Consider the following 72,089-nt stretch of genomic DNA (forward strand, 5'->3'; position numbering starts at 1 on the left):
ATGTTTCCTTGTGGAGAGTTGCGTCTCTTGGGCACGCCAGAAACCTATGTTTGTGGGTTCGAATCCCGGTTCGACCCAATAATGTTCCTAGGTTTGTCAGCACCATACCCGTGTTCGTGTGTTTCACCGAAGTAAACGTCTGAGACCTGCATCACTTCGGGCTTTCCTCCCACATTAAGCTGACACGCCGCGATATAACTGGAATACTGTTCAAAGGGGCGTTGAACCCAACTCACTCACTCACTCTTCAGTCGGCTATTTCGACATCTTTCGGTTTTGATAACATTAACTTAACTTCCCCGTCAGAAAATGAGTTAGATAATTTAACAACAAGAACTTTTCTTTCAAGGTTTTAACATTTAGACTTTTTGCTCAAGCTTAAGTCCATCGAAATATTAATCAACAGCAAATCAATCGGACAAACAATCATAATTCAGATAAATTATATCGCCAGCTGGATACATGCAAACTATCCTTTTCTGTTTACCTTCCGTGGAAGCCAGTATAAGATATCAAAATTAATGCCAATGGCGTACAGTAGGGAACGCATCTCGCCAAGAACATGATAATAATCATTAAATCTTGATAAACCATGTTATATGTGACATTTGCGAAAAGTAAGACAATAGATAACAAACGACATCTTGCCACGACGTACCCACGAGCTGGAACATCTTCCTTGTATTGGCTGTTGACAGAATTCTCCTGGAGAGCACCCAGTCAGATATGTAGCCTGAAGCCAGGCCAACCAACAACCTTCCAGCATACGGCACTGACGACACCATACCATTCTGCAGAATGAGTTACTTTTAATTTTTAAAAAGATTCTATCTGTATTTCACATAAGAGGAGACATTAAATCATCTCCATGACAGTTCAAAATGTAATTCATGTACACCTGTAATTTGTATCATGTGTTAATTTCGAGATTGGTGTGCATAACAAAATTGTTTGTTTGTTGTTAAACGCCGCACTCAGCAATATTCCAGCTATATGACGGCGGTCTGTAAATAATCGAGTCTAGAACAGAAAATTCAGTGATTGACATCATGGGCATCGATCCACGCAATTGGGATACGATGACATGCATTAACCAAGTCAGAGAGCCTGACCACCCGATCCCGTTAGTCGCCTCTTACGACAAGCATAGTCGCCTTTTACGGCAAGCATGGGTTGCTGAAGACCTATTCTACCCCGGGCCTTCACGGGTCTAACAAAATTGGAATGGATCACAGTCTTCACCTCTTCAATGTCGTACTTGAGCATCTGATTCATGTATTTTGGCAGGTAGGACATGATACATGACATCACCCAGGCGTGACAGATGCGGGCGACGCAGATGGCCCAGAACGCCGGTGACGTGACCATCTTCCACCATGGCGGCCTCAACATCTGCAACATGGACGCTGATTTTGAATAAGGAAATGATTGAATAAGTGTACTACAAGCGACAAAACCCCTTCCATATTCATACGAAAGCGCTGATAAAAGCAGAGTCGACTGTACAATTCCGACTTTGTCATGAGCATGTGTTTATGAATCACCAGGGGGCACGGGTGGCCCAGTCGTCGAAGGCGCCGCGATTCGCTCTGCAGAGTTGCGTCCCTTAGGCACGCCAGAAACCTATGATTGTGGGTTCGAATCCCGGTTCGCCCCAATTATGTTTCTAGGTTTGTCAGCACCATACCCGTGCTCGTGGGTTTCACCGAAGTGGTAAACGTCTGAGACCTGCATCACTTCGGGTTTCCTCCCACATTAAGCTGACACGCCGCGATATAACTGGAATACTGTTAAAAGCGGCGTTAAACACAACTCACTCACTCACTCACTATGAATGACCAGATGTTACCCAAAAGGTGAGCATATAGTGCCCCACCGGTGACACCCGTCACAAACACATGCATAGGAAAGTCAATTGTTCACCCGAAAAAAACACGGGTACAAGTCAAAATAAGGAACTGCATCGGACATCAGCTTTATATGTAAACTAAATAAGATATTATTTTTTCCGGTAAGGTATTTGTGTTTTTCAGATTACAAATTAAAGTTACTTTTTGTGTTCCTTTGTTTGGTGGGCGGTGGGGTAGCCTTGTGGTTAGAGCGTTCGCTCGTTCGATTCCCCACATGGGTACAATGTGTGAAGCCCATTTCTGGTGTCCCCCGCCGTGATATTGCTGGAATATTGCTAAAAGCGGCGTGAGACCATACTGACTCACTGGTTTGTTTGGTTGCACTTCCAGGGTAAATAAAAACGTGATTCGTGTGATTGAAATATAAACAAATATATTTAACAGCCAATGCCTAGCATGATTGAAGAGGGATATCTGCACACTGAGCAATAATGATAATCCATTTATGTGGTGTTGTGTGTTCTCCGTGGACCGCCTCCGTGGTTTAGTGGTAGAGCGTCCCCCCGGAGTGCGGAAGGTCCGGGGTTCGATCCCAGCCGCGTTATACCAAAAGACGTTAAAATATGGTACTTGTTGTTACCCTGTCTGGCGCTCGGCATTTAGGGGCTAAAACAAGGACTGGTCAGCTCGGAGTCAGTATACTGTGTCCGAGTAGGGTATTCATGTTAAACTGCGGCATGGTATCTCAGTGGGCAAGCACTAGAAAATGGGCCGGACTAGTACAAGCAGCCACACATACACAGACACACGTCATGCAAGTCGCTATATAAGTGCAATAATCTTGGACGCGACGTTAAACCCCATTTCACCTCACATGACGATAAAGAAACGTTAAACAACACACCCCTTCCATCCTTCACCAAACAGTGGCAAGGGTGGTCAAGTGGTCTAAGGCGCCGCAATTCGCTGTGCCGAGTTGCATCCCTTAGGCTAGCCAGAAACCTTTGGGTTCGAATCCTGGTTCGGTCTGATTATGTTGCCAGGTGTATCAGCATTATACCCATGCACGTGTGTTCCGCAAAAGTGATACAATTCTGAGACCTTCATCGCTTGGAGGGGAATTTTTTAAAACAAGCATTTGACCAAAACTTGAACACTCACGGAATCCAAATAGAATGAAAGCATAATGTGACCATTGAGATCTACCATGAACGATATCTCACGTGCCTCTCTGTCCTTTTGTCCTGCTGTCTGATCCCTGGTGATAAGTTTAAGCTCTGTCTCCGTGATGTGGGGGTGATCCCTCGGGCATTCGGAAACAAACAGCACCCACGGAAACACACACAGGAGGGTATAGCCACCTGAACACAAAGGGCTCACTTAAACATTATTCAGGATTTGTGAGTTTTAGTTGATTGGTTTTGTGAAGGACACCCTTTTGAAAGAAAAACGAGTGAGTGAGTGAGTGAGTTGGGTTTAACGCCGCTTTTAACAGTATTCCAATCATATCGCGGCGTGTCAGCTTAATGTGGGAGGAAAGCCCGAAGTGATGCAGGTTTGAGAGAAAGAAAAACGAAGTTTCACAAGTTGTGTATTTGAAAATCATTTGTTTATGTCTTGCCTGGGCCCAATCAAAGACGAGCTTCAAACATGTAATGACAGCAAATATCTCAAATAAGCGATGTTATAAAAGAACAGAACCCTTTCATATTCATAACAAATCTCCGCCAGAACGGTCGATGGTACGATTCCGATCACATCATGAGCGTGCGTCCATGAATCACCATCAAATAGTGGTTATACCTCAATAAAGACGACCTGGGTTTCCTGAATTTATGGTCTTTTGTCATTTTATTGTCCTTTTTCGAACTAATTTTTGTCTAATGACAAAGCTTAATTTGGCATATTGATATGCATGTGAAGCTCTTTTAACGTGTTCTAAGTGTGATGCTCCAAAAGTAGAGAATCGAATTTATCATTAAAAAAACATTCATACTCTTAATGTGCTATAACAGTGTAGGCGTGGATGTGATTAGTCAAATGAAAGGGGTTATCAGGTCAGCAACAAGATGTTAATCAGATGACCTGGAAATGTTGAGCAGATCATCAGAGAGTGGTTAACAGATCAATAGGAAATGTTTTGCAGATCAGTAGAGCGTGGTTGACAGATCCACAGGAAATGTTAAGCAGAGCATCGGAGAGTGGTTAACAGACCAACAGGAAATGTTGCGCAGATCATCAGAGAGTGATTAACAGATCAATAGGAAATGTTAAGCAGAGCATCGGAGAGTGGTTAACAGATCAATAGGAAATGTTAAGCAGATCATCAGAGAGTGGTTAACAGATGAACAGTACACGATGAGCAGATCATCAGAGAGTGGTTAACAGATCAACAGGAAATGTTGAGAAGATCATCAGAGAGTGGTTAACAGATCAAAAGGAAATGTTGATCAGATCATCAGAGAGTGATTAACAGATCAAAAGGAAATGTTGATCAGATCATCAGAGAGTGGTTAACAGATCAATAGGAAATGTTGAGAAGATCATCAGAGAGTGGTTAACAGATCAACAGGAAATGTTGAGAAGATCATCAGAGAGTTGTTGGCAGATCAACAGGCAATGTTGAGAAGATCATCAGAGAGTGGTTAACAGATCAACAGGAAATGTTGAGAAGATCATCAGAGAGTTGTTGGCAGATCAACAGGCAATGTTGAGAAGATCATCATAGAGTGGTTAACAGATCAATAGGAAATGTTGATCAGATCATCAGAGAGTGGTTAACAGATCAATAGGAAATGTTGAGCAGATCATCAGAGAGTGGTTAACAGATCAACAGCAAATGTTAAGCAGATCATCAGAGAGTGGTTAACAGATCGATAGGAAATGTTGAGCAGATCATCAGAGAGTGGTTAACAGATCAACAGGAAATGTTGAGAAGATCGTCAGAGAGTGGTTAACAGATCAACAGCAAATGTTAAGCAGAGCATCGGAGAGTGGTTAACAGATCAATAGGAAATGTTGAGAAGATCATCAGAGAGTGGTTAACAGATCAATAGGAAATGTTGATCAGATCATCAGAGAGTGGTTAACAGATCAACAGGAAATGTTGAGCAGATCATCAGAGAGTGGTTAACAGATCAACAGGAAATGTTGAGCAGATCATCAGAGAGTGGTTAACAGATCAACAGGCAATGTTGAGAAGATCATCAGAGAGTGGTTAACAGATCAACAGGAAATGTTGAGCAGATCATCAGAGATTGGTTAACAGATCAACAGGAAATGTTGAGAAGATCATCAGAGAGTGGTTAACAGATCAACAGGACGTGTTGAGCAGATCATCAGAGTTGTTAACAGATCAACAGGACATGTTGAGCAGATCATCGGAGAGTGGTTAACAGATCAACAGGAAATGTTGAGCAGATCATCAGAGAGTGGTTAACGGATCAACAGGAAATGTTGAGCAGATCAGCAGAGAGTGGTTAACAGATCAACAGGACATGGTGAGCAGATCATCAGAGTTGTTAACAGATCAACAGGAAATGTTGAGCAGATCAGCAGAGAGTGGTTAACAGATCAATAGGACATGTCACGAGTACAAACAGCAACTCCTGTTCCCCACACATGCACACTACTTGAATTGTTGATCGACTGGTCAGAATGGCTTCTCTGAAGTTACATGGAGCGGTCTGGACAACAAATCGATACCTGTCTTCGCATCTTCAAGAGCACATATTTCATTGTCATATCAGCGTAACACATACATGCATGGAACACAGGCATGGAATCATGTTTCATACCCACTTGGAACATATTAATAAAAAATGCAAATGAACAAAAATAGACACACAAAAAAGAAATTTTCCTTTTTATGTAAGCAGAAAATTTCAATACAGTAGATGTTTTGCTTACTGGGTCTTTACGGGAGATTCACGGAAGCTTACGAGTTTGGCCGAATGTCGACTTACCAAACACGTAGAAGATGAGAGGCCATCCGTTGTCCATGGAGACGCCGCCGAGATATCCCGAGATGAAGAACGTCAGAACTCCGGCAATATTTGCACCTGGAAAAGCAAAGATCCTGGTGCTCCTATTACTTCCCTTCACCGAATATTTAAGTGACTGTGTGAATTGGGATTAACGCCGCTGTGAAATGTATTCCCCCTCATACCACGGTGTATCAGGTTAATGTGGGAGAAAAGCCCGAAGTGATGCAGGTCTCAGACGTTACTACTTCGGTGAAACCCACAAGCACGGGTATGGTGCTGACAAAACTAGAAATATAATCGGGGCAAATCGAACCCACAAAAAATGGGTTTCTGGCGTGCCCAGGGGACGCAACTCTGCACAGCGAAATGCGGCGCCTTTGGCGACCCGTGCCCCCTCCGAATATTACTCTGACGCCACATATCAGATCTTATTATTCAGGGGGGCACGGGTGGCCCAGTCGTCTAGGGCGCCGCGATTCGCTGTGCAGAGTTGTGTCCCCTGGACACGCCTGAAACCTATGGTTGTGGGTTCGAATCCCGGTTCGCCCCGATTATGTTTCTAGGCTTGTCAGCACCATACCCGTGCTCGTGGGTTTCACCGAAGTGGTAAACGTCTAAGACCTGCATCACTTCGGGCTTTCCTCCCCCATTAAGCTGACACGCTGTGATATAACTGGAATACTGTTAAAAGCGGCGTTAAAACCCAACTCACAAACTCACTCACTCACTCTTATTATTCAGAGAATGCTATTAAGTAAGATATAAACAAAAAGATTAGCATGCCGAAATTTTGGTGACACAGAACCGACTTTAGGTAACATCTTTGCGTATGTAGGGAACGATCGAAAATGCACGACCTTGTTTAACGTTTCTTAAAAAAAAACGCTTTCCAAATTGACGCAGCAGTGACAAAAATAATGTCCGATGCAATTCCCTCTTTTGACTGGTACCATATGTTCCCGTGTTTTTTCAAGCAAAACAATTGACTTGCCTTTGCATGTGTTTGTGACGGGTGCCACCGGTGGGGCAGGAGTGAGTGAGTGAGTAAAGATTTATAGTCACATCGGCAATATTTCGGCCCTATCGTGACTAAATCTAGTTGTACATTAATAATACATAAATATAGACATTAAAATCTATCGGCAAAGGAAAGTAAAAACACCACACTATCACAGATGTAGATTTTAAAACTAGCATATCATAATAAAAGTCATAACAATTCATAACAGTACACAATAAAAATGGGCTATAGATCACCAATAACCAAAGGTAGGTCAACATACTAGGTACCATGGGGACTTACGATACTTCTGCGGTGGGGCAGGATACGCTTACCTTTCCGCGAACACCTGGCATCATTACTATTTGATAGTGATTCATAAACACATGCACATGATATTGTCGGAATCGTACAATCCTTTTATTGGATATAGAAATGGTTTTGTCGCTTTATTTTATTGAACACCGCAATGCCGTAAATAACACATATACTAAACCCGTGAAGATCCGGGTGAGAGTTGAACCTGATCACCCGATCATCTTTAGTCGGCGCTTTCAACAAACACACACTGCATGAAATAGTGCATTTCCATGTGTGCGATTATGTCTGGATAGAGTTCAAGACGTATCCATGTAGATCCGTGTAATCAATTAATCAGGTATCCTTTCGATAGTGTGTGAGTGGCGGGTGCCACAGATAGGGCAGGATATGCCTACCCTTTTAAGTGATCAATTATTTTGCCTTTTACGCCCAGAAGGAATATGTTTCGTCGCATCATCGAGACTGGTTATTCTCTGGCGTTGGGTGAGTGAGTGAGTGAGTGAGTATGGTTTTACGCCTTTTTTAGCATTGTACCCATGTCGGGAATCGAACCCGGGTCTTCGGCGTGACGAGCTAACGCCTTAACCTCTAGGCTACCCGACCGCCCCCTCTGGCGTTGAGGTTTTATATTCATGTGGTATGCAGTAATCTACATTAAATACAAACTGTCAATTCAGGAGAACAACAGTCGAGATTATCTGACGAAACAGACTTCACCTGGCGTAAACGGCAAAACAGCTGTGAAAATCACACAAATGGACCACCAGAAATCAGTGATGACATCAGGTCTTCCCCAAAAGGGCAAGCATGTCCTGTCCCACTGGTAGCACCCGCTATACAGCGCAGTACTTAAAAAACTTAAAACAATGCAACACGTGCCATATCGAAGTTCACAAAATTGCCGCCATAGTTAAGCTGGGGGTTTATTGATAACATCTGACTGCACATTTTGGGTCATAGAGTAATATCGAGGGTAAAATTTTAGGGGGTACAAAATTGCCATAACACCTGTTGAATTTTTCCAACACAGGCGAAATAACTCTCAATGCTAGTTGTGACGTCCTCTTCAGTGACATGGGGGCAAGAGGCAAAGATCCGACCCCTTGCCACAAACAACTTATCATAAAATTGAAATCTGAAGGCAAAAGTGGATGTGAAATTGGTAAAATTACTGTGATGAACAGGTTTATCCTTTTGTAAATTTATCAAGTGTTGTTCATAAGGAGAAGATACTAAAAACCATCCCAGAAGTGGGAGAAGAAAATCAACACATACCGACACACTGTCATTGTTTAAGCTTGTAAAGTGTAACAGAAGGAAGTCTTTACAGGATATACTTCCTCACTATTAAACTAATCATCCCAAGTGACATTATCACAGAGGACAATACAAAGGCGTGTATATGAAAACGGTTATCGTAGACGGGTAGATAAAAAGAAAACAACCATCTCCTATCAAGATCGGTTCAAGAGGAGGGCAGGGGGCACGGGCTGGCCCAGTCGTCTAAGGCGCCGCGATTCGCTGTGCAGAGTTGCGTCCCTTGGGCACGCCAAAAAACCTATGATTGTGGGTTCGAATCCCGGTTCGCCCCGATTATGTTTCTAGGTTTTTCAGCACCATACCCGTGCTCGTGGGTTTCACCGAAGTGGTAAACGTCTGAGACCTGCATCACTTCGGGCTTTCCTCCCACATTAAGCTGACACACCGCGATATAACTGTAATACTGTTAAAAGTGGCGTTAAACCAAACTCACTCACTCACTCAAGAGGAGGGCCTTTGCCAGATCCCATAAACACTGGACTGGAATCACGTACCATTGGTCCAAAGGTATATTTTCAGATGACTTTCAGGCTATAGTAGGTAAAGATCAGAAAGTTTATGTTTGGAGATCTAATGAAGAAAAGTAGAAGCCAAGATGTCTTTTAGTGTAAAAACACAACCACGCTCCCCGTCTGAGTGTCATGGTTTGGGGGTGCTTCTGTTTTGACGGTGTAAGTACCCTTTTAGCTGTGGATGGTCACATAAACTCTACAATGCAAATACAAATATAAGAAGCCAACTAAAAAGCCAGTTACAACATTCCAGCAGACAGAGGATACATTTTTTAAGTGAGTGAGTGAGTGAGTTTGGTTTTACGCCGTTTTTAGCAATATTCCAGCAATATCACGGCGGGGGACACCAGAAATGGGCTTCACACATTGTACCCATGTGGGGAATGGAACCCGGGTCTTCGGCGTGACGAGCGAACGCTTTAACCACTAGGCTACCCGACCGCCCCACATTTTTTAAGAGGTTAATTGACCTGTCCATGTTTCTAGACAGACAACCCCTAATGACCCCACAGTCTGTAATATTTCTAGAAAATGTGTGGAGAACTCTGAAAATATGGCTGCAGATGCAAATACATGAAATCAAAACCAAACAGGAGCTCATTGACCAGGTTATGGACATCTGGACTTCATTGACTCAACAGTACATAAAAACACTGCTGCAGATACAAATACATGAAATCAAAACCAAACAGGAGCTCATTGACCAGGTTATGGACATCTGGACTTCATTGACTCAACAGGACATAATATCACTGCTGCAGATACAAATACATGAAATCAAAACCAAACTGGAGCTCATTGACCAGGTTATGGACTTCATTGTCTCAACAGGACATAAAATCACTGCTGCAGATACAAATACATGAAATCAAAACCAAACAGGAGCTCATTGACCAGGTTATGGACATCAGGACTTCATTGACCCAACAGTACATAAAATCAATATAAGCCAGTTAATAAAAGAGAATGGCAGCATTACAAAATTTGACTTAAGTAGTAAACTTCATTTTTCATGTAATTTAGATTTGTTCCTCTGCTCTCTCAATCAATGCATAACATACGGCGTCTATATTGTGAACTTCAATATGGCATCTGAGTGTAATTACCGAATATATAACAGCAAGCACATACCCGAGTAAGCAGCAGAGGCGAGGGACGCCTTCTCAATATTTGGAGCCCACTTTGACAACAGGGACTGTGTCGCCGGGTCTATTGGCCCCTAGAAACCAGTTTCCAAAAAATCATCACTTCCAGATTTAACCATAACATTTTAACTGCAATAAGGAATTAAAGACCCACAATATAATACTCAGGAAGGGGACTGAGATTTTGATAAAGACAATATATTTTTGGTCACTTCATCTTCTGAGCTAAATCTTAGAGCAAACTATGATTTTCTATTTTCTGTAATATATATTTGATAAACTCACAACAATCTCAACTGCCACGTAACAACTTATAAAACCTTGACTCGTCACGATATGGCGTCAATATTGCCGATGTGACGTTAAATATTAACTCACTCACTCACTATAAAACCTTGTAATGTACTACAAAGTATTACTGGGTGAGGTGAGGTGAAATTGGGTTTAACGTCGCGTCCAAGATTATTGCACTTATATAGCGACGTGCATGCACGTGTATGTGTGTGTGTGGCTGCTTGTACTAGTCCGGACTGATGCCGATTTATAGTGCTAGCTCACTGAGATACCATGCCGCAGTTTAACATGAATACCCCACTCAGACACAGTATACTGACTCCGAGCCGACCAGTCCTTGTTTTAGCCCCTTAATGCCGAGCGCCAGACATGGTAACAAGAAGTACAATCTTTTAACGTCTTTTTCTATGACGCGGCCCGGGATCGAACCCTGGACCTTCCGCTCTCCGGGCGGACGCTCTACCACAAGACCACGGAGGCGGTCTTACAAAGTATTACTGATAATAATACATTACCATACAGAATCCGACGGCGACACGGGCAATCACCAAAGACATTGGGAGTGCTCGTGCTGCTACTGGTGTTGCTATTGTAACTATCGAACCAACGACCAGGGTGACGGTTATGACATTCTTCCCGCCATGAGTCCCAGCAATGTAGCCACCGATGATTGGCGATGCCAAAAAACCAAAGTCGAAGGATGATAGAATCAGACCTTCGAAATCTGATGTCCAGGTGAATTCTGATGTCTGATTCTGAAAAAAGACCGTTGATGAGTGTGTATGTCCACAAAAATACGAATTATATAATTATATAACTGTTATAAAAACATTCGGTTTGACAGAGGCGAAACTACCATTGTAGCAGAATAGCAATGGCTTACACCTAAACAAAAGCACATTTTTTACACCTGAAAAAAGCACCTTTTTTATAGGTGAACCTCAATTTATCACCCATGCAGTAAAAAAAAATATATTTAAACTCTACACCCTCGAACAAGATATTTATTTCCGAACTTGAAAATCGGAATCTGCGCACAAGAATGTACTGTAAAACACACAAAAGTAATGTTAGTTCATTTTATTTCATATTTCATTTGTCATCATTGATGTTTCTTGAATAAAAGTCGAAAAATGTGTTGGAGAAGAAACATGTGTATGTATTACTAATAAAACATTATAATAAATAAATTACTGATATATTTTCGGATAGCCTAGTGGTTAAAGCGTTCGCTCGTCACGCAGAAGACCCGGGTTCGATTCCCGACATTTGTACAATGTGTGAAGCCCATTTCTGGTGTCCCCCGCCGTGATATTGCTGGAATATTGCTAAAAGCGGCGTAAAACCATTCTCACTCACTCCCATCTACATGTATCTCCACCCGGCCTCAACCCCATCATCCCGAATTAAATAATCGCTCCCGGAGTTTAAGATATGTTACAGTAAAACCCTTACATTTAAAAGTTGGTCAGACGATGTGTCATTCCCTGCAACAGACTGTCGTGACGTCACCTCCGGTCCCGTGTGGGACATAGTCATGACAACAACTGCCATGCCCATGCATTGTCGTTGCGCTGAGAGAGCGAGACGGACTAAACAACACAAGTAACCAGTGACCCACCGACAGGATGTGTACTTCTCAAAGAAGGTCTCTTCATTTGCATTTTGGTACGGAGCTTCTTCGTCGTCAGACGATGAATCTTTGGACAACACATTGGATACGTTCAAGTTATTGCCTTGGACTAATTTATTCCATTTATAGAATATGACTGAAACACATTAACCGTTAAAGATATTTTCCTTGAATTGTAAAAGTAATCATAACGTTGTTGTAAAAGTAACACCAAATCTGCCGATCTGAATGTCAGTTTATTCTGATGTCAGTAGGGGCGGTCGGGTAGCCTAGTGGTTAAAGCGTTCGCTCGTCACGCCGAAGCCCCGGGTTCGATTCCCGACATGGGTACAATGTGTGAAGCCCATTTCTGGTGTCCCCCGCCGTGATATTGCTGGAATATTGCTAAAAGCGGCGTAAAACCAAACTCACTCACTCTGATGTCAGTATGCAAGCTATTTCACTGCAGCTTGTTCTTAATCAACGTTGTTGGAGACAGGGTACTTTGTCAGTCATTTGTCAAGGGATACAATTGTTTTCCGAAAAGAAGAGCTAAACATTATTTTGAGGTCAAAAACACAACTTATTATTGTTAATGGTGTGAACGTTTCGGTATACTAGTCTTGATAATTGTTACTAACCGCTGAGTAGAAGCCACGACGCCTCCTCAGTGACTGTGGCTCCGGACATCTTCTCCATGCAGGACTATGCGAGAAGAGTGACGCTAGTAACAAGGACGGCCGGCTGAAGTAAGGTAAATTAGTGTTTGTTTGTTTGTTTGTTATGTAACGCCGCACTCATCATGAGCATCTGATGACAAGCATCAACTAAATCAGCGAGTCTTAGCACCCGATCCCGTTAGTCGCATCTTACGACCATCTTCCCGAGGCAAGAGAGTTAACTGACTATAAAGGTCCAGTTTCCACCCTTGCCGAACTAGGCTGGTATTATGGAGTTAGATTTTGGCTGGACTAATTAACGAGTCTATGCATAGTCCAATCAAAATCGCGCAATGAAATCGAAATCCGGCTCGTAAACTGTCATGCAGATTTTGGTCGATTGTAGGATTTGCAAAACATGTGCACCGCTATCTCGTTGTCAACAGATATTTACCAAATCTTTTCATGTTTTTAATCAAGGTGCTCGCATGATTTGATGCACTTCGCGATGTAAGACCCGTTTTATCACAATATAGATCTTGTTGAGACTGGGCCACGCCATTTTGTTTGAAGCAAATGCAAGTAATACGAGAGGTGAAATCTGATTGGTCCATAGGAGAGGCATAGAAGGAAGATAACTCGAAAAAGCCACTTGTGGCGCTACGATCGAGACCAGGAATTCCAGCCTAGTTCGGCAAGGGTGGAAACTGGACAGTTAACTCTCTTGCCTCGGGAAGGTGTTTACGACAAGAACAGTCGCCTTTTACTGCAAGCATGAGTTGCTGAAGACCTAGGGCGCGTTGCAAGCCAAGAATCGCTTAGAGAAAGCACGTGTCTGCAACAGTTCGAAGCGCTTGCGCACTCTTCCAAAATGGCGGCGCAACTACCGCTTGGTTGCCTTGACGTTTGTTTGTTGTTTTACGCCGCACTCAGCAATCTTCCAGCTATATGACGGCGTTTCGTAAATAATCGAGTTGGACCAGACAATCCTGTGATTGACATCATGAGCATCTATATATCCACGTAATTGGGATACGATGACATGCATCAACCATGTCAGCGAGCCTGACCATCAGCGTAATGAAGAACGTAATAGAAGAGGCTCGATGACGATCTGATGAAATTTATGACTACTTTGAAGATGTTGAGCAGACTGAGGATGATGGGGTGTTAGTAGTCTGTCTTACAGACCCTGATACAAATATATATCAAATACAGCCCATGCAAGTCTATAATGTTTGGCAAGTCTAGATCACTGCAGTATCTGAAAATGAAGAGAGTCACTGGGCTCCGTTTTATTATATTTTTATTAAGATAACTGAACAACTGTTTTTTTTATGTACGATATGTTCATTTCAGAGACTAGATTTTAGTCTAGGGTGTTAGCTACCTTTGCTTATTTTCTCGTTGATCCAGTCAAGAATTCCTTGTTCCGCTGTCAAAGTAAGCCGCCATTTTGGTTTGAGAACGAAGCGACCTGAGTCAGCGATTGTTTCGCTTGCAAGCGGCTGAAAGTTAGCGCACTGTTGTAAGGCGAATCGCTGTACATCGCTTACAAGCGATTGGCGTTTTGCAGCGCACTCCTATTATCATCCCAAACTGGCTCCAACAGGAGATATCGAGCGATATCTACATTGTTGCGATATCTACATTGTAGATATCGCTGCAATGAAATTGCATCACAATGCCTTGCAGACCATTGTGACGTCATTGGTTACCATGACATCACAATCAAATGACATCACTAATGGCTCTGCTACTGAAGCTGTTTGCAGATATTTTTTTAACACTTAAGACACTGCTTATTACTGTTTACAAACTGAAAAGGTTGGAAGAATGATGTTGGATGATAAATAGAATCTCACCCTTGTGTCTTTTGAAGTAAAATATCAAGAGACACTTGCGTGAAATCTCCATTTCTACCCCGGATATTCTCGGGTCAGGTAAATGAGTACGAGGTTGAAGGCCGCCCGTCGACATTATTACTGCTTTAAAGGAAGAATAATTAAAGAATTGCAGATGTTAGACGATTTCCACTTTGGTCAAACCCATGACCAGCAATCCTAGAAACCTAATCGGGACGAACAGGTTTTCTGGCACGCCAGAGGGATGCTAAACTGCGGCTCCTCAGAGGACCTCGCAACAAATGCCCCTTTGTTTACTCACCGGAAAATGGGGATTTTACATTGCATTTGTGGATTTCAAGACATCCTATGTTGAGTGTTGAACTTTTTTTTAATGAAATTGGAAGACAAGGGCTGTAAATGTTGTTCTGACTAAGGCATAAGTTATGATTTTCAGAGGTCTTAAAAATATATATGAATAATGGAAATAGTGGTAGTTGAAGTGGTGGTAGTAGTATTAGTATTAGTAGAAGTAGTAGTAGTAGTAGTAGTAGTAGTAGTAATAGGAGTAGCAGTGGTAGTAATAGTAGTAATATCTTTTGTTTTGTTTTAGGGCGCACTCAGCAATATTCCAGCTATGTAATAGTGGTGGTAGTGTTATGTTCTGTTTGGTTTTCAAGCGCACTCAGCAATATTCCAGCTATACGGTCTGTAAATAACCGAGTCTGGACCAGACAATCCTGTGATTGACATCACGAACATCGATCTAGGCAATTGGGATACGATGACATGCATTAACAAAGTCAGCGAGCCTGACCATCCGATCCCGTTTGTCGCCTCTTACGACAAGCATAGTCGTTGTTTGTTGGTTTAAGCACTGGTGAGTAGTATTAAATTAGCTACACCACATACGGCATTTTATTTCATCGAGTTCTCCTCTATCGGTCTACGATATAAAAGCTCTCGGATGCTGCATTGGTCATGGAGGCTGTTATGACGTCAACAAGGACAACAACGCCACAATCTAATGACCATTATTTTCTTTGATGAATGTGTGTGTGTGTGTGTGTGTGTGTGTGTGTGTGTGTGTGTGTGTGTGTGTGTGTGTGTGTGTGTGTGTGTGTGTGTGTGGTGTGTGGTGTGTGTGGTGTGTGTGTGTGGTGTGTGGTGTGGTGTGGTGTGTGTGTGTGTGTGTGTGTGTGTGTGTTGTGTAACGCCATGTCTAGAACAGACAACTCACTGATTGATAATATTTGCAACAATCAACAAAGTCGCCGAAACTGACCGTACTATCCAGGTGAAATGGTGTTTAACGTCGCGTCCAAGATTATTGCACTTATGTGGGGAATCTGTCACAGTACTAACCAGGAATACCCTGGGGTCGTTCAGTAACATCATTGGTTATAATTTATGATACAAATTTGAGGAAAAAACATAAAACTCAAACACCATAAAATGCTTACCTTGCGCCCGTTAATCAATGATCGAAATGACAAATATTGATAAATGCACACACACGACCAAAGTTTACTCATTGGCTCTGAAGTCATGCACCACCACTAATGAAACTCTGTCATGTGCTAAATTAGTCGCGTAGTGAATATGATTATCAATCTTCTTTGTATATGCATCAATGACAGCTGCCTATTAGTATATTAGGTAGTATTTACAATGTTATTAAAATATGACTTAATTTACTCATATACTTTTTCCTGATTAAGCTGTACAGCATTGGCGGATCCAGAGGGCGGGTCCAGGGAAAACCAAATGTAGTATGTTGTAGTCAGTAAAATTGACCGAGAGATGATGTTGATATTTTGGACCCCTCCCTTTCAGAAATGCTGGATCCGGCCTTGCACAGCAATGTTTATTCACGGCTGCTATAAACTGTAGTGAGTTCCAACTAACCACCATAGGGGCCCGTTGTACGCTTAATTTCTGGATTTTAACGAGAATTCCGGACAAGCGAGGTTTCATTGGACGCAATTCCTTATATCGGTATTGAGTGTCTGCAGGGTCGTGGTTTCATCAAAGTCATGAAGGACAGCGACCTGCTAGGTTTAACTGTATGTACTGTTTGAGAATTTGCATGCTCTATCAGCATAGTTTAACTGTCTGCACTGTTTAACAATTTGCATGCTTTGTCAGCATGGTTTAACTGTCTGCACTGGTTAACAATTTGCATGCTTTGTCAGCATGGTTTAACTGTCTGAACTGTTTAACGATTTGCATGCTCTGTCAGCATGGTTTCACTGTCTGAACTGTTTAACGATTTGCATGCTCTGTCAGCATGGTTTAACTGTCTGAACTGTTTAACAATTTGCATGTTCTGTCAGCACAGTTTAACAATTTGCATGCTCTGTCAGCATAGTTTAACTGTCTGAACTGTTTAACAATGTGCATGTTCTGTCAGCATGGTTTAACTGTCTGCACTGTTTAACAATTTGCATGCTCTGTCAACGTGGTTTAACTGTATGTACTGTTTAACAATCTGCATGCTCTGTTAGCACTGTTTAACAATTTGCATTCTCTGTCAGCTGGGTTAAATTGTCTGAACTGTTTAACGATTTGCATGCTCTATCAGGATGGTTTAACTGTCTGAACTGTTTAACGATTTGCATGCTCTGTCAGCATGGTTCAACTGTCTGTACTGTTTAACGATTTGCATGTTCTGTCAGCACTGTTTAACAATTTGCATGCTCTGTCAACATGGTTTCACTGTCTGAACTGTTTAACGATTTGCATGCTCTGTCAGCATGGTTCAACTGTCTGTACTGTTTAACGATTTGCATGTTCTGTCAGCACTGTTTAACAATTTGCATGCTCTGTCAGCATAGTTTAACTGTCTGAACTGTTTAACAATTTGCATGTTCTGTCAGCATGGTTTAACTGTCTGCACTGTTTAACAATTTGTATGCTCTGTCAACGTGGTTTAACTGTATGTACTGTTTAACAATTTGCATGCTTTGTCAGCTGGGTTAAATTGTCTGAACTGTTTAACGATTTGCATGCTCTGTCAGCATGGTTTGACTGTCTGAACTGTTTAACGTTTTGCATGCTCTGTCAGCATGGTTCAACTTTCTGTACTGTTTAACGATTTGCATGTTCTGTCAGCATAGTTTAACTGTCTGAACTGTTTAACAATTTGCATGTTCTGTCAGCATGGTTTAACTGTCTGCACTGTTTAACAATTTGCATGCTCTGTCAACGTGGTTTAACTGTATGTACTGTTTAACAATCTGCATGCTCTGTTAGCACTGTTTAACAATTTGCATGCTCTGTCAACGTGGTTTAACTGTATGTACTGTTTAACAATTTGCATGTTCTGTCTGAACTCTTTAACAATTTGCATGCTCTGTCAGCATAGTTTAACTGTCTGAACTGTTTAACAATTTGCATGTTCTGTCAGCATGGTTTAACTGTCTGCACTGTTTAACAATTTGCATGCTCTGTCAAAGTGGTTTAACTGTATGTACTGTTTAACAATCTGCATACTCTGTTACCATGGTTTAACAATTTGCATGCTCTGTCAGCATGGTTTAACTTTCTGAACTGTTTAACAATTTGCATGCTCTGTCAGCATAGTTTCACTGCCTGAACTGTTTACCAATTTGCATGCTCTGTCAGCATAGTTTAACTGTCTGAACTGTTTAACAATTTGCATGCTCTGTCAGCATGGTTTAACTGTCTGCACTGTTTAACAATTTGTATGCTCTGTCAACGTGGTTTAACTGTATGTACTGTTTAACAATTTGCATGCTTTGTCAGCTGGGTTAAATTGTCTGAACTGTTTAACGATTTGCATGCTCTGTCAGCATGGTTTGACTGTCTGAACTGTTTAACGTTTTGCATGCTCTGTCAGCATGGTTCAACTTTCTGTACTGTTTAACGATTTGCATGTTCTGTCAGCATAGTTTAACTGTCTGCACTGTTTAACAATTTGCATGCTCTGTCAACGTGGTTTTTACTGTATGTACTGTTTAACAATCTGCATGCTCTGTTAGCACTGTTTAACAATTTGCATGCTCTGTCAACGTGGTTTAACTGTATGTACTGTTTAACAATTTGCATGTTCTGTCTGAACTCTTTAACAATTTGCATGCTCTGTCAGCATAGTTTAACTGTCTGAACTGTTTAACAATTTGCATGTTCTGTCAGCATGGTTTAACTGTCTGCACTGTTTAACAATTTGCATGCTCTGTCAAAGTGGTTTAACTGTATGTACTGTTTAACAATCTGCATACTCTGTTACCATGGTTTAACAATTTCCATGCTCTGTCAGCATGGTTTAACTTTCTGAACTGTTTAACAATTTGCATGCTCTGTCAGCATAGTTTCACTGCCTGAACTGTTTACCAATTTGCATGCTCTGTCAGCATAGTTTAACTGTCTGAACTGTTTAACAATTTGCATGCTCTGTCATCAATGGTTAACAATTTGCATGCTCTGTCAGCATAGTTTAACTGTCTGAACTGTTTAACAATTTGCATGCTCTGTCAGCATGGTTTATCTGTCAGAACTGTTTAGTAATTTGCATGCTCTGTCAGCATGGTTTGACTGTCTGAACTGTTTAACAATTTGCATGCTCTGTCAGCATGGTTTAACTGTCTGCACTGGTTAACATTTTGCATCCTCTGTCAGAATGGTTTAACTGTCTGAACTGTTTAACAATTTGCATGCTCTGTCAGCATGGTTTATCTGTCAGAACTGTTTAGTAATTTGCATGCTCTGTCAGCATGGTTTGACTGTCTGAACTGTTTAACAATTAGCATGCTCTGTCAGCATGGTTTAACTGTCTGCACTGGTTAACAATTTGCATGCTCTGTCAAAGTGGTTTAACTGTATGTACTGTTTAACAATCTGCATACTCTGTTAGCATGGTTTAACAATTTGCATGCTCTGTCAGCATGGTTTAACTTTCTGAACTGTCTAACAATTTGCATGCTCTGTCAGCATAGTTTCACTGCCTGAACTGTTTACCAATTTGCATGCTCTGTCAGCATGGTTTAACTGTCTGCACTGGTTAACAATTTGCATGCTCTGTCAACATGGTATTAGTGTCAGCACAGTTTAACAATTTGCATGCTCTGTCAGCATGGTTTAACTGTCTGAACTGTTTAACAATTTGCATGCTCTGTCAGCATGGTTTAACTGTCTGTACTGTTTAACGATTTGCATGCTTTGTCAGCATGGTTTAACTGTCAGCAGTGTTTAACAATTTGCATGCTCTATCAGCATTGTTTAACTGTCTGCGCTGTTTAACAATTTGCATGCTCTGTCAGCACTGGTTAACAATATGCATGCTCTGTCAGCATGGTTTAACTGTCTGAACTGTTTAACAATTTGCATGCTCTGTCAGCATGGTTTATCTGTCAGAACTGTTCAGTAATTTGCATGCTCTGTCAGCATGGTTTGAGTGTCTGAACTGTTTAACGATTTGCATGCTCTGTCAGCATGGTTTAACTGTCTGAACTGTTTAACAATTTGCATGCTTTGTCAGCATGGTTTAACTGTCTGAACTGTTTACCAATTTGCATGCTTTGTCAGCATAGTTTAACTGTCTGAACTGTTTACCAATTTCCATGCTCTGTCAGAATGGTTTAACTGTCTGAACTGGTTAACAATTTGCATGCTCTGTCAGCATGGTTTAACTGTCTGAACTGTTTACCAATTTGCATGCTTCGTCAGCATGGTTTATCTGTCAGAACTGTTTAGTAATTTGCATGCTCTGTCAGCATGGTTTAACTGTCTGTACTGTTTAACGATTTGCATGCTTTGTCAGCATTGTTTAACTGTCTGAACTGTTTAGTAATTTGCATGCTCTGTCAGCACTGTTTAACAATTTGCATGCTCTGTCAACGTGGTTTTTACTGTATGTACTGTTTAACAATCTGCATGCTCTGTTAGCACTGTTTAACAATTTGCATGCTCTGTCAACGTGGTTTAACTGTATGTACTGTTTAACAATTTGCATGTTCTGTCTGAACTCTTTAACAATTTGCATGCTCTGTCAGCATAGTTTAACTGTCTGAACTGTTTAACAATTTGCATGTTCTGTCAGCATGGTTTAACTGTCTGCACTGTTTAACAATTTGCATGCTCTGTCAAAGTGGTTTAACTGTATGTACTGTTTAACAATCTGCATACTCTGTTACCATGGTTTAACAATTTCCATGCTCTGTCAGCATGGTTTAACTTTCTGAACTGTTTAACAATTTGCATGCTCTGTCAGCATAGTTTCACTGCCTGAACTGTTTACCAATTTGCATGCTCTGTCAGCATAGTTTAACTGTCTGAACTGTTTAACAATTTGCATGCTCTGTCATCAATGGTTAACAATTTGCATGCTCTGTCAGCATAGTTTAACTGTCTGAACTGTTTAACAATTTGCATGCTCTGTCAGCATGGTTTATCTGTCAGAACTGTTTAGTAATTTGCATGCTCTGTCAGCATGGTTTGACTGTCTGAACTGTTTAACAATTTGCATGCTCTGTCAGCATGGTTTAACTGTCTGCACTGGTTAACATTTTGCATCCTCTGTCAGAATGGTTTAACTGTCTGAACTGTTTAACAATTTGCATGCTCTGTCAGCATGGTTTATCTGTCAGAACTGTTTAGTAATTTGCATGCTCTGTCAGCATGGTTTGACTGTCTGAACTGTTTAACAATTAGCATGCTCTGTCAGCATGGTTTAACTGTCTGCACTGGTTAACAATTTGCATGCTCTGTCAAAGTGGTTTAACTGTATGTACTGTTTAACAATCTGCATACTCTGTTAGCATGGTTTAACAATTTGCATGCTCTGTCAGCATGGTTTAACTTTCTGAACTGTCTAACAATTTGCATGCTCTGTCAGCATAGTTTCACTGCCTGAACTGTTTACCAATTTGCATGCTCTGTCAGCATGGTTTAACTGTCTGCACTGGTTAACAATTTGCATGCTCTGTCAACATGGTATTAGTGTCAGCACAGTTTAACAATTTGCATGCTCTGTCAGCATGGTTTAACTGTCTGAACTGTTTAACAATTTGCATGCTCTGTCAGCATGGTTTAACTGTCTGTACTGTTTAACGATTTGCATGCTTTGTCAGCATGGTTTAACTGTCAGCAGTGTTTAACAATTTGCATGCTCTATCAGCATTGTTTAACTGTCTGCGCTGTTTAACAATTTGCATGCTCTGTCAGCACTGGTTAACAATATGCATGCTCTGTCAGCATGGTTTAACTGTCTGAACTGTTTAACAATTTGCATGCTCTGTCAGCATGGTTTATCTGTCAGAACTGTTCAGTAATTTGCATGCTCTGTCAGCATGGTTTGAGTGTCTGAACTGTTTAACGATTTGCATGCTCTGTCAGCATGGTTTAACTGTCTGAACTGTTTAACAATTTGCATGCTTTGTCAGCATGGTTTAACTGTCTGAACTGTTTACCAATTTGCATGCTTTGTCAGCATAGTTTAACTGTCTGAACTGTTTACCAATTTCCATGCTCTGTCAGAATGGTTTAACTGTCTGAACTGGTTAACAATTTGCATGCTCTGTCAGCATGGTTTAACTGTCTGAACTGTTTACCAATTTGCATGCTTCGTCAGCATGGTTTATCTGTCAGAACTGTTTAGTAATTTGCATGCTCTGTCAGCATGGTTTAACTGTCTGTACTGTTTAACGATTTGCATGCTTTGTCAGCATTGTTTAACTGTCTGAACTGTTTAGTAATTTGCATGCTCTGTCAGCACTGTTTAACAATTTGCATGCTCTGTCAACATGGTATTACTGTCAGCACAGTTTAACAATTTGCATGCTCTGTCAACATGGTATTACTGTCAGCACAGTTTAACAATTTGCATGCTCTGTCAGCACTGTTTAACAATTTGCATGCTCTGTGAACATGGTATTACTGTCAGCACAGTTTAACAATTTGAATGCTCTGTCAGCATTGTTTAACAATTTGCATGCTCTGTCAGCATGGTTTGACTGTCTGAACTGTTTAACAATTTGCATGCTTTGTCAGCATGGTTTAACTGTCTGCACTGGTTAACAATTTGCATGCTCTGTCAGCATGGTTTAACTGTCTGAACTGTTTAACAATTTGCATGCTTCGTCAGAATGGTTTAACTGTCTGCACTGGTTAACAATTTGCATGCTCTGTCAGAATGGTTTAACTGTCTGCCCTGGTTAACAATTTGCATGCTCTGTTAGCATTGTTTAACCGTCAGCAGTGTTTAACAGTTTGCCTGCTCTGTCAGCATGGTTTAACTGTCAGCAGTGTTTAACAATTTGCATGCTCTATCAGCATTGTTTAACTGTCTGCGCTGTATAACAATTTGCATGCTCTGTCAGCACTGTTTAACATTTTGCATGCTCTGTCAGCATGGTTTAACTGTCTGAACTGTTTAACGATTTGCATGCTCTGTCAGCATGGTTTAACTGTCTGAACTGTTTAACAATTTGCATGCTCTGTCAGCATGGTTTAACTGTCTGCACTGGTTAACAATTTGCATGCTCTGTCAGCATGGTTTAACTGTCTGAACTGTTTAACAATTTGCATGCTTCGTCAGAATGGTTTAACTGTCTGCACTGGTTAACAATGTGCATGCTCTGTCAACATGGTATTACTGTCAGCACAGTTTAACAATTTGCATGCTCTGTCAGCATTGTTTAACTGTCAGCACAGTTTAACAATTTGCATGCTCTGTCAGCATGGTTTAACTGTCAGCACAGTTTAACAATTTGCATGCTCTGTCAGCATGGTTTAACTGTCTGCACTGTTTAACAATTTCCATGCTCTGTCAGCATGGTTTAACTGTCTGCACAAGTTAACAATTTGCATGCTCTATCAGTATGGTTTAACTGTCTGCACTAGTTAACAATTTGCATGCTCTGTCAGCATGGTTTAACTGTCTGCACTGGTTAACAATTTGCATGCTCTGTCAGCATGGTTTAACTGTATGCACTAGTTAACAATTGGCATGCTCTGTCAGAATGGTTTAACTGTTTGCACTGGTTAACAATTTGCATGCTCTGACAGCATGGTTTTAACTTTCAGTGTTAAACAATTTGCATGCTGTGTCAGCATGGTTTAACTTTCAGTGTTAAACAACTTGCATGCTCTGTCAGCATGGTTCAACTGTCTTAACTGTTTACCAATTTGCATGCTCTGTCAGCATGGTTTAACTGTCTGCACTGGTTAACAACTTGCATGCTCTGTCAGCGTGGTTTAACTGTCTGCACTGGTTAATAATTTGCATGCTCTGTCAGCATGGTTTAACTGTCTGCACTGGTTAACAATTTGCATGCTCTGTCAGGATGGTTTAACTGTCTGCACTGGTTAACAATTTGCATGCTCTGTCAGCATGGTTTAACTGTCTGCACTGGTTAACAATTTGCATGCTCTGTCAGCATGGTTTAACTGTCTGCACTAGTTAACAATTGGCATGCTCTGTCAGCATGGTTTAACTGTCTGCACTGGTTAACAATTTGCATGCTTTGTCAGAATGGTTTAACTGTCTGCACTAGTTAACAATTGGCATGCCCTGTCAGCATGGTTTAACTGTCTGCACTGGTTAACAATTTGCATGCTTTGTCAGAATGGTTTAACTGTCTGCACTGGTTAACAATTTGCATGCTCTGTCAGAATGGTTTATCTGTCTGCCCCGGTTAATAATTGGCATGCTCTGTCAGCATGGTTTAACTGTCTGCACTGGTTAACAATTTGCATGCTTTGTCAGAATGGTTTAACTGTCTGCACTAGTTAACAATTGGCATGCCCTGTCAGCATGGTTTAACTGTCTGCACTGGTTAACAATTTGCATGCTCTGTCAGCATGGTTTAACTGTCTGAACTGTTTAACAATTTGCATGCTCTGTCAGCATGGTTTAACTGTCTGCACTGGTTAACAATTTGCATGCTCTGTCAGCATGGTTTAACTGTCTGAACTGTTTAACAATTTGCATGCTTCGTCAGAATGGTTTAACTGTCTGCACTGGTTAACAATGTGCATGCTCTGTCAGCATTGTTTAACTGTCAGCACAGTTTAACAATTTGCATGCTCTGTCAGCATGGTTTAACTGTCAGCACAGTTTAACAATTTGCATGCTCTGTCAGCATGGTTTAACTGTCTGCACTGTTTAACAATTTCCATGCTCTGTCAGCATGGTTTAACTGTCTGCACAAGTTAACAATTTGCATGCTCTATCAGTATGGTTTAACTGTCTGCACTAGTTAACAATTTGCATGCTCTGTCAGCATGGTTTAACTGTCTGCACTGGTTAACAATTTGCATGCTCTGTCAGCATGGTTTAACTGTATGCACTAGTTAACAATTGGCATGCTCTGTCAGAATGGTTTAACTGTTTGCACTGGTTAACAATTTGCATGCTCTGACAGCATGGTTTTAACTTTCAGTGTTAAACAATTTGCATGCTGTGTCAGCATGGTTTAACTTTCAGTGTTAAACAACTTGCATGCTCTGTCAGCATGGTTCAACTGTCTTAACTGTTTACCAATTTGCATGCTCTGTCAGCATGGTTTAACTGTCTGCACTGGTTAACAACTTGCATGCTCTGTCAGCGTGGTTTAACTGTCTGCACTGGTTAACAATTTGCATGCTCTGTCAGCATGGTTTAACTGTCTGCACTGGTTAACAATTTGCATGCTCTGTCAGGATGGTTTAACTGTCTGCACTGGTTAACAATTTGCATGCTCTGTCAGCATGGTTTAACTGTCTGCACTGGTTAACAATTTGCATGCTCTGTCAGCATGGTTTAACTGTCTGCACTAGTTAACAATTGGCATGCTCTGTCAGCATGGTTTAACTGTCTGCACTGGTTAACAATTTGCATGCTTTGTCAGAATGGTTTAACTGTCTGCACTAGTTAACAATTGGCATGCCCTGTCAGCATGGTTTAACTGTCTGCACTGGTTAACAATTTGCATGCTTTGTCAGAATGGTTTAACTGTCTGCACTGGTTAACAATTTGCATGCTCTGTCAGAATGGTTTATCTGTCTGCCCCGGTTAATAATTTGCATGCTCTGTCAGCATGGTTTAACTTTCAGTGTTAAACAATTTGCATGCTCTGTCAGCATGGTTTAACTTTCAGTGTTAAACAATTTGCATGCTCTGTCAGCATGGTTCAACTGTCTGCACTGGTTAACAATTTGCATGCTCTGTCAGCATGGTTTAACTGTCTGCACTGGTTAACAATTTGCATGCTCTGTCAGCATGGTTTAACTTTCAGTGTTAAACAATTTGCATGCTCTGTCAGAATGGTTTAACTTTCAGTGTTAAACAATTTTGCATGCTCTGTCAGCATGGTTTAAGTTTCAGTGTTAAACAATTTGCATGCTCTGTCAGCATGGTTCAACTGTCTGAACTGTTTAACGATTTGCATGCTTTGTCAGCATGGTTTAACTGTCTGCACTGGTTAACAATTTAGCATGCTCTGTCAGAATGGTTTAACTGTCTGCCCTGGTTAACAATTGGCATGCTCTGTCAGCATGGTTTAACTTTCAGTGTTAAACAATTTGCATGCTCTGTCAGCATGGTTTAACTTTCAGTGTTAAACAATTTGCATGCTCTGTCAGCATGGTTTAACTTTCAGTGTTAAACAATTTGCATGCTCTGTCAGCATGGTTTAACTTTCAGTGTTAAACAATTTGCATGCTCTGTCAGAATGGTTTAACTTTCAGTGTTAAACAATTTGCATGCTCTGTCAGCATGGTTTAACTTGTGTATGGTGTGACACGGTCTATATAAGCAAAACCTGGAAACCAAATAGTTTCATTTGGTATGTTCTCATAACCACTTCGTGGGATCGTGTTCTTCATGAGTGAAATCATATGACCCACATAGGAACAGACCTAAACGGAACACCATGATTTTTTTTTATTATTTTGTACGAAAACATTATAAGTAACGCGAACAGACATAAACATAATAGCCTCAACAGCTGTGCCTCTGCGGTACGCATGAAAACACCTGCCAACTGACAACGTGATAATTTTGATTAAGACCACTGGTTACAACAATGGTCGAGCTATATCTGTCATATAACAGATGGAAAACACAATATCAGAAACACAATATATCAGTCATGCAGTGAGGATAAAAGAGAAAATTATGACTAAGTCATCCGGCTGAAAATTAAAAATCATAATTAACCATTCGCCAGTATGAATACTATCATTCCGTTTTTGATCAACATGAACAAATTTTCGGTTCTCTGGGAATACAATTATCTGTATTTTATCAGTTGGTTATTTGCCTTGTAAGTTCGCTGCTGTTCCTGTTTTTGAAACTCAACACCGATACAGCTAATGTTGCACTACGAATATATACTCTTCCAAAAATGAAACGCAAAAGTGATTTTAGATGTATATTTTATATATCATATAAATAATCAACAGATGGTTATGACTGTTCACAATTGGCACACATCATTGTCACTGACCAAGGTTCCACATGGCATGCATGACGCAGTAGATTTTCATAGTGAAGGTCATTTGTTCTTAATAACTTGTATGGCCTCAAGATATTGAGTCCAAACCTGACTGGCATCGTCGTCCCATGGAAGCAATCAGATCCCGAATTGTGGCCTGGGGAATGTTCAGCCACTGTGCCTGCAGTGCGTGCCAACTGTCGGTAGTTCTGTGGTTGTTGATGACGGGCTCGCAGTCGTTGATCCAGTGCATCCCATATAAATTTATATTCGATTTTGGTTTAAAACTAGAGACCTCGACGGCCATGGCAGGACCTGGATGTTGTGATACCTGAAAAAAGGCTGTTGTCAGTCTTATCGTGTGAGGTCGGGCGTTGTTTTGTTGGAACATGACGTTCGCTTGTATAATAGGAAGGACGTGTGACCGAAGAATCTCATCCGTGTAACTTTGAGCAGTTAAATCCCCCAGAACTTTCATTAAGTCCGTTCTACCGGTGTAGGAGATGGCCGCCCACATCATCACACTACCACTACGCTTGACTCCATCGCAGTTGTGGCCACAGTCTGTGACCTTGACACCACTGACGTCGCAGTCGACGATGCAAGTCCGTCAAAATGACACCTCGAACTGGTCGTCTGGAGCGAATATCTTCAGCGCATACTATCAACGGTTCCTCATTGTCTGGGCTTATATCCTACGCAATCATATTGCCGTAGTTGTAGAGGTGGTCGAGCTGGTCCTTTCACCTAAGTTACGTAGCCGTATGAGTCTGTCTTGTGAGGGGCGGTCGGGTAGCCTAGTGGTTAAAGCGTTCGCTCGTCACGCCGAAGACCCGGGTTCGATCCCCGACATGTGTGAAGCCCATTTCTGGTGTCCTCCGCCGTGATATTGCTGGAATATTGCTAAAAGCGGCGTAGAACCATACACACTCACTCACTGTCTTGTGATCTAGTAGTGAAATATAGTCAACCGGATCTGGGAAGGTCACGTGTTGTCCCGTGTGTCTGATACGGTCTTCTGAAGGTGCTTGGTGCTACGTGGAAAAACCTGGATACATCACGTGCAAATTGTAAATCACAACCCTTTGTTTGTTTATTTGTTGTTTAATGCCGCACTCAGCAATTTTTCCAGCTAAATGACGGCGGTCTGTAAATAATCGAATCTGGACCAGACAATCCAGTGATGAACATCATGAGTCTCGATCCACGCAATTGGGATACGATGACATGCATCAGCCAAGGCAGCGAACCTGACCACCCGATCCCGTAAGTCGCCTATTATGTCAAGCACAGTTGCCTTTTACGGCCAGCATGGGTTGCTGAAGACCAAAAAAATCGAGATGTCTTTATGACAATGTCTTGAAAGATGCCTTATTTTATTCAATAATATTTTATTTTTTTAACCTGATATGAAGAACAGTTACTGTTAAAAACATGTCACTATCGATTGTTTATCGATTTCAGTTTCTGTATTTCAATATGAGTATGTCACTTCGTAAATATAATAAAATTAATGTTAAATTCTGACTTACAATAACCAAAAAAATTATACGATTTCACCAAAATGGCAATTAATTTAGAAAAGAAAAATAATTACTGCCTTTCTTTTTTCCACGTGTTATATGAACTGTCGGGCAAAAGAAAGTATGCACCCATGTTTGATGGTGGCTGAAAATGAAACAAACGAGAAATGGTAATTAGATGGCGATGTATTTGATACGGGTATCACTGTTGTAATGTTTTCGTCAAATTGAATTTTCAAGTGTAAACTTGCCCGACTGTTTATTAGTTTAAAAGGAAACTATCGTTTGCAGTACTATCATCCAGATTAACAAAATACCGGATTATCGGATCATGGCACAATAGTGAAACCATGTTTATACATGTACACGTGACGTATCTAGCGGGATCGCGAATAAAAGGTTTTCAGTGGACAGTGGACGAATCCTCAAAAGCATCTCGTTTGTGTCACAGATAATGATGACACTGTGTTAGTGAGTTGAGATTTACGCCGTATTTAGTGATATGTATCACAGCGGGGAATCCTAAAAGGACTTTACACATGGAACCTATATTAGAAGACGAACCTGTGCCATCGGCGTGACAAGCAAACGCTTTAACTACACGGCTACCCAACAACCAGTCACCGTTGGAAGACATACTTGTATAGATCCAGCCATCATTGTGTAAAAATTAAAATAGTTTGTCTAATATTGAATGAGTCTTGATATTTCCTTCATTAGTATAAGATATTTGACAACCTTCAGATTGGGCGTATACACATTTTACAAACGCAAAATCAGATGAAATGTGGAGGGTTTTTAGAACTTCCGTTTTGGTCTTTGGAGCTATTTGGTGCCCTATAGCTAGCCTCTCAATATCAGCCAACTATATTTCTGAAGAAAACTAGTAGGGGTATATAGGAGTGAGTGAGCTGGGTTTAACGCCGCTTTTAACAGTATTCCAGTCATATCACGGCGTGTCAGCTTAATGTGGGAGGAAAGCCCGAAGTGTTGCAGGTCTCAGACGTTTACCACATTGGTGAAACCCAAGAGCACGGGTATGGTGCTGACAAGCCTAGTTTCTGGCGTGCCTAAGGGACGCAACTCTGCACAGCGAATCGCGGCGCCTTAGACGACTGGGCCACCCGTGCCCCCGGGTATATAGGAGAGTATGAAGAATATTATAGTTTGAGAAGGGCACGAATGACCAGGAGGTCAATCACGCCGCAATTCGCTGTTCTTGATTTACTCCTTCATACGTACCAGGATCCGATTATTTGGGTTTGAGTCCCATATTATCTCGAATTATCATTCTCAGCGACATATATAGCTTGCCATTAATATTCAGAGTTAATTGGGGGGCACGGGCGGCCCAGTCGTCTAAGGCGCCGCGATTCGCTGTGCAGAGTTGCGTCCCTTAGGCACGCCAGAAACCTATGATTGTGGGTTCGAATCCCGATTCGCCCCGAATATGTTTCTAGGTTTGTCAGCACCATAGCCGTGCTCGTGGGTTTCACCGAAGTGGTAAACGTCCGAGACCTGCATCACTTCGAGCTTCCCTCCCACATTAAGCTGACACGCCGTGATATAACTGGAATACAGTTAAAAAGCGGTGTTCAACCCAACTCACTCACTCACTCTGAACGTGATGTTGAGAAAACATTTTTACATTTCGCAAAGGTTGCTTACAGTTTGAAATGACCTCAGAATCAGTGGACCATGTTGTTGCAGCGTGTGTTTAGGGGAAAAGCTCAGGAAGTTATTTTGCCTTACCTATTGATATGAATTCTGATTATCAGGTTGTTATTTTAAAGGCTTCTGAAATGGTTCCTGAAGCTTACATGCAAAAGTTAGGTCTGCTAAGAAAACGGATGGTTCTACCTTTGTTGAGTTTTCAAAGTAGAAAGAAAAAGTTTGATTTGGTTGGTTCTTTAGTTTGTTGTTTGACGCCGCACTCACCAGACAATCCAGTGATTGATATCATGAGCATCGATCCACGCAATTAGGATTGAATGGTGTTGTACCTCAAAAGAGGTCAATGGTGATTTTGATAGTTTGAGGCAGTTGGTTTTGATGGAGGATTTTAAGCAGTGTGTGTCAACAGACATTCGGTGTTTGTCTCGGGTTTTGTTGCTTCGGGGTCCAAACAAATCACTCCATTGACGATAGCGAAAAGAGGGCCTCGCATCACGACGCGTATCCCCACCTGAAGATACCTTCTTTACGCACGTGTCCTGTCGGTCATTCATATACACAAAAAGCTTGTTGACAGTCACGCATTTCCGGTGGTCTCCATGTGCATGTTATGGCTGGTTGGTTGGTTGGTTTGTTGTTTAACGCCGCACTCAGCAATATTCAAGCTATATGACGGCGGTCTGTAAATAATCGAGTCTGGACCAGACAATCCAGTGATTAATATCATGAGCATCGATCCACGCAATTGGGATACGATGACATGCATCAACCAAGTCAGCGAGCCTGACCACCCGATCCCGTTAGTCGCCTTTTCCGACAAGCATAGTCGCCTTTTACGGCAAGCATGGGTTGCTGAAGACCTATTCTACCCTGGATCTTCACGGGTCTCATGATACAGTCTCATGATATGTCTTATGATTGTGAAAAGGGTTTTGTCGCGGTTGTGATGTTCATTGATCATAATTACAAACAGTGGAATATTCTTTATACAAACAAAAAACATACCGCACATCACTAAGCGTCTTCATAATCACCTGGTGTCGTCTCAGACAACATCATACTTGAGACATGACGCACGGCTGGTAATCAATATCTCTTTAAAATAGATCAATTATCACAATGGAATTATATAAACACCAGTATATTTAGAACCGTCTCCATTCTGTTGAGATCACGTCACCATCCACACACTCCGTGATGTTATATATATGTACTGAAACTATTCTTCTGGTGTTGGCTACGATAGTTTTGACAGGTAAGTAAATACTCTTTTCAAAATATATTAAAACAAACATTTGCATTTGAACATATTGTTCTACCAGTCGTTAAATGAGTAAATCCTGCTGTTTTGGTAGAATATAGTAATTAACCTTAAACTGTAAGTAAATAATCGCATTTTGATTAACAAAATATTGCGTGTCATATACACTGCGTGTTTCCCGTCGTGTTGATCGTATTAGGCAGTTTCACGTCACGTCAAGTCTCGTCACGTCTCAAATCAGTGCATTACTTACTACTCCCCGAAAACGCACTTGTGACACAGATATTCATACATAAGCTCATATATTAATGGTAATGAATAAACTACAATTTTGACAAACAATTGATAAGAGACACAGGTATATAATCATATCAGTCATGAACATCGTTCTTCTTATGTACTTGGGAGCGATCGGGTAGTCTAGTGGTTAAAGCATCCGCTCGTTACTACGAAGAACCGGGTTCGATTCCCGACATGGGTACAATGTGTGAAGCCAATATCTGGTGTCCCCCGCCGTGATATTGCTGGAATATTGCTAAAAGCGGTGTAAAACCATACTCACTCTCATGTACTGGAACCACAGGGGTTTTTAAGGACTGGCTGTATTTTATTCGGTTTATGGCGGTATGAATCGAAAAACTGATGTCCAAACTATGAATCTGCGTAGCAGTCAACCCTTATAGCTAAATGCGACAGTTAAAACATTTGTTATCTACAACAATTTAATCAAAAGACCCGTGCAAATCCGGGGTAGAATAGGTCTTCAGCAACCCATGCTTACCGTAAAAGGCGACTATGCTTGTAGTAAAACGCGACAAACGAGATCGAGTGGTCAGGCTCGCTGACTTGGTTGATGCATGTCTTCGATCCCAATTGCGTGGATCGATGCTCATGATGTCAATCACTGGATTGTCTGGTCCAGACTCGATTATTTACAGACCGCCGTCATATAGCTGGAATATTGCTGAGTGCGGCGTTAAACAACAAACCAAACCAAACCAAATCTTATGTTGAAATGTCGATTAATGATTGTTGATAGACATAATTGTAAGTGTCTGAGAACCAGAGGGACACTCCACCATAATATTGATGGGTTATTGAACAGTTTGAGTGTCTTTATGTATTTCAATGGCTTTAGGTTTTTTTAAGTTTAGGTAGTTTTGCTTGACAACATTATCTTATCGTGTCGATATAATTTTCCAGAAAGTATTTCTTTTGAACTTATAGCAGTTCAAGAATGTCGATACATAGATAGAATCTTCTAAAACCTCGTCGGAAAGACCAAGTTGGTTGGTTGGTTGGTTGGTTGGTTTGTTGTTTAACGCCGCACTCAGCAATATTCCTATTCCAGCTATATGACGGCGGTCTGTAAATAATCGAGTCTGGGCCAGACAATCCAGTGATTGGGACTCCTGTGTGTGAGTAGGGTACACATATCTATTGTGAGTTTTGTATTCACATAATTTCTGTTTTTGTATGATATGATTTCTATTTTCTTATATTGATATGATTTCATTTTAATCCTTGGCTTCTCTGTTTATATACGGTCGAGTAGCTGTCCATCTCTCAGAAATAGAGTTAGTTTGGCATTCGCTATTGCATCTCTTGGCTTTAGGAGATCTATGACAGATAGCGGATCTGACTGAAATTCTTGTTTTAACCTAGCCCAGACTGGGGCATGGTCTTGACATTCTAGTAACACGTGATCAATGGTTTCAGCCTGATTGCAAGATGAATAAACCTTGTCATCGTGCTTTTTGTGACCGAGTCTGAGGCGTGAGATCGCAATTTCAATTTTCCTTTCATTTGAGTATGAGTTTGGCTTTTGTTGGACCTAGGGTTGAATTTTGTATAGCCATCTGCCGATCTTACTTGCGTCCCATTGGGCTTGCCATCTTTCTGCTACAGAGGTTTTGCTTTTGCTTTTTATCTCTAGTTTACTAAAGGGAATAGGCTGTATATCCGCTTTGTCTACAGCTAGCTTCGCCAGTGAGTCTGCTTTTTCATTTCCATGAATATCTATGTGAGAGGGGATCCAACACAGCTCCACCTGTTGCCCTTGGTCCGATAGTTTTGTATATTCGCATAGAATATTGCTGTCTGTGTTTGGCCTGGAGTTTGAGTTTCTGCCACTGATGTCTTGAAGTGCACTTAGCGAGTCTGATAGGACGACTGCCTTTGCTTCCGGGAGGTCCGGTATGAGTTTGAGTGCATGATGAATTGCCTCCAATTCAGCCGTGAATACTGACTGACCATCAGGCAGGCGAACTGAATGTGCTTGGGGTTAGGAACTGTGGATATGGATCCCGTAACCAGCACTGTTGTTGATAGGATTCTTGGATCCATCGTCGTATATATGGGCCCAGCTGTCCCAGGTAGGTTGAAACTTGATATGTAATTTTTCATATTTAAGTCTCAAAGAGTGAATGTTCTTTAAAGCCATAGTTAGCTACATTCCACTTATATCATGGGACCTTGTAAATAATCGAGTCTGAACAAGACTCTCCATTTTATGGCTTAAATAAAAACACACAGTTTGAAATGAAACGATGTGTCATCATTCCTTCGTCGATCTTGTATTAAGAGTCATCCTGTCACAGTTTGTTCAGGTAGTCCAGAATATTAACATTTTATGTATATAGTTGTTCAACCTGAAGATGGGGGCGGTCGGGTAGCCTAGTGGTTAAAGCGTTCGCTCGTCACGCCGAAGACCCGGGTTCGATTCCCGACATGGGTACAATGTGTGAAGCCCATTTCTGGTGTCCCCCGCCGTGATATTGCTGGAATATTGCTAAAAGCGGCGTAAAACCATATTCACTCACTCACTCAACCCGAAGATGATTAGGAACAAGACCTTTGTGCCCAGGGCCCCGTTCCACAAAGTGAAAGTAGCGTCAAAGGTGATCGTCACTCCCATACTTTTACATTAGCTTACGACAGTCGTAGCGCTACGTTCGCTTTGTGGAACGGGCCCTGGTCTGTGTGTGAGGAGGAGGTGGCTCTGACATTTTTGGTTTCAGACATAAATTGAAACATTAATTTGGCCTCGGATTTCACACAAAAAAGGTTTTGTGTCTCTAACAAAAATCCCAACATGAATACCCTGTTTCCAAAAAAATAATAAGAAATGGTTGGCTGCTCACCCTGAAAATCCGAGGTCAGGTGAGGTGAGGTCACGTCACTTCACGTCACGTCACGTCACGTCACGTCACGTCATATTCATATAGAATACTAAACTCGCTCCCGTGTTATACCAATTTTATGAAACGAGTGAATAGTTTTGGTATCTGACGAGCGAAATTCAGGCGTCGTTCCACAAAGTTATCGTAGCGCTAAGGTTATTCTTCCCCGCCCTTAAGGCGGGGAAGTATACGGGAAACGTTAATTTTGTGGCATGTATGTCGACATGTTGGTTTATTTGAAATTTCAAGCCACGCATTTACGGAAACAAAATATACAAATCATGTGCGTGGAATGTTGATGCTATTCTTTTCCAGCAATAAGATATACTTCAAAATCGTCTTTCTGTAGTTAATTGATGCATCTGACCGTTTCTGGCCATTAGCTGACATTATTAAACCATTCATGTGTAATCCGATGTCCTTTTTTCCCCAAGGACTAATTTTCTGATTTTCACGGTGTATACAAAAGAAGAACTGTGCTCCGGAGATCGTAAATTACAGCATAATAAAAATTATGTTCTGAATATGCTTATTCATGAACAACGACGACATCTCAATTTAAATGTGATATGGCTGAATTCCATAGTCTACATACCACACTTTTGATTGTTTGGATGCTCATGTTCACTGGAAATATTTGGAATAGTTATATTTCGTATTTTGAATTAACCCAGTCCCCCGTGTTTCTTTTAATCAGTGCACCGCACATAGCCACATGTGAAACGTTTTGTAGCAAAGTCAAAGCAAAATCGGAGTAGTGTGTCAGCGAATTTGCATCAAGGCCGAGTATTTTTCAACCGTTTAATAGAATTCAATGTACAGCCGTAGCTCTGGTCACTCATATATTTTGTGTCCCACGGCTCAAATCTATTTGCGTCTGTACCGTGTTCCACTGACCTCGATAATCTGTTGGATGAAGGCACAGCTCTCTACAGTCACATAGTTAACACCGAAGGCTATGACGGGTATTTAGGTCATACAATCAGCTCCCAGCAGCCACTGCCTCAAGCGATATTGTCTACATAACAGATCAGGTTTATGGCTCCGTCACAGGTGCTCCAAATACTGAAGCAGGGAAAACAAATTTCATAGAATCATTTCAACAAGCAATATTGATATCCCCGTCACTTTTGGTAACTTTTAATGATGTCTCCATTGCAATTTTTGAGGATTTCGTTTCGTATGCATTATTTGACTCTCATCAGCGGAATGGTTTGGGTCAGATTGATCCGAATGGACAAGCGGTTTTACTTCTGTTTAGTAGTATGGATGAATTGTTATGTTACATCTTAACAGTATATCAGGCGACTATGCTTGTCGTAAGAGGCGACAAACGGGATCGGATAGTCAGGCTTTCGTTGATGCATGGCATCGATCCCAATTGCGTGGATCGATGCTCATGATATTAGGCACTCGATTGTCTGGTCCAGACTCGATTATTTACAGAACGCCGTCATATAGCTGGGATATTGCTGAGTGCGGCGTTAAACGACAAACCAATCAATCATCATCATATGAACTCAAACCAGTCATTGTTACAAGTAAACCACATTCCACAACAGTTACTGACACTGGATAAAAAACAGTACATAGAAAAAACCCAAGTAACTCAACTCATCATGATCACAATTACTATTCTTTGAAAGAAAGAAATAAAAAAAAAGAAACTGACCAAAAAATGTAAAACAAGAGACGAGGAATCTCCGAAATTGATTAGTCAGGGTATTGAAATGTTCTCCATCTACGTGATAATATTTTGAGTATGTGCATCTGTGGTTGTGACAAAAAGACCTTATCTAGTATGACTTTTTTTGCCATATGGAGCCCTTAGTATTTTCATTTACATTATTATAACCAAATGCCAAGTGTAAAAAGAATGTGATCTATTATTTGAGTATGTGCATCTGCCAATGTTATTGGCAGTTTTGATACTATTTCCACATGTTTACATTTGTGCCAGAAATTGCTTCCATTTCCTTCGATCTACTTTTTAAATAAAGACCCAGGTAAGAATAGGTCTTCAGCAACCTATGCTTGCCGTAAGAGGCGACGAACAGGATTGGGTAGTCAGGCTCGCCGATTTGGTCGATGCATAACATCATATTCCAATTGCGTAGTTCGATGCTCTTGGTGTCAATCACTGGATGATCTGGTCCAGACTGGATTATTTACAGACCGCCGTCATATGGCTGGAATACTGCTGAGTGCGGCGTTAAACAAGAAACTATTTTTAAATAGACCTACCCTATGCACATGTATCAACTGTATTGCCCAATACTCAAAATAAATAATATTTTTTTCCACAACAGCGTTGTGTTATTTGTGGTAAATATAATTATGCTCCATCATGCCTTTCAGTAACATCATAATTATGCGTTTGTGAGGCATCACATATGGCGGGGAACTTTGATGCTCTGCATCAATGTTTTCTTGTCGTAACTCACATACTTTAACATAGACTTACGACTATCGTTGCGCTACAGTGCGATCGCCTTGTTGAACGGAGCCCTGCACCACAAAGTTTACACTCACGTCACAATACCTTATGACGTAATTTGTGGAATTTTGTTGCAAGATCGACCGCCAAAACAATGCCATGTGACGTCATCCTAGCAACAAGGTTGCCGGGGGACATCGAGTGTGCATAAGCTCCTCTCAGTGATCTATCATCTCCATACGTAATGTCGTTGAATAAGCCAAGTGATGTTGAGAGCTTTCAATCTTTGTTCGTGAAACTTGTTCCCGCAGTACAAAAATACGCGTATCGGTATGTTTATTGAACCAGCGATCTCTTAACGGGCAAGTAAGAAACTCAGCCATACCACAGGTGAAATGATTTCAAACTGCATCAGGTCTTTATCGAACAGGACAAGTATTTGAAATAGTAAGTGGTCGATTTTGATTGATCTCTGTCGAGCAATTGTTCGATTGACGGGGTGCGGAAACTGTATGTGAACAGAAGCCTTTCAAGATTGTTTTTCTTGTGGTTTACGTTAGTGCATTATGTGTTTTACCTACAAATGGCACGTTTTCTTCTTTTTAACCGCTACACCAAAGAGATAAAAAACAATTTTGTCAAAAACATCGATCATGCTGAGAGCGGAGAAAACATGTGAATCGGACCCTTGAAGATCCGGGGTAGAATAGGTCTTCAGCAACCCATGCTTGCCGTAAAAGGCGACTATGCTTGTCGTAAAAGGCGACTAACTAACTGACACCAGAAATGGGTTTCACACATTGTACCCATGTCGGGAATCGAACCCGGGTCTTCGGCGTGACGAGCGAACGCTTTAACCACTAGGCTACCCGACATATAGATGAACTATTGCTATTGCTGAGTGCAGCGTTAAACAACAACCAACCAACCAACCAACTAACCAGTCTAATATCGTCACTTCGCACAACTCAACACTTCATCGAAGGTAGCAATCCATTCAATCAATCAATCAATCAATCTTTATTCATGGTACTTATGAGGCCAAAGGCCTATAGTACAATGTGTGGGGCGTGTTACAAATTCATACATTTTCTTAGTTTCATGGCATGATAAATGAACATTGATAGATTTCTAATAGTTTCTGTACAATCACAAGTCATTAATTTACAAAATTTGTTACCGTTTGGTATGCGGTAGAAATAGTTATTTAGATATTTTGCTCTTAAATCTTCATACACTGGACATACATATAAAAAGTGATATTCATCTTCAGTACAATCAGTTTTACAAATCCTACAAAGTCTGTGTTCTCTTGCAATACCTTCATATCTGCCTGTTTCAATAAATAGATCATGTGAGCCACAACGGAATCGAGAAAGAGCTGTTCTAAACTTATGTAAATTTACACTTAATAGATAAGGTTCTAGTATAATAGTAGTCTTAAATGTAGTGTAGTAGTTTGCTTTTCTATTCGTGCCCTTTTGTGTCATTCCGGGTTAAAAGCGGGACGAGTGGTGACGGATCTGTTGCAGTTGTGGGATCGTCTAGTGATCTCAGATAACGAGATACTGTTTATCAATGATAACGTCAATCAAACCGTTGATATTCCGGGATAGAACTGCCATGTTTATCGTTGGTGGCGAAACAATGGAATCTCTGAATTAACGAGATGTTGCTTTTAATTTCAATCAGCGGCTTTTCTCCTCAAGGCGCATTTTTTATATTTTACCTTGAAATATTGCTTCGTTGAACATAAAACAAAAACAAATCTAGTTATCTATGTTTCGATGTCTGTTTCAGTATGGACGGAGTGTGTCGACCAACACGAACTCTGCACTTCTTGGGAGAGTCTCGGGGAATGCGCACTGAACCCTGCTTACATGATGTGCCACTGTCCTCAGTCGTGCAACACGAACTCCATGTGTGCAGGTTGTACCTTCATAATTACCGGACCCGTGAAGGTCCGGGGTAGAATAGGTCTTCAGCAACCCATGCTTGCCGTAAAAGGCGACTATGCGTGTCGTAAGAGGCGACTAACGGGATCGGATGGTCAGGCTCGCTGACTTGGTTGAAGCATGTCATCGATCCCAAATGCGTGGATCGATGCTCATGATATCAATCACTGGATTGTCTGGTCCAGACTGGATTATTTCCTGACCGCCGTCATATAGCTGGAGTATTGCTGAGTGCGGCGTAAAACAACAAACCAACCAACCAAAATCATAATTACCGTTAAAGGTCGTCAGCGAGCATTCATTCTAAGGGACCGACCCCGGCTGTCTTAGTGGGTAGCCGACACGCACGCATGCAAGCACACGCACACGCACACGCACACGAACACACACACAGACAGACATACTTGCATCCTGTGCTGATTGTGTTTCTACGTCCTGCACCTTTTGGTATCAGTCGATGACGAATACCAATGCCCCTGCTGGATCATCTGTTATACTAAACATGCATATAGTGTATCACATACCATTAAACAATCTGACAAACAAAATGCAACCGAAACAGTGACTGTAAGCACCCAGAACCAAGAAGTGACGAGAAAAGTGTACATTGGATTTCTTTGTACTGTTACAATGTTTGCGTGAGCAATGACAGCTTCATAATAGTATATAGTATATTCTCATAATAGTATGTTCATAGGCGAACATGTACTTTTGAGATAACACAAAATGCTGACATCGTCCTTTAATCATTCCAGGAATAAAAGGTCATCTAATTTCATCATGTTTATCAGCAGTTAATAATTCTCAACAAAGCTCGCGTTGTCTACATTGAATGAAGTACCCTGTTTGTTGGTTAAACTCCATGAACATTTGAGTGAGTGAGTGAGTTGGGTTTAACGCCGCTTTTAACAGTATTCCAGTTATATCACGGCGTGTCAGCTTAAAGTGGGAGGAAAGCCCGAAGTGATGCAGGTCTCAGACGTTTACCACTTCGGTGAAACCCACGAGCACGGGTATGGCGCTGACAAACCTAGGAACATAATTTGGGCGAACCGGGATTCGAACCCACAATCATAGGTTTCTGGCGTGTCCAAGGGACGCAACTCTGCACAGCGAATCGCGGCGCCCTAGTCGACTGGGCCACCCCTGCCCCCCCCATGAACATTTGAACGCTTTGCGTTTTACAGATGAAACATGTGTTTCTTCTTTCCTAAAGTTCAATATCTTACTCGGGATTTTACTTCGCTTTTAGTAATATTCCAGCAATATCGCGACTGGGCACAACAGAAAAGGGCACACTGAATATGGATTCGAAACTTTAATACTGCAGTCTTTGATAGATATTTAGAGTGAGTGAGTTGGGTTTAACGCCGCTTTTAACAGTATTCCAGTTATATCGCGGCGTGTCAGCTTAATGTGGGAGGAAAGCCCGAGTTGATGCAAGTCTTAGACGTTTACCACTTCGGTGAAACCCACGAGCACGGGTATGGTGCTGACAAACCTAGAAACATAATTTGGGCGAACCGGGATTCGAACCCACAATCATAGGTTTCTGGCGTGTCCAAGGGACGCAACTCTGCACAGCGAATCGCGGCGCCTAAGTCGACTGGGCCACCCGTGCCCCCCATGAACATTTGAACGCTTTGCGTTTTCACAGATGAAACATGTGTTTCTTCTTTCCTAAAGTTCAATATCTTACTCGGGATTTTACTTCGCTTTTAGTAATATTCCAGCAATATCGCGACTGGGCACAACAGAAAAGGGCACACTGAATATGGATTCGAAACTTTAATACTGCAGTCTGTGATTGGCATTTAGAGTTAGTGAGTGAGTGAGTTGGGTTTAACGCCGCTTTTAACAGTATTCCAGTTATATCGCGGCGTGTCAGCTTAATGTGGAAGGAAAGCCCGAAGTGATGCAGGTCTTAGACGTTTACCACTTCGGTGAAACCCACGAGCACGGGTATGGTGCTGACAAACCTAGAAACATAATTTGGGCGAACCGGGATTTGAACCCACAATCATAGGTTTCTGGCGTGCCCAAGGGACACAACTCTGCACAGCGAATCGCGGCGCCTTAGACGACTGGGCCACCCGTGCCCCCGATAGGCATTTAGAAGTTGGGAGAACATGAATACATGACACTTTTTAATGGATTGCAACTTCTTTTTATTGTTGTGTCAGAATAGCCAGATCCTTGTCAGCACTACATCTTCAGTGTACTTAATTAATCCTCTCCTGTTAATATTATTGGCTTCGTTATTATAATCTTATCTTAATCCTATCCCATCGGCTTCGTCATTATAATGTTATCTTTGTAGATTAATAAAATTCCATAGGCTTCATCATTATTATGTTATCTGTGTACATTAATGCTATGTCATTGGCTTTGTCACTTTGTTGTTATCTTTGTACATTCATCCCACCTTGTGTTGTGCAAATATCATGATTATATACATTATATATTATACTATATTATATATGTATACTATAGTACTCAAAACACAATAACCTACCAAATCAAAATCACATAAACACACAAACATCCACCATACCCAGCTCTCTTAGTTCTCGTCCCCAACCCCATCGGCATCTATTCCAAATCTGAAAATTACCAAATTCTATATAAGCAACCCCCCTCTTGGGTTGCACAGACCACTTTCGCCCCTTTCGGAAACACATTAAATGGCCTGGCCGGGCCCGTGTGCGAAATACGCATCAGTCGGAAAGCGCACGTTAAATCTCCAAATTAAGTAAGTAAGTAAGTACTCAATGCACTATCTAAGCATTCACTTGATGAAAGAGCAAGAGGTAGCTCTGAAACGTCAGTTAGTCGCCTCTTACGACAAGCATACATGCAGGTTGAAAACGACCAATTAAAACCCGAAATTTCCACGGGCCTTGAAAATACTTACGTGACAGATACTACGTATACTAGGTCTTTAGCAAATAATATTTCGATTATTGTTTACAGGAATTAATGCCACAGACCAAACCTGCCAGTGTGCACTCTACGCAGCCAATGGACAGTGTCCTTTCATGGCGTCCATTTGTCCCTACACCTGTGACCGTCATGAAGGTAATGTGAGTGTTGAAGAATGTTAAGTCAGGGTAAATAAATTTGCTTCATAATTTATTAATGGGATAAGAGTGAAGCAAAATGTCTTTGACGCATCTTTACAAGCTTATAATATGTAACAATTTTGAAGAAGTGTGCTTCTTGTTTATCGCTGAACTCAGCAATATTCACACTCTTGAATGGTGCTTTGAACATTATGAAGCAATCACAAGCATCCACCACGCAATAATGACACGATGACATGCAAATCAACCTTGTGACGGGGTCTGAACATCCGATCCATTTAGTTGCCTCATACTCGTTCTTACCCGAAATGCCTACGGAGTTTTAGGAGAAGTAGTATGTACCACTGTCTCCTTGAGAAGCACTCTAAAAAACTTAAGTGTTTACTTGTTAATATATCAGTACATTAAACTGAAAATACCAAACAGAAAGATTCTTTCGGTGACAGACCATTGTTAACATCGTACTTAAAGTGGGTTTTAAATCCTTAACTTACATATTGTATATGTATTGCTAAAAGCGGCGTAAAACCATACTAACTCACTCGTCTCTCTGTCCGACCGTTTACTTTCTACTCATTCTCCACACGCGCTGAGAAACGTGCCTGATACTCAATTGTGAGAATATCCTACACCAGTTTGCATTCAAAGGTAGTTTTAAAAAGGAAAAGAAAACCTTAGAAACAACATCTCTACACGACATAACATTTAACATTTTCGTCGAGTCTGTGTCACTTCATTGGTTTGGTTTGTTTGTTTTTTTTATTTGTTGTTTAACGCCGCACTCAGCAATATTCCAGCTATGGCGGCGGTCTGTAAATAATCGAGTCTGGACCAGACAATCCAGTGATTAATATCATGAGCATCGATCCACGCAATTGAGTGAGTGAGTGAGTATGGTTTTACGCCGCTTTTAGCAATATTCCAGCAATATCACGGCGGGGGACACCAGAAATTGGCTTCACACATTGTCCCCATGTCGGGAATCGAACCCGGGTCTTCGGCGTGACGAGCGAACGCTTTAACCACTAGGCTACCCGACCGCCCCCCACGCAATTGAGATCAATGACATGTATCAACCATGTTAGCGAGCCTGACCACCCGATCCCGTTAGTCTCCTTTTACGGCAAGCATGGGTTGCTGAAGACCTATTCTACCCCGGATCTTCACGGGGCTCACTTCATTGGCTGGGGCTCAGATCAAAGTATGGCATTTAGATAAAGAATTTTTAGGAATATCACAGATAGAGCTGAAATTTGTTTGAAATTGTACAAGTACATGACAATGATTATAACTCTGTATCTAAGCAATGAGTTCAAGAAATATTGCTACAAGAAAATTTCATGTCATATTGTTCAAATACTATACTTGGTAATGTAATAAACCAACCGGTTTCACAAGAAACTATTTGTATCATTCCAGCCATTACGTGTGACCCGCCAACTAGTTATCCGCATGCCGTAGCAACAGGAAATCGAAGATACCTCGATCGAGTTGTGTACTTATGTCGCTATGGTTACCGTAACGATGGAAACATAGGACTGCGAGTTTGCCAGGAGACAGGAACCTGGAAGACGATTAATGACGAGAATGGACTTCCGCCTGTCTGTGTACCTGGTAGGTCCAAGCTACAACTTGTGTTTGTGTCGGGGGGGTTATGATTTGGTTGGTTTGTTGTTTAACGCCGCACTCGGCAATATTCCAGCTATATGACGGCGGTCTGTACATAATCGAGTCTGGTCCAGTGATTGATATCATGAGCATCGATCCACGCAATTGGGATCGATGACATGCATCAACCAAGTCAGCTAACCTGACCACCCGATCCCGTTAGTCGCCTTTTACGACAAGCATAGTCGCCTTTTACGGCAAGCATGGATTGCTGAAGACCTATTCTACCCCGGAATCGAAACATAAATACAATATAATGACTCTGTAGAGATTTGTTATGAAAATGGAAAATCTTTTATCGCTTATATCATATAAAAATATATGCACAGTGATAACTTTTCTTCTTTGTTGGGGGCGGTCGGGTAGCCTAGTGGTTAAAGCGTTCGCTCGTCACGCCGAAGACCCGGGTTCGATTCCCGACATGGGTACAATGTGTGAAGCCCATACTCACTCACTCACTCTTCTTTGTTGTTTATATTCTCAGATGAAAAGCCTGAACTCCCTTGTCAGGAGCCGATGTTGGCCTTTTCCCGACTACAGGAGCCGGTGATTTCTAGTGTGACTATTTTGGAGTCCACAGTGAACAACAACGTTGCAGAATGTGCGGACCGATGCCTACGGAAACACGGATGCACCCATTTTACTTACAACATGACGTTGTGCAACCTTTATTATGACGTCGTCATTAACGTATATAATACTCCATCAGGTGATATGTGGGAGAAAAAAATCACTATTCAATCATTGTATCCCTCTCTAGTTTAAATTGACTGCATTGATTTTTCCATCACGAGGGATAAATATTTCAAAGTTTCATCGCTCAAGGATCTTTTTTATCAGGTAAATTCTCATTTAATTCTTGCTCTTTTAAAAGAAATTGACTTAATTGATTTTATAATTGGTTGAATAAATCAATAACTGAGATTGTTAGTGGCTATATCCTCGATGGGGGTTAAAGTAGTGTAAAATTATTGTCCCCCTTAGAGGATATGTAAGACCACGTCTTTCAAAGTATATTCATTTCAGCCACGTTTTTAATCGCAGTATATATGTTCTTTTAAACTGTGGCTAAATTTGTCAATAATCGCCAACAGCTGAGGGGATGATGTAAATCCGGCTGGGGTCCATGTAGGTAGCAAAAGTACTGTACGTCCCCAGGGACCATAGCATGGTGACCTACCTTCAGATGCTGGTGATCTATAGCCCTTTTTTAAATTATAATGTTTCATGACTATTTAGGGATATCTTTTTATTGTTGTATGCTAGTTTTAAAACATTAAATCTGTGATATTCTAGTACTTTTACTGTCCATCGCTGATAGGTTCTGATGTGGTTTAAATATATGTATAAATACTGTATAACTTCTCGTCACGATATGGCTGAAATATTGCCGATGTGACGTTAAGCATAAACTCACTCACTCACTCTTGTTTAAATGATCAAGTGACTTTAAAAGATGAGGAAACAGGTCACACAAATTAAAACCAGTGGGTCCATGTTTTGTGAAACATTTACAAAAACAAAATGTTTGTTGCCATACCTCTCATCAGTCCCTCGCTCCTACTTCATAGAATGGACCCCCTTAGGCGTTAGGCCAAAACAGGCAGAATAATAATGTGCCATACAATATAGTACGAGACATCTTCCATCAGTTCCTTGCTCAAAGCAAAGAATGGCCTTATCTGAGTGAGTGAGTGAGTGAGTTAGTTTGGTTTTACGCCGCTTTTAGCAATATTCCAGCAATATCACGGCGGGGGACACCAGAAATGGGCTTCACACATTGTACCCATGTCGGGAATCGAACCCGGGTCTTCGGCGTGACGAGCGAACGCTTTAACCACTAGGTTACCCGACCGCCCCTGGCCTTTTCTGGAGGCATAATCAAGCATAATAATAATGTGCATTAGCATCTAGAACATCTACGCATGTCCCAAACAAAACTTCCAGTTCTTGGGGTCATGCCCATTAATAACTTGACCTACTGCTTGACCGGCATCACTAATTATTTCTTTATTTCATGTAAAAATACTTATTATAACCTTTTAACTCCTTGTACGATATTATTTTGAGTGTATATTTAATTGCAATATCTGTATGTTGTCTGTTAAAAATACAGTTTTCGTTGTATAAGTATTAGAAATATGGATCAATTAATCCAACAAGTAGAGATTGCTGCAGAGCATCAATTGTTCCCCGCAATACAATGCTATGTTCAGAGGAAGGAAGTGTAAGCTATGGAAGGAGAGAATTGGTGTAAAGTACAAATTGGTTGTTATTAATGTAGTTATCTTTGGAAAGCACTGTCATAGCGACTGATTTATGACTACCATTGTCTGAAGTACATTTGACTCGAAAGGCAAATTACCCTGTAGCCATGTCTCCATAACTTAATTGTCATTACGTTTTAGGCGCTTATCCCCGTTGTTAATCCTCACCAACATTTCATTGTATATTGACTGACAGCCAAACTGGGCTACTTTATCACTTCCCGTTAATAACTGTTATTTATAGTATGACATTTACTGCCTTAATTGTTCATCCCCTAAGCTGTGTCACCCCCAGAAGTCCCATGTCCAGAGCAACGTCATTGAATTTCCATTGTTGTTCATTACTATATATGTGCTACCATTACACAGTTACTAGGGTGTTAGTCAGGCTTGGTATTCCGAGTGCTGGCATAGGGACGACCTCGAGCAGGATGTGCCGCTCGTAGGAAACGCCCTGAGGTGAGCTGGAGCTCCGCTCACCTCTTGTACGCCAGAGCTGGAAGGTCCGCTCATCGCTGTGTTTGTGTTGTCAGAGCAGGTATTCCGCTCATTGTGCAATTGTTGTTTATTGTTTAAATGTCGTGCATAAAGCGTTCCTGGACAGTGATGTCGATTTTGTCCTTCTTTCCCCCAAGAGCTAATTCCCCGACAACATGCGCGTTGACAGCACAATAAAAGAAACAGTGTCTTTAAATGGACAGCACAAGGAAAACCCAGGCAAGAAAACTGGACCTGTCAGGCAGAACTTGATATATACCAACTATTAGTACCAGTAAAAATATTAATTGATTACAAGTCATATATAGATGTCAACAAATGTCATTCTTAAACATACTTTTGCAGCAAATATCAATATTTCTGGTCAAAATGTTGGTTGAGGTAAAAAAAAAACAACTTTTAAAATCGTAAACACAAAAAAATGTAATGAATCCACTGTAAATAAACTTCAGTTCAAATGTAAAAACATCACGCAATTATTAAGCGATTCCTATTGATCTAACAGCAAGTTAAGAACACAGATTGGTCAAGTCATCTATAAATATTGAGAATTATCTTACATGTTGCAAAAACAAAGGTCATAGGTCACTTTTCTCAAAACTTCGTTTAAGTAATCACAAACTAATTATAGAAAAATTGGTAAATATACAAAAACACAAACCCCATTGGAACAACGTCTCTGTGAAACTTGTATAAAATACAACCAAGAAAGAGAATCACAAAATAATCCTCAATCATGATAAAGTATTTGGTACACTCTGTTAAAAGGAACAGTTCTTAATAATTTTACGAACAGTTATCCAGAAACAACTTCCAAGATCTGTTATCATATCAACAGTTACAAACAAATTCCTTGTATGTACATTACCATAGTTTAGCGCAATTATCATATTGTTTCCATATCATTTTAATACACTTGTTTTGAAATAAAATTGTTATAATGCACCTCCTTTGTATGTTGAATGTACCTTTATTTTTTAATTGTCGTTTTGTCGCACAAAACCTGTGCTCGTTGGTTTCACCAAAGTGGTGAACGTCTCAGACCTGCATCACTTCGGGGTTTCCTCCCACATCAAGCTGACACGGAATACTATTCAAAAACGGCGTTGAACCCAACTCCCTCCCTCACTCTTGTGTACGGTTCCGTTTGGTTAACTGGGTTTGTGTTGTGATTGCTTCAAGTTTTGATTTGAAATATGTTTAGAAGAATGCTACTATGTTCAACCCAAACATCGTGAAGATATCATGCAACCGTATTATCTTTTAGGAAAATATAACTACAGACCAACCTGTTGATTTCCTATGTATCCAGGAGCAAAAAAACATATACGGGTGTATAATCCCTGCCGGAAGTTACAAAAAAAATGTCAAAACAATAAACCATGCAGAACTGTAAACCGCCGCATGAAACGGTATGAATCATACATTACATACAGTGAAGTATTTGAAACAATACTGTGCTCAACTATGCCCAGCAAGGGTCGTGTGATTTTGAAGACAACTAATTATAAATTTCTCATATCAAACCCGTTGTTTTACATGTGGTGTATATTGAACAAAGTCATACTTTATAGACGCCTGATATTTAATCGTGTTGAACAATATGTTTCAACAGCAATGTGAAGTTGAAGGATTGAGTGCGCGCGACGGGCTTGACCTACGTTCCTCCCTGAAACCTTTCTCGATGGCTGCCTGAATAACATACGATACATTACTAAGGTAATGAGCAATAGAGCTGTTCAGGTAAGGGAGATAGTCACTCTCTCTCTCTCGGTGATACAGCTTGAATAAGATACGATTACAGCATTGCAAGGTCAGTGCGTGATAAAGCTCTACACTACGCCTATAGCTGAAGGAGGTAATCGCTCAATGCGCAATAGTTTATTCTTACAAAATATAGACCGGTTAACTTTAGCGAAATGAGATATATATTTCCCCTAAACATTTTTAGCTCTTTTAAAAACAAAATGAACAAATGTCATGGGTTATCTGCTTTACGAAACGTGACTAAGTCTCAGAATAGCAAGACGATTTTGAAGTATCTCTTATTTGCCAGAAGATAATAGCATCAACATTCCACGCACATGATTTGTATGTTTCGTTTCGGTAAATGTGTGGCTTGAAATTTAAATAAACCAACATGTCGCCATACATGCAACAAAATTAACGTATCCCAATTGCGCCGATTGATCCTCATGATGTCAATCACTGGGTCGTCTGGTCAAGACTCGATAATTTACAGACCGTCATATAGCTGGAATATTGCTGAGTGTGGCGTTAAACAACAAATAGACAAAACAAACAATTTTAAACGTTATAGCGCGAGAAATCGCGATAAACATGGCCGTCCAAAAACATATGACCCGACGATAAAATGGTATAACATCCTGTCACAATATTTGTTGAAATTCTTTCAACATGTTGAAACTTTTCCAAACTAAATAATGAATAGATGAACATTTGCTGGTTCATACTGGCTTCGTTTATAGAAATTAATTATGTAACACACTATTTAAAATATCAATCAATACCCATACTTAAAATAAATAAAGTTACCAACATTTATCCCCTGGAGTCATTTGAGAGACATATGACATGGGATTTTCATCCAAGTTCAACAAGATAATAGAGTATTCTTATGAAAATTGTCGACTGACCATTAAGGATAATCAGTTTAATTCATTATCATAACATTATTTGTGAAAAATTGTTATTAAAAGTAGGTTGAATATCCATGAATAATTCAAAATCCTCAGATGGACATTTCTTGATAACGGTGTTAGAACCTACACCGAAACGTCGTCCCTGATTGTAATGCAGAACTTGTTTATCCATATCGTATCTTTACTTAGTACTCCAACTTCTAAATGTCTCTCAAATCAGTTAAACGATAACTTGCTTTGTATTTGGAGTCTTTTTTTTCTTTTGCTGTGTTTTTATCCAGTGTCAAGTTAGATAAGGTAATCACCGCTCTACTTACAGCACTTTGCAACATTACGTTTCGCTGTTTTGATATAAATTCAATACATATTTACTTGTTAGATTATCACCAAGAAGAATATTTGTATTATGCTTATTGTTTTTGTGTTGAATGTCTAAGGCCAGACTCGATTATTTATAGACTGCAGTCATATAGCTGGAATATTGCTGAGTGCGGCGTAAAACAACAAACAAAAAACAACAACAATCCCGCGAATTACTGACGATGGCATTGACCTTCACCTTTCAGTTCTGAGTTTTTAAAGTTTTTTTTAAAGATTTCCAGTGGTCCATTCATATAACTTCCACAGCTATTTGTCCTTTACGCCAAGTGGAATCTGTTTATGCAATAAATCTAGGTTGGTTGTTTGTTGTTTAAGGCCGCACTCATCAATATTCCAGCTATATGACGGCGATCTGTTATTCTCTTGTGTTGACAGTTAATATTTAAGTCATACATTGTAACACCGATAAACACAAACGCAAATTGAAGCTCACTGAATGGCATGCGTCATAATAACTAATTAGACACTATTGATGGATAACAACTACTTTATTTACTGTAAAGGCAACATTTCGGTATAGATCCTTATACCGTTGTCAAGCAAGGTATTGACCTTTATCCAATTGTGTCTGCTTTGTCATCCGCCAACTTCTTAGTAATGCCTATCCAACAATGTATGCGTCTTAATAAAGCAGTGAGGAGGGGTGAAATGAGGTTTTACGTCGCGTCTAAGATTATTGTGCTTGCATGTAGCGTGAGTGTGGCTGCTTGTACTTGTCCGGACTGATGCAGATTCATAGTGCTAAGCACACTGATGCCGCAGTTTAACATGAATACCCCACTCAGACACAGTATACCTACTCCCAGCCGACCAGTGCTGGCTTTTGGCCTCTTAATGCTGAGCGCCAGACAGGGTAACAACAAGTACCATCTTTTAACATCTTTTGGAATGACGCGGCCGGGGATCGAACCCCGAACCTTCCGCTCTCCGGGCGGACACTCACGGAGGCGGTGCCATAATATAGGAGAGGCATTCAAGTACCATTGAACTCCGTGGCTGTACTTAACACTTACACCATTCACGGACACATGTGAAGATAGCGGGTTACTGATACACAAACCTATTGACCTGCTGCACCCCTCCACCATGAGGTTTGGTGTGACGAATTCCCGTGGTGAATCACTATCTCGTTTATTCTCATAATGATGAACACGTTGCTAAACGGCTATTATCAGTGGCCGAGATATATTATTAATAAACTTAACCGTGTATTGCGTAAGTGGGTTGCAATTGGCTGAGTGAGTGAGTGAATAGGAAGAAGTGGAAGAACAGGTTGATTGGTTGGTTTGTTGTTTAACGCCGCACTCAGCAATATTCCTGCTATTTGACGGCGGTCTGTAAATAATCGAGTCTGGACCATACAATCCAGTGATTTATATCATGGATTCTTCATGATACGCAATTGGGATCGATGACATGCATCAACCATGTCAGCGAGCCTGACCACCCGATCCCGTTAGTCGCCCTTTACGACAAGCATAGTCACCTTTTACGGCAAGCATGGGTTGCTGAAGACCTATTCTACTCCGGAATCTTCACGGGTCTGGAATGATGGAATCGTCAACAAAAAAATACTTTATAAATGTGTACAATAGATATGTATGTGTGCATGTAATTGAAACACATCAAAGTTCCATTAATTAAAGAAACGCATAGCTGTTTCGTGATTACCACATAAAAAGCGAAACCGTCAACTCAGAAATAATATCAGGGGCAACGGTTGTTAGTGCGAACATTCACCTCCTTTCTTCTCTCATGTACAGTTATCATCAAGTGTTGTCCCACAATCGTAAACCTTCTTCGTAATCAATCAGCAATTTTCTCACAGCTGCTTTCTTGCATAATGTTTTCTTGATTTATTCAATAAACTTAATTTTATATTTGAAATAAAATACAATTTGAAAAAAAGAAGATTCATTTTAGATACCGGTTTTAATCATAAAAGCGACAAACCATAGTCAGATCATTATCAGGATCACATACGAAAACATACGAAGTCTTCCGAATGAATACGACCACGTGACATTATGATATCGCACGATGTGACATCGTACGAGCACCTGCAGCCTACATAAATACCTCTTGTCACGTTATACTTCAAACACTCAAACAATTCTCTGAACTCTGGTCGCAGAGTGCCTGCTCGAAACTGACAACATGAAATCTCTCGGGACGGCGATTTGCATTTTGGTTTTCATTGTTGTTGTACGATCCGAGTATACATCTCTACAATGGAGCGATTGTGGTAAGAATATCATTCTTTTTTTAATGGTTTATGGGTCGTTGTGATTCTTCAAATTATGTGAAAATGTTAAAGGCGTGTGTTGTTGGACCAACAGACCCGTGAAGATTCTGGGGTAGAATAGGTCTTCAGCAACCCATACTTGCCGCAAAAGGCGACAATGCTTGTCGTAAGAGGCGACTAACGGGATCGGGTGGTCAGGCTCGCTGACTTGGTTGATACATGTCATCGATCCCAATTGCGTGGATCGATGCTCATGATGCCAAACACTGGATTGTCTGGTCCAGACTCGATTATTTTACAGACCGCCGTCATATAGCTGGAATATTGCTGAGTGCGGCGTTACGTTAAACAACAAACAAACAAACAAACAGATGGGCCTTTATATATTGTGCTGTTCCACTAAACTAGTATGAGTTTCAAAACAAAAGTCGAAAAGTCAAACACCAGTACCGATCATGTTTGTGCTAAGGGTGTGTGATTTGTGTGGAATTTCTTTGGGTACTGCTGTGCGGCATTGGGCAACAAAGAAATACTTTCTCATTCAAATTGCGGTTGATACCGGTACAGCAATACATGCTTTCCCTGTTCGCAAACACATGGTGTCATCGCTGACGTTTACTGATCCATTCAGATACTTTTCTTGGCTATGTTGCGTTTAACGACTTGTGGAATTTGTTTCGGCAGATAATCGAGATTAGTTATTCTGTGACGTTGTTTCTTTTCAATTCATTTCTATGTCTTTATCTGGCATAGTCTTCCCGCACTTCACGGGGCTTGTTATATAGTTATCTAGATTATAGTTTTAGAATCACCAACGATATCGTCGGGTACACAGGGAAATGACGAAGCTTCTAACGTCAAAAGTATACTGTGCTTGTACAGTAAACTACGGTTATAACGAACACGCTTATAACGAACTGGTGGATATAACGAACTTACTTTTTAGTCCCGACTATTTGCTGTAGTTATGCTGTATATATGCTTATAACGAACTACGGTTATAACGAACTAAAAATAGTAGTCCCTTTGAGTTCGTTATAACCGTACTTTACTGTATATGTATACAGTGACACAATTTACGAACTTTATAATAGACTTCTATAAGGCATTTGGACAAAGAGGCATGTTAAACATATTTTATTATCTACTGCAATTATGATTCATGTACATGTACGTATACGAAACACTAATTTACCTTGCCATAAATTGTTAAAAAGAAGTTGCGTCACTTTCGCGGGTTCTCCTAAAGAATGAGCCAAATTGAGGGGCCAAAGAAACTATATCTTTCAGTTTATTTTATCATATGTTTTATTTTCAATTGGAAATATCTGAAGTTTGCGATATGTCAAAATAATAAACTGCACTAGTGTTTAATCGGAATACTTCTACATGTTTTAATTTTTAAAACTATAGACTTTTTGAATTTTTTAAAAATCAAAAAAGAAATTCGCATGATACAAAACTGCTGATGGGTATCTTAGAAATCTTATCTTTGAAAATCAATTTGAACAAACCATTTCATTTCAGCCCTTGATAACCCGGATTAGGAGATTTTTGCGCATGTATTTTGACCGATATATCAATTATTGTCTAAATATGTCCTCGTTGAATATATTCTACGGTTTCGTAAATAGACTCAAGCTCTTATTTGTGTTGTACAGACAAAGAGCTTATGAAACTTTAGATAATGTCAACAATGATACGTACAGATGAATAATGTATTGATTTCTCCATAAAATACAGGAACGTCAATATAAGAAATGAAAGATTGAGTAAACAATGTGATGTAAATTACCCAATTCTACATTAATGTACTCTGCTGCTCTATTCACATAATGCCTGGACCGCCTAAACTGAAATTGATAATAAATCGATAATGACATATTTTGTAACAGTAACTGTTCTTCATATAAGGTTCAATAAAAATAAAATTTATTCTGGAATAAAATAAGGCATCTGGACCCGTGAAGATTCCGGAGTAGAATAGATCTTCAGCAACCCATGCTTGCCATAAAAGGCGACTATGCTTGTCGTAAGGGGCGACTAACGGGATCGGGTGGTCAGGCTCGCTGACTTGGTTGATACATGTCATTGATCCCAATTGCGTGGATCGATGCTCATGACGTCAATTACTGGATTGTCTGGTCCTGACTCGATTATTTACACAGACCGCCATCACATGGCTGGAATATTGCTGAGTGCGGCGTTAAACAAAAAACAAACAAACTTGTATATCATACAACCATTTCCAAAGATGTAATGAACCATGAGTATGTGGCCGTTTTCGCGGAAATAAACAAAACTACAGTTAACTACGTTTATAACGAACATGCTTATAACGAACGGACGGATATACGAACATTTTTTTGGTCCCGTCCATTTGCTGTATTTATGCTGTGTATATGCTTATAACAAACTTCGGTCATATCGAAATAAAATCAGGGGTCCCTTTGCGTTCTTTATAACCGTAGTTTACTGTACTATTAAACAGTAATACACACTACTAATCCCGACAAAGTTTCGGGTTAAAGGATGATTTTCATCGTGTTCATGAAGACAGTTGCCGGTTTAAAAGGATCCGCATTAACAGGGTTTCACTGATGATTGTGAGTGAGTAGGGTTCACTTGCTGATAGGTTATCACAAAAGATGATAACATTCCCACGTACCACTGACACGTAGAGATAACACGCACTTGTTATCAAGTAGAGTGAGTGATTATCACCGCGTATCGTGTGTACATATGAACTTACTTGTGTTTGACATGTCCTCTGATAACAGATGACCATTCGCCCCTGACATGATTAACCTATGAACCTTCATACAAAACTAATTGACAAACAGCACCGTTTTGATAAATTGTTTTCTATTGATTGTTTGTTTAAAGATTCAAATATACGTACTTTTAACATAGATAACTTACATGTAATGTTACCTCTCATGTTAGTTTTACTAAATATACAACATTACCAGCTAATGCCTGGACCGTCAAAAATATTTTGTATACATATCGACCCGCGAAGATCCGGGGTAGAAAGGGTATTCAGCAGACCATACTTGCCGTAAAAGGCGACTCGCTGACTTGGTTGATGCATGTCATCGATCCCAATCACTGGATTGTCTGGTCCAGACTCGATTATTTACAGACCGCCGTCATATAGCTGGTACATTGCTGAGTGCGGCGTTAAACAACAAACCAACCATTTACCTGATGATCATGATGCTTTGCTTTGTCAGAACCGTGCTCATGGGTTTCACAAGTAGTGTTGTAGTCTAAGACCTGAATAACTTCTAGCTTACCACAAACATTGAGCTGACACGCAATATTGTCAACAACGGCGTAGCTAACTGTTGCGTGACTGTTGGTTTAGATGGACTTGTGTATGTCAATCATGATTGTGACCCTTTCTTCCAGGCTCTGACCCTTCTATTACCATACATAACCTTGCCGTCACGCCCATGCCAGTCACGGTTCCCGGCAACATGAATTTCACGCTGCGAGCCACGTCTACTCGGTCGCACCTCAACAGGATGATACTGAAACTGTCGTCAAAGAGGAAGGGGGCTTGGTTCGACATCCCAGTGCCATGCCTGTTCCACGTAGGGTCTTGGTAAGCTTATTTTAAAAGTATTTTCGTTGGTCTCGTATCGTTTACGGAAGGTTTTAAAAATGTTTCTGTGAATGTATAAGGACAATATTGCATTTATATCACAGCGGCCTGTAAACAGTGGAGTCTGTGTATAATATTTGCTCGCTAACCTTTGAAGCAGTTAACAGTTCAGACGAGATAGACACCGATTAATAGTATCGCAATTTTTTTTCTGTTCCCAATGCGAAATAGTTTTATGTACATATAAATTGTCAAGGCAAGAGAATAACCATCCTAGATTTTATGCCGAAACCGATTCCATTTGGCTTAAAGGGCAAAATAGCTGTGGGAATTCTATGGAAGGACAGCCAAAAATCAGTGATGACACCAGTTGTTCGCGAAAAAGGGTGACTCAATGCGAGGAAGATGTTCAGTATCTTGACACATTTCAGCACCTACGACGACACGTGTACATTGCTGGCGACCATGCAGCGCGACAACTGGGCTGGCGTCATGAGGAGCGTAGGGGGGCAGATACAGAGGATGCTTTCATCAGTCGGCGTCAATGACTACTGCCCGTTGCCGATACAGAGCCTCAACATAGAGAACTACGTCCTGACGATGCCCCCAATACCGTCTTTTCTCACATTCCTTGCTGAGGTATGCCCAGTTCAATCATTACATACATTGCACTGGACACACAATGCCATTTAGAAAGTTGTCATATGATTGGTTGGTTGGTTTGTTGTTTAACGCCGCACTCAGCAATATTCCAGCTATATGACGGCGGTCTGTAAATAATCGAGTCTGGACCAGACAATCCAGTGATTGACACAATGAGCATCGATCCACGCAATTGGGATCGATGACATGCATCAACCAAGTCAGCAAGGCTGACCACCTGATCCCGTTAGTCGCCTTTTACGACAAGCATAGTCACCTTTTACGGCAAGCATTCTACCCCGGAATCATCACGGGTTAAGTGGTCATATGAAACAAATGTTATATTTCAGATAAGTACAGATTCTAGTACTTTTTGAGGGTTGCGTCCCATTCGGGATTCGAAAAAACACTGCCAGGGTGAGGCACCTAATTGCCAGCGCTCAAAGTCAGCGATCTAAACCAATCAGCCACGAGGCTTCCACAATATGAGGTGATCAGGTGCCTCAATCTGGCAATGTGGACTCAACCCCAAAACGTACTAGAATCTGTACTTTACTTAGAAAGTGTTATCCCAAATATAACATTTGTTACATTGCACTTAGCAGACAAAGCGGACTATGGATTGCAACTTCTGTATTTTTTCAATAAATAAAAGAGACAAAACAATTCCCACACTCACCATGCATCGCCGTCACCTTCAGAGACACCCTGACGTGGAACATTCCCTAAAATGTGCTGGTAAAATGTCTGAATAGACGAATTGATACAGACTTTATAAAACATACGTTTCATGTAAGTTAGCGTTCGTGGGAGTAAGTGAGTGAATATGGGTTTACGCCGCTTTTAGCAATATTCCAGCAATATCACGGCGGGGGACACCAGAAATGGGCTTCACACATTGTACCCATGTTGGGAATCGAACCCGGGTCTTCGGCGTGACGAGCGAACGCTTTAACCACTAGGCTACTCGACCGCCCCGCGTTCGTGGGACCATCGAGAGGGCTGTTATTCTCTGCAAATATCTATATCAATTTCTGATTTCGGTGTTTATACTTGTTGTTTTCTAGGGGGACTACGAGACCCGACTTCGTGCCTTGGACTACGCTACCAATGACGTCCTCATCTGTGTCGACATGAAGATGACGATGAAAGAACACACCGAGAGATGCACCGACTGGTTTTGTAGGATGCGACAGGCCTTGAGGCCATGAACTAAATCCCTTTAACATATAGTCACCCATGTGCATGCAATAATTCTGGTATCGAGGCATGAGAGTTAACTGACTATAAAAGTTTCCACTCCTGTCGAACTAGGCTGTGATTTCTAAGTTCGATCTTAGCGCCACCAGTGACTTTTACGAGTTAAGCCCCTTCCATATCCCTCCACCTGACCAATAAGGTCGCCCCTCTCGTATCATTTGCACTTGCTTCAAACAAAATGGCGGCACCCTGTCAAGACGATCTGATCGATAATCATGATCTATATTGTAAAAAACAGGTCTTACCCCGCGAAGTGCATCCAATCACTTGAGCACCTTGAGTAAAATATGAACAGATTTGCAAAATATCTGTCGATGCCCAGCTGGCGGTACACATGCTCTGCAAATCCTGCAGTCGACCGAAATCTGCACGTTGAAATCCATGTTGTTTGCGAGCCAGATGTCCAGTTCGTCACGCGATTTTGATTGAACTTTGCATAGACTCGTTAGTCCAGCCAACTCCGGAATTCCAGCCTAGTTCCGCAAGGGTGGAAACGTGACTTTTATAGTCAGTTAACGCCCCAACCCCGGGAAAATGTACTTCTGCTGAGTTACATGAATGAAATGTACCGAACACTTTTTAACAAAACCTTTACGGTTTACGCCCAAGTCAAAACCATAGCCTCGAGTTAACTAAACAAAAGTTGACAATGGTAGCAGATATCGGTGTATGGTGATATACTATCATTCAGGATTTTTTTTCCATGGTGACACGTTCAAACACAATACATTCTCAGCTGCTAGAGTCACTACCAGATCCGCAGTACTGTCAAACAATCGGCGTTTTCTTGGTTCTGTCGCGCACTCATCCTGACTAACCACAGTTCCCAATGTGCAAGCGTGGATCTTTTAACTTTAAATGAACCGGATGAATGTTGTCATCAGTTGAACCTTTTACACAACTACCATTCTTTCATAAACTTTATTTTTACAATCATTACTCATGGTTACGAACATAGAATAGCAGTTGCAATATATACATTTTCCGTGTACAAAACTATTTCAACATCTGTTTTGAAGAATCTCTTATTATTTATTTTAACATTTGATGCAGTCAATATCTAGAGTGCGTCAGGATGTATGCACTCATTCTTTGCATAGAAGTCAATTTTCAATTTAATTATTGTAAATATTTTTTTCATTGTGCCATTTCAAAAAAAATAAACTCATTCCAACTGTTAATTGTGTGACCTTTACTTGTCTACATGGACACCAACAGCAAACATGTCTATGCTCCACTTCACCACCCAGTGACTGAAAATGATACATGTAGGATTAAAGGGAAAATGTGTATTGCAAAAACATGATTAGTCTATTGTGTTGTTTTTAATCCCTTTTAAACTTCTTTGTCAATCTGAAGGTGCTAACACCTAACACACTCATTAATATATGTTACATATATAGAGGTTATCACGCGAGAATATTTGGGAATGGTAAATATCCTACATTAGGAATAAACATTGTATTTCGCTCGCCAAGGCTCGCTAAATACAATGTTTATTCCTAATGCAGGACATTTACCATCCCCAAACACACAAGCGTGATAACCTCTTTATCATATAATGTCATTCTTTAATCATGTGCTTGAAAATCGATTTCCCAAAAGCATTATCGGAACATTGCGAGTTTTCCTGGAATGCGCGCATTAATATTTATTATGTCACAGGGAAAGTGATGTGTCACTCGGACAGTGACAGTAGCCAATATAGTTCCAACTGAAATCGGTTTCTTCTACAGTGGCGAAGCAACATATACGCAAAAAAAACAATTGTTTTTACTTGCCTTTCGCGGCAATCCATCGGCATGTCCGCTATAGTAACTGCCCTTTGTCAAAGGGAAGCTACTCTAACCCTAGTCTATGAGACGTCACGGCCACGTTCAGACGTTGTTGACAGTCGGCCTGTCCTGTCATAACGTTATGAAGTGCAGTCAGATGTACACACAGAGACAAAACGAAATAAGGTAACAATTCAAACATATTTCGGGCAAATCCAACTATTTTAATTTGTGGAAAAGATTCCAAGCCGCAGAGGTGTACAAGCACAGATATGGCAACTGGTCCCTCTTGGCTAGGCCTAGTGCCCTCGCAAATTGTTTCGAAATTAATGTCTCCAAAGTTTCCAAAAAATATATAAGTTAGCTTTTACGCCTGTCACAGTTAGACACAGATTTTCAGTATATTAGACTGTTCTTTTGATAATGATAGCAATTATCCCTGTAGTTTATCCAGATTCCCAATGGTTAATTCTGACTCGATCGCCGAATGACAAGGACTTGACCTTTGATATTTGCATCTCTATACGCGTATTACCCCAATGGATATCGTTTTTAAAGCGCTGGTATTAGATGGATCAGTATTATCCCAGACAGACTTGAATATAGAGGTCAGCTGTCTTAGAACATCCCAAATGGGGTAGTTTGTTGTGAAAAGGCAACATGATACTTCTCAAGTTCAAGATCAATTACTTGTTTTAGGGTGAGAGTCATGTTGGGTTTTTTCGTCATTTTTAGCTGAGGTGTTTTTCTTCAGAAAAGAGAGCTGAGTTTTTTTACGACACATTTCAAATTCACCTATGGAAAGAGTGTTATGGTTTTCTCACTTTTTCACTAAAACATCATTACTGTACAGGTGTAGGTGATTTTAAAACAGAATATTAAAAAAATCAGTATAATAAAGCTTTTTAATGAAATAATAAATAAAAGACCATTTATTACATCACCATGTGTAGCAAAACCCAGTCAACTTGACATGTAAGGGTGGTCGAAGAAGGTCCGGGTTCTGGTTCGATTCCCCACATGGGTACAATGTGTGAAGCCCATTTCTGGTGTCCCCCGCCGTGATATTGCTGGAATAATGCTAAAAGCAGCGTAAAGTCAAACTCACTCACTCACTCACTCACACAATTTGACATGTTTGTACTCAAATCTACTGGAGGAATGTACTTTTCAATTACTAAGATGATGTGGATGATGGCCATATGTAGCATACTTTTGAGGTAAACTGGCGAATAAAAGAAACGTTACCAAACTGAAAGTTGGACACGCTGGGTCCAAAACACCGAATAGTGTTACAAACACAACCACAACAGTTTGCTGAGTAATGCACTTGCTACATTCTAGGTCAGTGGAACTTGAGTTTGAAGTGAAACTGTCGTGATGAACGGGCATGAATTTTTCATTGCCGCGTCTTGTCAATTGAGTCCAGATTTTGTCAAGATCTTGCCGAATGCAAACCGTCTTTGTCGGTTCACTGTCCGGTCACTGTCTGATCTCTGTCGGATCACATTCAGGAGAATCGGGACGCTATCGGGACAGATGTACCAGAAGATACAAATCGGATCAGATTCGGATTGAAAATCGGGACGAACGGCTGAATGGGGACGCTTCCTGAACAATATCTCATTGTTTGTGAATTTCCCGTCACGAATCACAGGATCTTGATCAGACTTTTGACAAATTTTAATCGGGAATGGTCATATCAAGGACGACAGTAAAAATCCTGAATGTGTGACTGAGCCCTTATAGGCACACTGGAAGCAGGGGAGACAGGCTATACTTCATCGTTGACGTCATTGGTGAGGCGGCGGCGGCGGCTGCAACGATTATCCATGTCCCCAAAAGCAATTTGAAAATATTGAAAGTCCAAGTACACAGTTAAATGTATTTCTCCGATCACAAAGATCAGTTTTTGCCTCAGATTGTCCAAAATTAGTTTCGGACATACATTTGTAACTTCGTCAAAGATGGCATCCATGTCGATCCTTCAAAAATAGATCCAGTAACACAGATCCCACCCTCTAAAACTGTCCATGACGTGTGTCATTTCTTAGATTTGGCCTCGTATTATCACTTTATAGCACACCTTTCAGGCATCACCTCCTCTCTATACAACCTTCTGAAAGGGGGCACGGGTGGCCCAGTCGTCTAAGGCGCCGCGATTCGCTGTGCAGAGTTGCGTCCCTTAGGCACGCCAGAAACCTATGATTGTGGGTTCGAATCCCGGTTCGCCCCGATTATGTTTCTAGGTTTGTCAGCACCATACCCTTGCTCGTGGGTTTCACCGGAGTGGTAAACGTCTGAGACCTGCATCACTCCGGGCTTTCCTCCCACATTAAGCTGACACGCCATGATATGACTGGAATACTGTTAAAAGCGGCGTTAAACCCAACTCACTCACTCACCTTCTGAAAAGAATGCGACTTTCAAATGGTCCAACAATTGTTAATTACATAAGCACATGTAATGTGTGAATTGAAATAATAATTTTATTAAAAAAACAAAGTAGAAATGATAGTGGTGTCTTCATCTACTCATGCAAAAATAATGTTCAAAGGTTATGATCTCGTGAAACGAGAGCGAGACCAAATTACACATAAGCCTTTCTTCATCATGCCGAGACCCGTGAAGATTCCGGGGTAGAATAGATCTTCAGCAACCCATACTTGCCGTAAAAGGTGACTATGCTTGTCGTAAAAGGCGACTAACGGGATCGGGTGGTCAGGCTCGCTGACTTGGCTGACCCATCTCTTCGATCCCAATTGCGTGGATCGATGCTCATGATGTCAATCACTGGATTGTCTGGTCCAGACTCGATTATTTCCAGACCGCAGTGATATATTTATAGCTGAGTGCGGCGTTAAACAACAAACCAACAACCAATCATTATGCCGAAGTGCAAAAAACAACTAAAAAATGAGCTTCAATTAAACATTTATTTGGGATGTCCCAAATTAAGGCTAAAAGTAACCCAGAAATACAAATCTGTGTACACTGTACCGAACGCAAACTACAAAATCAACAGTCTCATCTGGGACAGCAACCGGACGGATAATCTTCGTCCAAGCAGGACATCTGGAATGTAGGAATTTCAGCCAGGTCTCCTAATGGCGTCCTCTATGAAGAGATACACCAATTCAGTCAAAATACAAGCTTTGGGGGGAACTCAAGGGTGGGCCTATCACATCTACTTTTATTAATCAAATTATAATTTCAATTCACACATTACATGTGCTTATGAAATTAACAATTACACCACATAAAACTCTGTATATGTGATAGTTGTGCTTTAAAGCTCCAGTTTAGTATTTTAGGATTCCACATTCTTGAGTCTCCCTCAAGTAAAACTGCTTGAAAGTAGAAGCTCCAGACCAGTTTCCCAGTTCTAAAAGTTCGGCGATCCAAGCACCCTTAGTGCAAGCTTTTGAAGTAGAAGCCCCCTGGACAGAGTGTGCTCTATACACTACTACATTGATCTCCGCACCCTTCATCACATTGGTTACCAATCTAGCAACTGTAGCTGTGGATACAGGTTTGCAGGCATTCACATAACTGAGTAATAACTATCTCTTTTCCCATCATTTCTCCACACGAGTGTACGGTTAAGGTAGCCTCTGATACACTGCACTACACAGAGCAAAGGATTCTTTGGATAAGCTTATATGGTCAACCAGGTTTGGAGACGTTTGTAGGCTTTGTAGGATGAAAACTTTGTCGCCCTTGTCAGATGTTAACTTTACGTTCATGGTAGTAAGTTCAGTTGATCGACTTGCTGATGTAAGCATCAACAATATAGCCAGATTCTCTGTCAGATGCTTATCTGATAATTGACCATTTTCAGGCATATAACCAATATGATGCAGGACCACGTCTCCATTCCAAGTTTGGTGGTATCGACATGGAGGTTTCGGATTGAAACTAGCTGTCAAAGGATGTTGACCAACTGGGCAGCCATGTATGTGAGGATGAAAGGCAGACAAAGCTGATCTGCTATAGTGTTAAAGGTTCTGTATTCAGATCCACTTTCATACATGTTGGTTAGATACTCTAGGATATGTTCCAAAGAGGCTGAAAAGGGATTGAGTTGCCGTTCCACACACCAGCAAGGCCACCTCTTCCAGGAGGAATTATAAGCTCCTTGCGTCCCTGGTCTCCACTGGTGTGACAAAAGCTCTGCAGTATTTTGCGAAATGCTTCCTGAAGTGACCAGATTCCTGAAACCCTCCAGGCCCCTAATAGCAGTGCCCCGTTTGCTACCAGAGTGTGTGTTTGACTTTGTGGTGATTCAAGCAAGTCGTCCCACACTGGTAGAAGCATTGTAAACGCCACTGACATCTCCAACAGTACAGGGTCCCACGCCTGGCTCTGCCACACAGGAGTTATTAAGGTCAGTTCTGCCCCCTCCCTCCTTTAATTTGGAATTTGCTCTCCTCTAGTCTGTATTGACCCCCAGTCGGTCTTGATTGCATACTGCACCCCATCCAAGATTGGAAGCATCTGTTTGTAATATCAGATCTGGATGGGTTGTTGAAATGGGTTTGCCGTTGAAGGCTGACGGATTGTCTACCCACCAGAGAATTTTTGCACACACTTTCTGGAAAGTTTGATCCTGTGTTCCAATAGTTACCGTGATGGTTTCTTTTGTAGGAACCTGCATATAACTGTGCTGGAACAATTGCTCTCATTGATGCTGAAAGCTTTACCAACAAAGTGGCTAGTGATCGAATCTTTACCACTGGTTGCTTCAGTATCCTGTGACATCTTTGAAGTATGTCCGTCACTTTCTTCTGGGGAAGTGTTGGAGTGAGACACTGAGAATCTATCTCGAAACCCAGGAATTTGAGTTTCTGACTCGGAGCAAAAACTTATTTCTCTTTGTTAATAATGAAACCCAGGTTCTCCAAAAGATACAAGAGACTCTCTCGGCAACGGACTAGACTCTCTGGACTGCGGGCAGATATACGAGACGGTTATTCACAAGAGTTGACGTTTCGAATTTACTCCAAATCTAGTCGTCTTTGGTACTGGTACATGAAGCATGTATCGGCGTTACAGTGACATGAGACAGGGATGCTGGTGAAGCTATGATTATTTGTTTGTTTGTTTAACGCCGCACTCAGCAATATTCCAGCTATACGACGGCGGTCTGTAAAATATCGAATCTGGACCAGACAATCCAGTGATTGACATCATGAGCATCGATCCACGCAATTGGGATCGATGACATGTATCAACCAAGTCAGCGAGCCTGACCACCCGATCCCGTTAGTCGCCTTTTACATCAAGCATAGTCGCCTTTAACGGCAAGCCTGGCTGCCGGGAAAGAGAATCATAACGTCTAGGTATTAAATTCCTGCTCTTCGCGCAGTGCTTACCCCAGGTTTCAGCAATTTGGTTTACGTCCGTGGAGCTGGTGCCAGGCCAAATGGAAAGCAAAGAAACGGAAACAGTCACCCCTTAAATTGAAAAAAGGAGGTATTTCCTCTGGTGCCTGGCCATTGGGACGCTGAAGTATGCATCCGTCAGGTCCAGTTTGCACATATAAACGTTTCCTTGAATGACATCCTTCAAGAGTGAAAGGCTTTCCATCTTGAAATGATTGTATGGAATGAAAGCATTCAGGTTTTTCACAATGAGTATTGGTCTCTGACGCCCGTCCTTTTTTGGAGCTACTAAGGTTCTACTACACTAAATCAGAACTGGTTGTGACAGTGCGGTTTTCGTAGGGAGCCTTCAGTACAGATCAAGAGACATATGCAGGCTGTGATTGGATGATATTGTGTAAGATTTTTATGTCTTTTAAATGCACATCCATCCAGTAATTAAAACTGCCCATATTTTTCAATATTTGGTGCTGACTTTTTGAACAAGATGACTTGTGCTTTATGTGAGCACAGATATTTTCAAGCAGGTGATATTTGGTGCGGAACTGGGGTTGGTGTGTTCAGCTTCCTGTACTCGGAAAAGGAGCTGGGTAACCTAGCCAAAATTTGTGTTTTTATTGCAGCTTTAAGGCCAGACTGTGCAGATATGTAAATGTTATGGCTGTTGAATGCCTAGTTATTTTTTAAAAAGCTATAACGTTACTATAGAAGTCTATGGGAAAACATTTGGTTGTGTGTAACCTGTAGGGTAAGTGCATATTTCAGCATTTCCTAATTTATATGTTTTTCTGTATATCTATTGCCATGGAGACCTTTTGGGATAATTGTAGAGGCAAATTTGAACGCAAAATGGGTGAAGCGAGTGGGAAATGGGGTTGTAAGGAATGGTTGGGCTGCCGTGATAAGCAGGGCTATGGTCGTTGCTTCTTTTTGTGGCCGTCAAAGGCGCGGACAGAGGAGAGAGCTCACAGAATAGCCCTCTGCATTGTGCATAAATGCCTTCCAGATGGTTTTAGCAACACTGACAACTTTGGCAACAAAGTTGAAGTGAGCCATCTCTGTCATAACGCCTCTTGTGTGAATGTTGAGCATTTGAAAGTAGAGTCCCATGAAATTAACATGGAGAGACTTCACTGTCGACAACAGGGCTTGTGCACCAAAAGTCATAAACCTTACTGTTTGGTGTAAGTTATGTATCTGATCATTAGATCTTTCTGTTTGGGGCAATTTTTAAGATGGATTATCCTATTTTGGGTGTAAATTTCTCAAATATGCATTTCTTTTCAATAACATGTCTTTCGAATAATGAATTTTTCTACAATGATGGAGTTTGAATAGTTCTAACTTTTTCCTTGCACGGCGGTCCTTACTTTTCTGTGATTTCTTGTATGTTTTAGCTTTAAGTACTTTATTATGACTTTTGCTTATCTCATCATCTATTTTTCCTTTTGCAGTGACAGCACATCCAAGCCCTGATCGAAGATTGCGAATTGACTTTACCGGACTCTGGCAGTTGACGCTATGAACAGCACTGTGAGCTCTACCTTGGAAGTTACGAGCAAAGGTGGTATCGCGAGGTAATGACCGGCGCAATGCCTTATTTGTTGCCTCACACTTTTGACTATTGAGGTTGAATTGCGTCTTTTCGATCATGTTCGGGCCGAGACGAAAATCAGTGCATTTTCTCAAATTTTGAAAGTTAGTTTCATTGTTTCCAATTTTGAAGCTTTTATCTAAATATTTACTTTGCAATAACCAATTTTTCTTCTCCCCCTTGCAAACAAATGACTGCCTTCTACATTTTCTGTGATCACCCATGTAACAGTTTGCAATAGCATCAGAAGTACATGAAAGAGATGTCTTCAACTTTGTCAGGTCACCTGCATGACTTGAGTAAGCAGCTGAGAACTCAGCTGCACATCTGGATGCACAGTCTAAAGAAAATGTATTTGCCAAACTTTGTTTGTCTTTTTTGGTTCTAGCAGGCATCATATCCACAACAAATTTAGAATTTTTAATAAACTTTCTATGGCTGGCCGAGAGATGCCGTGTATCGAGAAAAGTTTGTGGGGAAACATCCATATCACCTGCTTCATACATTTCAGAAAGAGCTGTGTGAGCTGCACTGTCAGCATCTGTTGTCAAAAATTCTACCTCAATTTGATCTTTCTTTAAGTCCCTGAAACACTCTGCAGCTAACTGTTTTTCATTACCAATTGATTCTGACATGTGCAAATCAGATGTGCAGTCTGGGTTGTTGACACAAGAAATGTTGTCAACTAAACTGTGCTTTGAACAGAGCTTTGATTTTGTTTTTAAAGCCAAAATTTGATGATCACTAGTTTGGTTCTCAGTGGCCACATAGGTTACCTGAGTGGCTGGCTGAAAAGGGGTTTTCCCAACACCTGAACAAAGTGGATTGTTGTACATTGCATCAGTTGATAAACTAATGTTATTTAAATTTGTTCCCCTGTATTTATTTATTTCCCTTATTTCCACCCTCCTGGCTCTCATATCCTTTGTGTTCTGAGATTTTATATTATCACAAACTCTGTTCGCAGCTTTCTGCATCCCTGAATGGGATGGTGGAGGTATATCGGCACTCATGCACAGGACACGGAAACTCTCACTTCCAATGGGACATTTTGAGAGGCCTATCTGAAGTCCAGTATTGGCAGTGGAAGATCGACGTCCCCTTCTCATTCCACTACCCTCTACCTCCTTGTACAGTTTATGGTACTCTGACAGGTATGTACAGTCAGTGCATTTAAGTCTCTCTATCCAGTTCAGTCCCCACTGCTGTTCATTGTCTATGTCCATGACAATGTCCCCCTTACACATAGGCGAAGTCTTGGCGTGCTGGCGGAATGCCTCATTGTACAGTTTGTCAGTCTCTCCAACATGCAACAGGTGGTAAACATCAGCAGCAGTCCTGCAGATTAAAGAAAACCCATTGACTACTTTGAAAACTTCTAAATAAGCCTTTTAAGTATGTGATAGTGTTCGACATTTCTGAATTATCTCCCCTGGCAGATCAAATGCATATTCTATTTCTATCCCCCTCAAGCCCTTAATTAGGGTGTAACAACACTGTTTTTTATATGGTATTGAACAAACCACTCATATATGTATTAGAATTTGATCCCTTGCTGTACCTAATAACTGAAAACTGTCCATTATATTAAACTTTTATTAAGTGATCTCGTTAAAGGACAAATACTTGAACTTGGTAAGTTTATCCACCCATATCATTTAGCAGTGAGCATCTTGTATTCCCTACAAGTATTTCAAAGTCTAGGCCAAAGGAATAAATAGTTTAAAGTGTTATTACCTTTCACTTTTTGTTTTCAGGGAACTCTTATCCTCCTCAGGGGTGTTTTCCTTCCTTGGCCTTAACAGACGGTACGGTTCACTTGTCAGTGTTTGAACTTGCTGGACACCAGCCACCCCTACACTGCACACTTTCTTGTGGAGCTCAGTTGTCAACCTGACAGTTTTTGGCACTTTAAAGTTGCTTTGCTTTTCACTGGTGAATTTTTTGCCTGAATTCCAAGCTTTATGTCCCATTCTAAAAGATGTTATCGAATTCCTTCGATGTCTCCCCATGTTTCAAGAGTAGGTTCAAGATGTTGACACTATGAATTTTTCTTTGGAATGAAAGCATCAACATTGGTTCTTGACCTCCCATAGTTAAAATACCAAATATGGACCTGTCATTTATATATTGGCCTATGTAAACAAGGCAGGGGTACCAGTTCCAGCAAGCTCACTGAGTCCAGCTTCTTTTATGACTTAAGCTTATTAGTGTCACAACCAAATTCCATGTTATGTACCAGACTTTGCTATCCTCAGTTGTTATCAGCAAAGGTCAGCAAACAACTCACCATTAATAAATTAAAAATATGAAAGCCTAATTTGTTTTGAATTTCCAAGTATTGTCTATCATACGGGGTCGAAAAGATACTTTTGGGGGGATATGTTCGAAGCAGCGTCTGGCAACCATGGAATTGACCTGTGAACCCATCCTTGTGTGAAACAAGAATAAACAATAAAGGCCTGTGTACTGTCATAGAAAGTTCTTTATTAAAACAGAAGTTCATTTTGTAATCAGTTGACAAAATCTAAATAATTTAACCCTCACAGCTCTTTTGGTACATCAGATATGTGTATATGGGTGTCATATAGACCTGTCAGATAGGAAAAAGTATTGAACTTGAAACAATTTCCATTTGTTTCCAAGAAGCTACATCTATTTACAATGAATACATCACAAATTTGACAAGTGCAGTTTTAGACAGTTGTGTCTACAGGTTCTACTACACTAAATCAGAACTGGTTGTGACAGTGCGGTTTTCGTAGGGAGCCTTCAGTACAGATCAAGAGACATATGCAGGCTGTGATTGGATGATATTGTGTAAGATTTTTATGTCTTTTAAATGCACATCCATCCAGTAATTAAAACTGCCCATATTTTTCAATATTTGGTGCTGACTTTTTGAACAAGATGACTTGTGCTTTATGTGAGCACAGATATTTTCAAGCAGGTGATATTTGGTGCGGAACTGGGGTTGGTGTGTTCAGCTTCCTGTACTCGGAAAAGGAGCTGGGTAACCTAGCCAAAATTTGTGTTTTTATTGCAGCTTTAAGGCCAGACTGTGCAGATATGTAAATGTTATGGCTGTTGAATGCCTAGTTATTTTTTAAAAAGCTATAACGTTACTATAGAAGTCTATGGGAAAACATTTGGTTGTGTGTAACCTGTAGGGTAAGTGCATATTTCAGCATTTCCTAATTTATATGTTTTTCTGTATATCTATTGCCATGGAGACCTTTTGGGATAATTGTAGAGGCAAATTTGAACGCAAAATGGGTGAAGCGAGTGGGAAATGGGGTTGTAAGGAATGGTTGGGCTGCCGTGATAAGCAGGGCTATGGTCGTTGCTTCTTTTTGTGGCCGTCAAAGGCGCGGACAGAGGAGAGAGCTCACAGAATAGCCCTCTGCATTGTGCATAAATGCCTTCCAGATGGTTTTAGCAACACTGACAACTTTGGCAACAAAGTTGAAGTGAGCCATCTCTGTCATAACGCCTCTTGTGTGAATGTTGAGCATTTGAAAGTAGAGTCCCATGAAATTAACATGGAGAGACTTCACTGTCGACAACAGGGCTTGTGCACCAAAAGTCATAAACCTTACTGTTTGGTGTAAGTTATGTATCTGATCATTAGATCTTTCTGTTTGGGGCAATTTTTAAGATGGATTATCCTATTTTGGGTGTAAATTTCTCAAATATGCATTTCTTTTCAATAACATGTCTTTCGAATAATGAATTTTTCTACAATGATGGAGTTTGAATAGTTCTAACTTTTTCCTTGCACGGCGGTCCTTACTTTTCTGTGATTTCTTGTATGTTTTAGCTTTAAGTACTTTATTATGACTTTTGCTTATCTCATCATCTATTTTTCCTTTTGCAGTGACAGCACATCCAAGCCCTGATCGAAGATTGCGAATTGACTTTACCGGACTCTGGCAGTTGACGCTATGAACAGCACTGTGAGCTCTACCTTGGAAGTTACGAGCAAAGGTGGTATCGCGAGGTAATGACCGGCGCAATGCCTTATTTGTTGCCTCACACTTTTGACTATTGAGGTTGAATTGCGTCTTTTCGATCATGTTCGGGCCGAGACGAAAATCAGTGCATTTTCTCAAATTTTGAAAGTTAGTTTCATTGTTTCCAATTTTGAAGCTTTTATCTAAATATTTACTTTGCAATAACCAATTTTTCTTCTCCCCCTTGCAAACAAATGACTGCCTTCTACATTTTCTGTGATCACCCATGTAACAGTTTGCAATAGCATCAGAAGTACATGAAAGAGATGTCTTCAACTTTGTCAGGTCACCTGCATGACTTGAGTAAGCAGCTGAGAACTCAGCTGCACATCTGGATGCACAGTCTAAAGAAAATGTATTTGCCAAACTTTGTTTGTCTTTTTTGGTTCTAGCAGGCATCATATCCACAACAAATTTAGAATTTTTAATAAACTTTCTATGGCTGGCCGAGAGATGCCGTGTATCGAGAAAAGTTTGTGGGGAAACATCCATATCACCTGCTTCATACATTTCAGAAAGAGCTGTGTGAGCTGCACTGTCAGCATCTGTTGTCAAAAATTCTACCTCAATTTGATCTTTCTTTAAGTCCCTGAAACACTCTGCAGCTAACTGTTTTTCATTACCAATTGATTCTGACATGTGCAAATCAGATGTGCAGTCTGGGTTGTTGACACAAGAAATGTTGTCAACTAAACTGTGCTTTGAACAGAGCTTTGATTTTGTTTTTAAAGCCAAAATTTGATGATCACTAGTTTGGTTCTCAGTGGCCACATAGGTTACCTGAGTGGCTGGCTGAAAAGGGGTTTTCCCAACACCTGAACAAAGTGGATTGTTGTACATTGCATCAGTTGATAAACTAATGTTATTTAAATTTGTTCCCCTGTATTTATTTATTTCCCTTATTTCCACCCTCCTGGCTCTCATATCCTTTGTGTTCTGAGATTTTATATTATCACAAACTCTGTTCGCAGCTTTCTGCATCCCTGAATGGGATGGTGGAGGTATATCGGCACTCATGCACAGGACACGGAAACTCTCACTTCCAATGGGACATTTTGAGAGGCCTATCTGAAGTCCAGTATTGGCAGTGGAAGATCGACGTCCCCTTCTCATTCCACTACCCTCTACCTCCTTGTACAGTTTATGGTACTCTGACAGGTATGTACAGTCAGTGCATTTAAGTCTCTCTATCCAGTTCAGTCCCCACTGCTGTTCATTGTCTATGTCCATGACAATGTCCCCCTTACACATAGGCGAAGTCTTGGCGTGCTGGCGGAATGCCTCATTGTACAGTTTGTCAGTCTCTCCAACATGCAACAGGTGGTAAACATCAGCAGCAGTCCTGCAGATTAAAGAAAACCCATTGACTACTTTGAAAACTTCTAAATAAGCCTTTTAAGTATGTGATAGTGTTCGACATTTCTGAATTATCTCCCCTGGCAGATCAAATGCATATTCTATTTCTATCCCCCTCAAGCCCTTAATTAGGGTGTAACAACACTGTTTTTTATATGGTATTGAACAAACCACTCATATATGTATTAGAATTTGATCCCTTGCTGTACCTAATAACTGAAAACTGTCCATTATATTAAACTTTTATTAAGTGATCTCGTTAAAGGACAAATACTTGAACTTGGTAAGTTTATCCACCCATATCATTTAGCAGTGAGCATCTTGTATTCCCTACAAGTATTTCAAAGTCTAGGCCAAAGGAATAAATAGTTTAAAGTGTTATTACCTTTCACTTTTTGTTTTCAGGGAACTCTTATCCTCCTCAGGGGTGTTTTCCTTCCTTGGCCTTAACAGACGGTACGGTTCACTTGTCAGTGTTTGAACTTGCTGGACACCAGCCACCCCTACACTGCACACTTTCTTGTGGAGCTCAGTTGTCAACCTGACAGTTTTTGGCACTTTAAAGTTGCTTTGCTTTTCACTGGTGAATTTTTTGCCTGAATTCCAAGCTTTATGTCCCATTCTAAAAGATGTTATCG

At 40.8% G+C, this 72,089-nt stretch overlaps 3 protein-coding genes across 3 annotated transcripts; 2 read left to right on the forward strand and 1 right to left on the reverse strand.

Moving 5' to 3' along the window:
• Window positions 1–1,246: 1,246 nt before the first annotated feature.
• LOC124135088 (uncharacterized transporter slc-17.2-like) lies at window positions 1,247–12,739 on the reverse strand. Its single transcript, XM_048385716.1, has 7 exons — window positions 12,682–12,739; window positions 11,884–12,128; window positions 10,944–11,183; window positions 10,121–10,208; window positions 5,816–5,911; window positions 3,074–3,211; window positions 1,247–1,392 (listed from the first exon to the last, which is right to left on the reverse strand). The coding sequence occupies exons 1-7, from the start codon at window positions 12,737–12,739 to the stop codon at window positions 1,247–1,249; spliced, it is 1,011 nt and encodes a 336-aa protein (XP_048241673.1).
• Window positions 12,740–31,352: 18,613 nt separating this feature from the next.
• LOC124135123 lies at window positions 31,353–46,016 on the forward strand. The gene is made up of 5 exons (XM_046500319.2): window positions 31,353–31,432; window positions 38,858–38,986; window positions 41,986–42,090; window positions 43,515–43,709; window positions 44,248–46,016. Exons 1-5 carry the CDS (start codon window positions 31,375–31,377, stop codon window positions 44,526–44,528), a joined length of 768 nt encoding a protein of 255 aa, XP_046356275.2. The 5' UTR covers window positions 31,353–31,374; the 3' UTR covers window positions 44,529–46,016.
• Window positions 46,017–51,620: 5,604 nt separating this feature from the next.
• Window positions 51,621–58,630, forward strand: LOC124135124 (ganglioside GM2 activator-like). Its single transcript, XM_046500321.2, has 4 exons — window positions 51,621–51,817; window positions 55,232–55,427; window positions 55,859–56,066; window positions 57,137–58,630. The coding sequence occupies exons 1-4, from the start codon at window positions 51,730–51,732 to the stop codon at window positions 57,278–57,280; spliced, it is 636 nt and encodes a 211-aa protein (XP_046356277.2). The 5' UTR covers window positions 51,621–51,729; the 3' UTR covers window positions 57,281–58,630.
• The last annotated feature ends 13,459 nt before the right edge of the window (window positions 58,631–72,089 follow it).

This window comes from Haliotis rufescens, unplaced genomic scaffold (genome assembly GCF_023055435.1).
Source record: "Haliotis rufescens isolate VD_foot unplaced genomic scaffold, xgHalRufe1.0.p SCAF_10, whole genome shotgun sequence".
NCBI lineage: Eukaryota > Metazoa > Mollusca > Gastropoda > Lepetellida > Haliotidae > Haliotis > Haliotis rufescens.

What these genes read in the sequence shown, in the direction of transcription:
- LOC124135124 (XM_046500321.2), top strand. Translation starts at nt 51,730, where the DNA reads ATGAAATCTCTCGGGACGGCGATTTGCATTTTGGTTTTCATTGTTGTT. An exon ending in CTGTTCCACGTAGGGTCTTG is followed by an intron (nt 55,428 to 55,858) that starts GTAAGCTTATTT and finishes GACACATTTCAG; the next exon opens with CACCTACGACGACACGTGTA. An exon ending in TTCTCACATTCCTTGCTGAG is followed by an intron (nt 56,067 to 57,136) that starts GTATGCCCAGTT and finishes GTTGTTTTCTAG; the next exon opens with GGGGACTACGAGACCCGACT.
- LOC124135088 (XM_048385716.1), bottom strand. Translation starts at nt 12,739, where the DNA reads ATGGAGAAGATGTCCGGAGCCACAGTCACTGAGGAGGCGTCGTGGCTT. An exon ending in CGCCTCTGCTGCTTACTCGG is followed by an intron (nt 5,912 to 10,120) that starts GTATGTGCTTGC and finishes TTGCTTTTCCAG; the next exon opens with GTGCAAATATTGCCGGAGTT. An exon ending in TCTCATCTTCTACGTGTTTG is followed by an intron (nt 3,212 to 5,815) that starts GTAAGTCGACAT and finishes CTTTGTGTTCAG; the next exon opens with GTGGCTATACCCTCCTGTGT.
- LOC124135123 (XM_046500319.2), top strand. Translation starts at nt 31,375, where the DNA reads ATGTTATATATATGTACTGAAACTATTCTTCTGGTGTTGGCTACGATA. An exon ending in CACCTGTGACCGTCATGAAG is followed by an intron (nt 42,091 to 43,514) that starts GTAATGTGAGTG and finishes GTATCATTCCAG; the next exon opens with CCATTACGTGTGACCCGCCA. An exon ending in TCCGCCTGTCTGTGTACCTG is followed by an intron (nt 43,710 to 44,247) that starts GTAGGTCCAAGC and finishes TTATATTCTCAG; the next exon opens with ATGAAAAGCCTGAACTCCCT.